At 33.3% G+C, this 72,089-nt stretch overlaps 5 protein-coding genes and 1 non-coding gene across 6 annotated transcripts; 4 read left to right on the forward strand and 2 right to left on the reverse strand.

The window, feature by feature from the left end:
* Positions 1 to 2,369: 2,369 nt before the first annotated feature.
* Positions 2,370 to 2,453, forward strand: TRNAL-CAA. Its single transcript has one exon. It is a non-coding gene; the product is annotated as a tRNA-Leu (tRNA).
* A 16,423-nt stretch (positions 2,454 to 18,876) lies between these two features.
* Positions 18,877 to 20,035, forward strand: LOC115986940 (acidic endochitinase-like). The gene has a single exon (XM_031110370.1). It carries the CDS (start codon positions 18,979 to 18,981, stop codon positions 19,861 to 19,863), a length of 885 nt encoding a protein of 294 aa, XP_030966230.1. The 5' UTR covers positions 18,877 to 18,978; the 3' UTR covers positions 19,864 to 20,035.
* Positions 20,036 to 29,543: 9,508 nt separating this feature from the next.
* LOC115987603 (receptor-like serine/threonine-protein kinase SD1-8) lies at positions 29,544 to 33,849 on the reverse strand. Its single transcript, XM_031111188.1, has 7 exons — positions 32,417 to 33,849; positions 32,188 to 32,295; positions 30,937 to 31,151; positions 30,624 to 30,834; positions 30,289 to 30,526; positions 30,022 to 30,169; positions 29,544 to 29,919 (listed from the first exon to the last, which is right to left on the reverse strand). Exons 1-7 carry the CDS (start codon positions 33,753 to 33,755, stop codon positions 29,611 to 29,613), a joined length of 2,568 nt encoding a protein of 855 aa, XP_030967048.1. The 5' UTR covers positions 33,756 to 33,849; the 3' UTR covers positions 29,544 to 29,610.
* A 24,110-nt stretch (positions 33,850 to 57,959) lies between these two features.
* On the reverse strand, positions 57,960 to 59,472 carry LOC115987131 (oleoyl-acyl carrier protein thioesterase, chloroplastic-like). The gene has a single exon (XM_031110604.1). The coding sequence runs from the start codon at positions 59,383 to 59,385 to the stop codon at positions 58,282 to 58,284; it is 1,104 nt and encodes a 367-aa protein (XP_030966464.1). The 5' UTR covers positions 59,386 to 59,472; the 3' UTR covers positions 57,960 to 58,281.
* A 653-nt stretch (positions 59,473 to 60,125) lies between these two features.
* LOC115985131 lies at positions 60,126 to 62,339 on the forward strand. Its single transcript, XM_031108101.1, has 4 exons — positions 60,126 to 61,594; positions 61,683 to 61,853; positions 61,926 to 62,262; positions 62,315 to 62,339. The coding sequence occupies exons 1-4, from the start codon at positions 60,802 to 60,804 to the stop codon at positions 62,337 to 62,339; spliced, it is 1,326 nt and encodes a 441-aa protein (XP_030963961.1). The 5' UTR covers positions 60,126 to 60,801.
* Position 62,340: 1 nt separating this feature from the next.
* LOC115985134 lies at positions 62,341 to 62,992 on the forward strand. The gene is made up of 2 exons (XM_031108102.1): positions 62,341 to 62,399; positions 62,480 to 62,992. Exons 1-2 carry the CDS (start codon positions 62,352 to 62,354, stop codon positions 62,990 to 62,992), a joined length of 561 nt encoding a protein of 186 aa, XP_030963962.1. The 5' UTR covers positions 62,341 to 62,351.
* The last annotated feature ends 9,097 nt before the right edge of the window (positions 62,993 to 72,089 follow it).

Consider the following 72,089-nt stretch of genomic DNA (forward strand, 5'->3'; position numbering starts at 1 on the left):
GGGTCTTGTACCTGAAATTTCAACTCCAGATAAGGTCTTATGCTCGTGCTGTATGTGGCCCAAGTAATTTGCCCTACATATTTTTCTGCCTAAAAAACATAGGTGACTCTAATTGGCTAGTCTCACCTATTGTAGCCACCTATTGCAGCCTTCAAGAACCTACCATGACTAGGAAAGGGCAGCCATTAAGATTGAGCCACTTTATTTCCTCAATAATTCTTAAAAGCAAGCCAATCTTTTATCCAAACAAAATGAAAATTGTACAAACATCAATTTAGCACCTTGGAGGTCCATAGCCTTATCTTTTAGTTTAAAACTAGTCATTAAGGACATCTCAAGCCAGGTACAAAACATTTTTTAGTTCAAAAATAAGCTAACCATGTTTTACCCTTACATTTGAAATTTTTGAGTAAAACCCCATTCAGGTAGCAAAGATTCTCACTGTTTTAAAGTTTGTGGGTGGAAATACCAGTACAGAGGAACCTACCCTCTTAGTTTTCTCTTCCTGCTGTCTGTGAGTCGAAGTTTCAAACTTGATGTTCTAAGTTTATTTTTTGCATTTTTGTTATAAGCATTTTTTATTTCTCTCTTGTTAAAAAATCATTGACCTTTGTTCATCATACATTTTAAATTTTGGGCTTAGTTTCACAAATAAACATTTCTAAAGAGCCCAAGGGGAATTTAGGATTGTTCCACCATTTTGGCCATTGTCGCAAAACATCCCCGACTAGCGGCATGCTCACTCTACCATCTCTTGACAGAGGTTGACCCAGCCAAAGACGATGACTTTGTTAGCTTCTCTTCTCTAGTGTACACAATATATTTTTTAAAATATTCGGAATATATATGATGTAATGAGAGTGTGATCTAGTGTTTTAAACTTTATTATTACCTTAGACAAAACTGATTTGACAATATATTATTGGAAGGTGTAAATATAGGCTTTTACACTACATACTTTTTGAACTTAAGCTCTTTATGTAAAAGAAACCCATGGCCAATCATTAAACTAATATTATTTAAAACAACATATTTTATCAAACATTCAATAACACCTCACTGTAAATAAATAAATAATAAAAAAAAAAGTCACTATCAAAGATTCAAAGTTCAAACATATATATATATATATATATATATATATAGAGAGAGAGAGAGAGAGAGAGAGAGAGAGAGAGAGAGAGAGAGAGAGAGCATGTTGAGGGTTGATTTTTAACTAGAGTTCGTCGCAGCTACAAGCTTGATCATTCACTGGAGTTCTTTATATTAAATATATCTTTAATAGGTTTTTATAAACCAGATGTAAGATTGGAGGAGGCCAAAAATATAACATTTTAATGGGTTTTAAGTCAGATTAATTAAATCTGTAGTCTCTCTCTCTCTCTCTCTCTCTCTCAAAATCCTGATGGGGTGGGGGGGGGAGGTAAGTAAATTTTAAGATAATTTTAAATTTTATTAGTATCATAATTGGAAATTTTGAAATGTCAAGGTGGGGGGGGGGGGGATCGAAATAAAATGAAATACAAATGAAAAAAGATTATATGAAGACTCACCACAAATAAAATAATGATTTTGTAAAAATATTGTGAGATTTTATTGTGTCACTAGACTTTCTCATAATAGTAAAAATACATGTAAATTAATAACTGATATAAATATATAAAATTATTATTATTATTATTATTATTATGAAGGGATAAAAATCATAAAAATCAATGCAAGACCAAATCGATGCATTAGATTGTAGTTTGTCCTCTTTTTTATCATCAAACTATATTTTTAAATCAATGTGCCAGATGATTCAAACCTACATATTTATACAGATATTACTATGTATTTCAAGTTATATCTAGTGTAATTTTAAATGTTACACTTACACCTTTCAATAATTTTAACTGTTACACTAATTACACCCTTCAATATTTTTTTTTATTTGATGCAAACTTTAACAAATTTATCATTAGATTAAATTATCTTTGAATATTCTTCATATTTTCCAAATTTAAAGAAAATAAAAAATTAATAACTATATAATCAATCAAATGTTTAAAGTTCAAGTTTTCGTAAATTAAGATTATACATCAAAGATAAGTTTATTAATAAAATAATAAACTACGTCCAATTGGTACGAAATTTCGTACGCATAGAACATAGAGAACATATTATAATCTAATAATGAGTTTTCAAATTATTAATCTAATAAATAGTTTTAGGTGGCGTAACATTTCTAAAAATTACATCAAATGTAACTTAAATCTCACCCATTTAACAGATATTGAATCACGGTATTTTCAACCTGGCTATATAGAATCAGTTATACTAAGATTATCCTTAGGGTTTACAAAACTAAAGAGAAAACTGCAGCAAATGTCAGGATGGCCGAGTGGTCTAAGGCGCCAGACTCAAGTTCTGGTCTTCGTGAGAGGGCGTGGGTTCAAATCCCACTTCTGACACTTTGTTTAATTTTGGTCTTCGTGAGTAGGCGTGAGTTCAAATCCCACTTCTGACACTTCGTTTAATTTTGGCATCTTTTACTCTCATATATGGATTCTTGCTACCATATGTAACTTTGCTGAATTGATGGTTTTCAGACTTGGGTCTGGCCAAGCTCTAACATTTGCACCAATTTTTGTCATTGTGCGGTAGCGATCAGCGATTAAGCTTTCAAAAAGTAAACATGTCCAATTTTGGATGACTTATAAACCCCTATATCTGCGCTGCATATTGTATGTATATATGAATGACAGTGCTGGCCATGTTTAGAGTCAGCAGCATATGGAAGAAACCAAAGACAGATTTCAAATGGATGGAACAAAGATAAATGAAGAGTACGTTGATACATAAAATGCCTAGCAGACTAGAGGAAAATTTATTTACAAATGATATTTAAACCTTCAACATGCGTAAAACTGCCACATACTCTGCCGACAGGGTTGCATTTAGACCGTAGAATATAGAGGTGATTCTGTAAGCTCTAAGAAAGCTAATCCACTCTGAAGCCTTTTGTCGTAGACTCATGATGCACTTTGTTTAATTTTGGCATATTTTATTCTCATATATGGATTCTTGCTACCATGTGTAACCTTGCTGAATTGATAGAATTCATATTTGAAAATTTCACCATTTGAATTACATAATCTATATGTTCTTAACATTCATACCAATTTTCATGTGAATTGGATGTTATTTATCATTCGGTCCATAAATTCATCTTTTATGCATTATTTTAAACTACAAAAACTTGATTTTAAACAACTGATTGATAACATCACTATTAATCTTTGATCACCTTGAAATTTTGCAAGCATGGAGAATATACAAAAATAATGTAATTTAATGGTGGATTTATCAAAATTCACATCCAATTAAAAAAATATTGAGTGGTATAATATTATTTAAAGTTACACTAGGTGTAACTTGAGCTCAACCCTAACTTATACAACTTGATTACATTTGAAAAAAAATTAAGCCAAAATCCCAATTCATTAATTAAAAACAATCCAAATTTCTAAACCTTTTTAAAAAGTGAAATAGGCTTGAGTAAAGATAGATTTACATAAGAATTTGGACCAAGTGTTATAATTTAGCCAAATATTATAATCTTGCCCACAGTAAAAACCTTTTTAGATCTTCTTTTTCTTGTGTATCCAATTTCATGTTGACAAATTTTGCTTTCAAAGAAAATAGACTACATAGAACAAAGCACCAAATGAAAACCACAACAAATTAAATCCACAAGAAAATATTGATATCAACCATAAACAATCATGTGATGACAAAAAAAATTATACAAATATTTCGCTTACTATTTAATCTACTCAAAGGGAGAACATTCCACACTATTACATCACAATTGAAACTTTATAAGCTATCATTAGAAAGGTGCTATGTCTACAACAACAACAAACAACCTAAAACTAAAAGATGAGGTGATGTCTTTGAGATTAAGAGATACAGAAGTTTAGAGAAAACAAATCAGGCCATGGATGATTGTTATAATCCCTTAGGGAGTGGATTTTTATTTTCAGTGGTTGTGAAAATTCACCTTTAATTCCTGATAAGCATAATCTATAAACACTAAAATGGAATTTCAACCTATCTATAAAAGTTGTTGGTAAAAATCATATACCATATTATAAAAATGCAACATATACACAAAACCTATTTAATTTGATGAAAAATCTTCCAAGATGCTAAGCTAGCGACTTTTTCTTTTTTATTTATTATGCTAAAATTTATTTCATCTTAGAATGTGCTTATGTTCTTAGTTTGTTCTTTACTTCAATGTATCTTTTAGAGTAGGATTAAAGATTTCTCTTAAGAAATTTAAGAAAAATTACATTGGTGCTATGAATGAAAATAGTACAAGAATTATCAATTATTGTTGAGCATAGGATAGCACCCTGTTCATAAGAAACATTGAATACTTAGGGACGTACTTTTTTAAATGCCTTGAATTAATATACAAGGATGTATTATAGAGAGCATATTGAGGGATGATACAAACCTTGATGCATTAGTATGGTTCACTTTAGTCACTCAATTTAATCTGTTGAGGATTTATATTCGACTTCGAATTTTGGGACTAAGGTTTTGTTGTTGTTTGAAATATATATACATATATAGTTGTAAAAAGTAGTTAATATCATATCAGAGTGGTGTTCTTTGTCTTTACTATGAATTTTGCAATATTTCTACTCTCTTATTTTTGGTTTTTTTTGTTTTTTTGTTTTTTTGTTTTTTGGCCCTTTGTTGAACATTGTCATCTTTGCAATTGTTGTCAAGTTGCAAGATGTCTTCTTATCATATGATTGACGAGATTCTTACAATTTTTGTCAAGTTTGAAAAATATATTTTATTTGGTTGTAAAAAATAGTTAATATCATATTAGAGTGGTGTTCTTTGTCTTTACTACGAATTTTGCAATATTTCTTTTTTTTTTTTTTTTTTTTTTTTTTTGTATTTTGCCCTTTTTTGAAACATTATCTTCTCTTCAATTGTTGTCAAGTTGCAAGATCTCTTCTTATCATATAATTGATGAGATTCTTACCATTTTTGTCAAGTTGCAGGATTTCTTCTTATTATATAATTGATTACATAAGAATTTGTTTCGAGCATTTAACCTAATACCGCAAGCCCATTGGAGCACATGTTCATGTGGTACGGGGTTAAAGTGTTTCTTAATTTGCATATTTTTAACCTCAACTATCGGTGTAGGTTTTTTCTATATAAGTACATTGATTAGTGCTATTTCATCTACTTATTTTGTTAAATTATCCCTTGTAGTTTTTTTTTTTTTTTTTTTGACAAACAAAGGTATCTAGATCTCTTTGACAATTTTGTTTCAGTTTGTTGCTGAAATTATTCTTAAGTTAGTATTTTTGTACGATTTGCAATTTTGTTTCTATTTGTTACTGAAACTATTAAGCACTTAATGTGTCTGCCATGCTTGCATTGGGATAAAGATGCTTGCCAATGTTGTGTGCATTGTCTTCATCTTACAACATTTGGTCACTAATGTTTTTATTAATATTGTATTAGCATGGAATGTGTGTGATAATGCTTCGATGCACGCATACAAGAGATTTTCCTCCACTGTCGCTCACTGATAAATATATTTCCTTAGGTAAGAGGGCCGTGCATCAAGGGTTTACTTCACAGGGATGGACCTCTAGGGCCTACCTTGATGAGGTCCCATGTCATTCAAAAATTATTCCCTTATTTGTAAGGAAAATTTTTGTAAGTTCATAGGTAGTTAGGATCTTTTTAGCTGTTTATTTGTCTATAATTAAAAGCATGATGACGGACAAATCAATCCTTGGCATAAGCATAGTCGTCAAAACATGAATCGTATCGTATCATGTATCGTGAAATATACAAACACTTAATAAAATTTATAAATAAATTATTGATATGCATATATAAAGAGTATATTCATTATGAATTTTGAATATATTCCACTAATGACTAAATAAATCAAACTAGCATGTGTTTATAACATACAAATTCAAATTAATTAAACTCAAAAGTAACAATACATTGAAAATGACCCAAAATAATAATTTATTTTTGTCATATTGCCCAATCAATGTCATCGAAGTCAATGTTATCATCATATTCATCATTTTGCAATAAACTTATTTCTTTATTGAAATTTTCTTCATCACCATCAACATTTACTATCTCTTCTTGTTCTTTTATTTAAATACACTTTAAAAAATTATTTCTTCATAGTATTCTAGTTTCTTAGACTTATATCAATAATGAAAAAAATGAAAAATGGTTATACCTTGTTCATAGTATAGAAAAGAAATTTGTTAACATGAAAGTGAAGTTTAAGTGTGTAGTCCAAATTTTGTAGGGGAAAAAAAAAAAACTTATGAACATGTTATTTTATTAGACTAAATTAAATAACCTAATAATTTTATATTAAAAAAAAGTCTAACAACTTGTTAGATTCAAATAAAAGTACAAATTTTAATCCCCAAAAAAAAAAAACCTCATTTTTTTGGAAAAAAAAAAAAAAAAAAAAAAAAAAAAAAACCTCATTTTAAAGCATATGTTTAGGTACCTTACAATACATATATAATTTTACGATATGATATGATTCATACAATACACAAAATATAGTTTTATTCCTAACGCTAATCTTGAATTTCTAAAATTTGCAAAACAATATTTTGTTAAAAAATCCATATGCAGATACATAAAAATATCTTCATGGTCTTGGCAATAGAAAATATTCCTCTTCAAATGAGTGTCAATTCTACAAACTCTTAGTCATGTACTTGTGCTCCTATATTTTTTTTCCACAACTTCTTAGCTTTCGTCTCCATTGTAAATAATATATATATATATATATATATGTGTGTGTGTGTCTCCATTGTAAATAATATATATATATATATATATATGTGTGTGTGTGTGTGTGTGTGTGTAATCTTTTAATCGCTGGGCGTCAAACACAAACAGATGGGTGCTAAAAGCTCGTCTAGTTTTCTTCTCCTAGTGTTTATCTATTATCTCTTTACATTTGTCTTCCAAAGCAATATTTAACTTTTACTGGACCAAGACATCCACAACTTGGTATTGCCACATGTCAATGTTGTTCATTCCATAAAATCTCCTTACCTTAGACACACGAACCAATCAGTAAAATCTTCAAAATACAAATTCCTAGGTAGAGAATTTTGGCTCTAATACCGGTTTATTGTGCCAAAGAGCTTCTTGAAGCACTACCACACAAGATTGATTGTAAAAATTGTTACAATCTTGAGAAAGATGTCACAAACAAATAATAGGAATGAAGAAAACTTGAAAGGAAAAAATTTACACAGCCACACAAAAAAGAGAATAATGATGATTTAAATGATTTGGCCTTTGGCCTACGTCCATAGATCGATAACAACAAAGAGAAAATTTCATTAACAAATATGGAGAATATAGAGTTGTGGAGTCACTCTCGGTAGCGGCTCTAGGAAATTTTTTAAGATAGTCATTAAGAAATTTAAATTATACAAAATATAATAAAAAAGAACTTGAATATATTGAAATCACAAAAAACAAATAATCAAATACATGAATTTGTACAATTTCATTTTACAAACAAAATTAAAAAAGAAAAAAGTGAATGATGAGAAATTAAGTGAGACTTGAGAATTCTTACCTTCTTCTTAAAAAAAAGTGAGACTTGAGAATGTTGACACGAGGATAATAAAGTGATAAGGAGTTTGAAATGATGATAGAAAAGAGAAAAAAGAGTTTTTTTTTTTTTTTTTAATGTTATTTGGGCACATTTTTTATGTTATTTGAACACTTATTTACTTTTTTGTTTAAGGGCTTAAGAATAATGTTTGGGACCCAAGATTATTTTTGTGAGTAATGCTAGAAATACAATAAAATGTCACAACAATTTCAACATTAGAATACAAAAAAATTTTAAATTAAAGATTAAAAAAAAGCTCCTATGTGAGTAAACATTGCTAATTTTGGATTGTTATGACATTTTATTATCTCTAACATTATTTTTATTTTATTGAACCCAATTTTTTTTATGAAGTTCCAACCTGTGGCATTTATTTTTGTGATTTTACTCTTTATCATTAGACCAAGACACCAATTAGTTTTTTATGTAGGCAAAGATTGAACTTCAGATCTCTTATTCAATCATTAAAAATTTTACCAATTAAGTTAACTAGAACTCACAAGTTAGACAAAACATGTTAATTTAAAAAGCAATTGTGTATATAATTTTATTTTCCAAGTATAATACATTTTTTTAATAAATCACGATCGTCCTCTAACCACTTGACAACTACATGCAACCACTGGTGGTTAGAGGACCATCCTGACTACTGTGTGCAGCAACCTGTGGTCACTCTCTTAAAAGCTGAGGTCTGTATGGTAAGGTAGTACAAATAACAATTTTCAGTATTTAAACACTGAAAACTATTGGATCTAAAAAAAAAAAAAAAAAAAAAACAATGCATTTGATAGGAGATTTTATTTAGAAGTGTTTGAGTTACATTTCTCATTTTTGAGTGTTTGAATCCTGAATTTAGAAAACTCCTCTTAGCATCCACATTGGTGAAGCCATATTTTTTACCTTTTAACAACTCAAAAAGTTACTTTATCTATTTTAACATCTTATTTTATAACACTACCAACATCAATAGTTCTATATTTTTTAGCATTTCCTTTAAATATTCTTTTTTTTTAAATCTTTTTTTAAATTCTTCTTCTGTTCTTCATCTCTTTCTCTCACAACAATCACAAGCCACACAAACCAGCAAAACCCATAAACACATCAACGATCACAAGCCACACAAACCATAGGCCAATCAAGATACAACCCACCACGGCCACCTCACCCACAACCCCAAGAGCCTATCACTGGGTTAGTAGAACTTACAAAGCCAGAGATAACATCTAACCAATTCTAGCAATTCCAGCAAACCGATTTCAACAACCCGCAATTCCAACAAACTGATTTCAACAACCCGCAATTCCAACAAACCGATTTTAGCAAACCAACAAACCGACCCATAATTCCAGCAAACACCAAACCGATTTCAACAACCCAAAATTCCAGCAACCCAAAACCACAATTCTAGCAAACCACAACCACCAATTCTAGCAAACCACAACCACCAAACCACCCACAAACCCACCCACACCACGAATCCAGCAACCCACCCACGAACCCAGCCCACACTGACCCACCACCATGAACCTACCCACAAGAGAGAGACAGGACTGGAGAGAGAGAACTTTTTTTTTTAATGAGAAAAGAGAATAAACAAATATTTCTTTTATGCCTTCTTGCTAGAGTATACAACTACTTTTGGTTGTTTACTCATACTGTAGCAAGATGGCAAAAAAAATTTACCTTTGACTCTACCAATGTTGGGCACCAGGGGCGGCTTAATGCAATCTGGGGTTTAAGGCGTAAATTAATTGTGATGCCCCAATTTAATTGATTGTGTAATGTGTGTGGGTGTGTAATGAGTCCCATATCGGGTATTTACTGGGTAGATCTGGGCTTTATTAACAACTACAAGGAGTCTCAATTGTGACTAGTCCTTTTGAGGTATAGCGCAGATGTGGCTAGCGCTTTTCCTTAGGTCGTTACATATGGTATCAGAGCCAAGTTGGTAATCCCATGTGGGCTCAGAGACACTACTCCACAAAGTGAGCCCTAACGAGGACGTTAGGGATTTAAGTGAGGGGAGATGTGTCTTTGAACCCACACAGAATTAATGGGCAAAGTGATGAGGAAAGTAAGTCAGGTATCATCTCCTTATTTTCTCTTATTAAGTGAAACAGTGGTTGCTGAGTTTATGTAAGTATTATATGGTTATGATAGTAGATAAGGAAGTAATGGCTGACTTAATTCTCTTAAAGATTTGAAATTTTGATATGATATAATGTGGATTGGTTAGTGGGATTTTTTTTTTTTTTGAATTCTAGATAAGGGTTGTATTCAATAGTGCATTTTCCTGTGGAAAGGATATTATGCATTGACAATAGGTTATGGAATAGGATGACTGTGAGGAATAAATATCGATTACCCAAGATTGTCCTTAAATCAGGTTGCCGTCAACTCAAAGTTAAGAAGGAAGATATTTTTTAAGATTGCCATTCATACATGTTATGGACAGTACTGAGTTTTAGTGATGCTAATTGGTTGACTAATATCTCTCTATGTTCAAGGACTAAGGTATGTCAAGTTTAATGGACTAAACTTATTTTAAGGGGGGAAGAGTGTAATACCACAATTTTTGTTTTTATGATTATCACTGTACCTTGTCAATTTTAATATAGAGTTGAGGTAATATATGTGTGTGCATAGTAAAATGAGAGTAGACAATTTTGTGGTGCTACAAATAGGTGAGAAAATTAAAGTTTTAGTGCATATAATTTAGTGAGGCAATTAAAATAAATAAATAAAAAGAAAAGAGGAAGATGTTTTATGGGCGTCTTAGAGACTAAAGAGATAAGTTTAAGTGGGTTTTAATCTACAACCCACTACCCCACTAAGCCCACATCTCAGATGCGTCAAATATAAGGTAAATGAAGAGATAAATTAGGGTTTTTCATAGAAAAGGGTTTCATCGCTTAGGAGGTTAGGAGGTGTACTTTTCCCTTGGAGTTTAGAGCACATACAATTGAAGAAGCAATTAGATTGTTCAAGGTATGATTTCTCACCATTAGAAACAAGAATTAGGGAGTTAGAATTTTTATAATGGAAAACTTTAGTGATGTGTAGACTATGAGATTGGTAATTTCTTAGATTACGATTTTTACACTGTTTCAATTATTCTTGAATCTTAGAATGCCACTATTCGGAGTCTGAAAGAACAGTCGAAATTAATTAAAGCATGAATAAGGCTGCATCATTTTGTAGGACTATAAGGGCTTTAAGGTCTATAGGAACTTTTGGGCTATTGATCTATGTCGTAGGGTTAATTATGAATTGCTGGAGAAATTGCAACCGACCCCACACATGTAATCTCATCTTGTCAAAGTCCAAGTCCTCTTATGGATGATTAATGGCCTTGGTAGTCTTTGCCTAGACTTTGACTAGTCCAAACAAAATGAACCATTCAGTTTCAACACGTCTACAATTCTTTAAAGGATAATGGCAGACTTGTTTCTTCTATCAAATTCTAATTTCATTTCAAAATAATGCTTAGATATTAAATACATTAGGGCCAATGATATTAAGTCCATGAACAAGTCATATTAGTTTTGGCCCACGGTCTTCATTGGGGTTATTGTTAAATCCTAGGTTTGCCCTTAATGTGTATTTTAGAACAAAGTTTCAGTTATAGAGCTTAAATTCATGTTTCAGGTTTTACTTTTGTTTAGGACATATATTAAATCCTAAAGTATTGGCTGCTGGCTCTGAGTTTTGATAATTCAAGGAAACATATTCTTGGGTAGAGATGTTTTGCAATAGTGTTATCATTTAGTTCAGCACATTTAATTTTAGTGAGTCAATTTATTTAGGTCAATAAAATTTATATTTTGTGGAGGATATTAAATAATTTTTATGATTGATGATAGGTCCTATTTAAGAGTGTTTTGAGGTTTTTTGGAGGTTGTTTCAACTGGACTGTCAGAGTGATTCAAGTGCTGTAAGTAATTATGCATAATATGTACAATTTTATTCTTTAGGTTCTTAGAAGTTAAAGATTTTCAAAAGATATGTTTTCAAAGCTTATATTTTCTAAAGTTATTGAAAGCATTATTTTTACATCGTTTTAAAGAGAAACTTTGAATTTTAAATAATGTTTTGAATGTCCAAATCTCATTTAAAAGATGATTTCTAAACTAAACTATTTTCCAAAAATAATTGAGTTTCAAAGTAAGTTCTCTAAAAAGGTTCTTGTTCTTTAAATTTGTTAAACCAAGTGATTTCAAAGTCATATTCCTATTCTCCAAATGGTATTTAAAATGTTTCTTTTAGTAAATTAAATTTTCAGATTTACTTAAGAATTGTAATATATTTATATAAACTCCTCAGTTTCTATTCGTTCCCCAAGAGAGTCAAGCATCCTTTGATTTATGTTCTATTCGATATTGTGATCTTTGATGTGACTCTATATTTGAAAAGAAATTGTTAGTATCAAGATAATTATCATATTCGTATAACTTTGCTTTGTGATATGTGACTCGATTGTGATGTCCCAATATGATTAATTGTGTGATATGTGTGGGTGTGTGATGAGTCCCACATCGGGTATTTATTGGGTTGAATTGGGCTTTATTAACAACTGCAAGGAGTTTCAATTGCGACTAATCTTTTTGAGGTATAGTGCAGATGTGACTAGCGTTTTTCCTTGGGTTGTTACTTATGGTATCAGAGCCGGCCTGGTAACCCTGTGTGGGCTCAGGGACACTACCCCACAAAGTGGGCCCTAATGAGGACGTTAGGGATTTAAGTGGGGAGATTGTGATGCCCCAATTTGATTGATTGTGTAATATGTGTGGGTGTGTAATAAGTCCCATATCGGGTATTTACTGGGTAGATCTAGGCTTTATTAACAATTACAAGGAGTCTCAATTGTGACTAGTCCTTTTAAGGTATAGTGCAGATGTGGCTAACACTTTTCCTTGAGTCATTACATTAATTATCTTGTTTTAGTTGCAAAATTATTACTAATTAACATGAACTAAATTGATTTTTTTTTTTAAAGAAATTTTATAGACAGAATAAATTTCACAAAATTTTTCATACTTGTTGATGTGGTAGATTGATAATGGTAAGTTGGTAAGTAAAAGAGTGACGTTAGTAGTAGACTTAGATGAAAACTAATAAAAGTTTGCTAACTAAACTTTTATTATTATTCATATTTTTTTATTATAAGTGCAACATTCATATTATTTTTTACATCAAATCCTAGGTTTTAAGTTGCTTTTTGTTTTCTATTTGAAAATATCACTATAATTATTTTTTTTACCATCAATAACAGGCTATAACAAGCTGTTACTTAACATAATTTATTATAAAAGTGTTGTGAAAAATATTGTGGACATTACATTTTTCTCTATTTTTTATTTGTTTTTCATCTGGTAAAAAAATATTATTTTATTTATTAATTATAAATAACCCTATTGTTTAAAATTTGGGGGCCTTTTTTTTACTTGGGGCCTTAGGTGACCACATCTCTTACTCCACCATTCAGTAGTTGGGCACTAATTGAAGTTTGTAGTGCTAAAAATAGCAATTTAGTTCTTTAGCACTACCAATACTAATGCTTACCATTTTTTAGTTTTCAAATAGCATTGTTTAATGGCACTTTTGTAAATATTTATAAAAATATGGGACGCACTTGATAAGAGCTAACATGTCTACAACTCTCTTTTGTCCTCCCTTCTCTTTCTCGTCCCTTCTCTTTCATTTTCAATTTTCTTCATCTCTATGTTCACCTCCATTAATTGCACGTGTTAGAAAGTTACCACTTTTTTAGGAAAATACATACACATACCATACACAATTATATTTTTTCACATTTTATAATATGCTGTTTAAAACATGGTATCAAACACATTTTTTGCATTATGATTACTTTAAACACATATTTTCAAAATACATTTTAAACCACAGTTTTTACATCATTTTAAATAACAATACTTAAAAGCTACTACCAAACAGGACCCCAATTACACCCAAAAAAAAAAAAAAAACCCTAATGATCTCTACAATACAAAATTTCGTACTACAGTTAAAACAAAGTGAAATATTTTCTGCTCTCTAAATTAGTAATCACTCCTCAGGACCACGGCATTGTCAAATAGCTCTCTTCGTATTCCAATTGCGGCACTAGGACGCAATATTAGACAAAGCAAAATTTCTATTTATCTTTGTCAGTCGCATATGTTAAAAAGTAAAGAAAGAAAAAAAAAAAAAGGTGGCAATTCAAGCCACCGACGAGGGTATTGGTTAAAATCCACCAAGAAATCTACTTATTGGTGAATGTCACAGTGCCAGTCCTTATCTTATAACTCATCAAGAAATTGTGCAAATCCAAGTCAAGTCGTAAAGGATTTGGTTTAGGTCTGGGATCAACACCGACTTGACTCTTTCATGCATTTTCATATGTCAACCATTTATGTGAAGTAATTCTGCAAAAGCAATCAATGTAGCCGTAATAATAGGATTACTTTTGTTATGCCCCAAACCCAAGTAAGAGTTAGGCACATGATAATAGCCACACACTTATAAAGTTTGCATTCTACAAATGTGAATGGCATTCTTAACAATTAAAGAATTATCCTCAAAAAAAAATTTCATCAATAAATTTTAAAAATATCTTCAATAATGCAATTCTCAAAAGATCTCCAAATGATAATCTTCCAAAATCAAAAAATAAATAAAAAATAAACTAAATCCTTTAAGGCTAAAAATCTACACAAATGGTGATTTTAAACATAAAAGTTCAAATCTTATTTCAAGGATTTCCTAAACTTCACTCATGCGCACATCCCAGCAGAAGCCCAAACATATGCTACTCTTCCTGATCAGAACCTGAAAAGGGAAAGAGGGGGTGAGTTGACAATTCAATAAGTAACCAAAATCCTAATAAGTTCTATCAAGCAAATCGATCTGTAAAATAATAAGTTGTATATAGATCAAATATTTTAAATCTTACATATATATCATAGATGAATTGGAAAGTAATCTGTTTTCCATATATATCAAAGCTATAATTTACAATAAGTTCCAAAAACACATAAACAGTTTCAAGGACTTAAAACAATTCAAAGATTTAACATAATTCATATTCTTAACAATATTTACGACTATGGTCACATTATATCCCTGTGACTGGGCATCAGATTCAGATAAAATTAGTTCTGTGCTAATGTATATCCCCCATTAGCTGGGTTCAAAAACACGATAGGCTCATGATGTCCCAAATAGAATTAGTTTCAGTACCAATGAATAACCTCAATTGGTTGGGTATTAGAGTATCAATGAATAACCCTCATTGACGGAGTATCAGAGTCAAAACATGTCAAATTGTCTAAAATCATATATTCCAAATTATAATTCAAACAAAGATATATTTCTTTCAAATACATATAAACAATCATATATATGGTAATCAAATATATTTGTGTCAATACCAGTCATAGTTGGAAAGTGTGGTGTATGGTCCTTACATCGACTATCACACCGTCCAACCAATGGAAGGCCAGTTTTGGCATTAATGGGCCACACAATCCCAAGTCAATTCTAGTCATAGTTGGAAAGTTTGGTGTAAGTTCTTTACATCGACCAATAATATGTTCGGTCTCGTTGCTAAAGGGTCAAGGTCATCGTGGTTTCTAGGGACTCTTGTAGCCCCAGTGGCTTCTTCAATAATGTGCCTTCTTGACTCACTTTCGTTTTCACACATAAAAATTGGATCAAACACTTTGACTGACGGGGTCCAATTTGTTCTAATAAATTGTCAAATTTTAATAATTTACGTTTTAATTTATTGCGTCTACGGTACCCTAATTGGGGCATGCCGATCACTGGTTCTTTTGTGCATTGTGCCATACAAGTATATAATACTGACAGTAAAACTGTTGATGAATAAAAATAAATACTTTGAGAGAAACAAAGAAATATTAAGGCAAGAAAAGAAGTGCAATTTTGGTTGTTCCAACTCTCGGGAGGGAATCACTTTGATGCAATAAGAGTTGTGGTAAAATTGTAAATTAGTGTCTAGTCATAGAACTACTCAGGAAGAAAAGAAAACAAGAGATGAAGTTTATATTTGACTGAGAAAAAACCTCCAATTTACAAGCCACTTATGATTGCCAAAAAATAAAACCCAAATATATACTTGCAATTTTTTATATTTATTATTTATTTTTAATAACACTTTTTTTTACTCTACAAAAAATTTATATATTGAACATTTTTTTAGAATCCCAATAATTTAGGTTTAACTAAGATAGAGTAATTTTATGACCGCAACAATTTCACAACAAATCTCTCATTTTTAATTTTATTCATTGGTAACAATTTGTCATTCAGGATTTGTTGTAAAATTATTGTGAAAAATTGTTGGAGTAGCATTTCTCACAAAAATAATATTGGCCCTCCAAACATAATCCATAACCTTTTAAACCAAAAAAAAAAATTTTCATACTTGTAATCTCCTCATAGTTATTATAATCCCTTTAGTTAGTTAGTTGAGATAATGATGAGTTAGTTAGGATTTGAGTATGTCATATGCACTCTACAAAATTGGTTTTGATCACCAATCCTTGATGCATTAATGGAGAATACCACCCAAGAATCTAAAATGCAAGAGCCTAAATTTCATGCTGGTGGACTAAGAACCAATTCTTGACACACCAATGGAGGCTCTCACTCAAGAGTCTGTGATTCAAGAATTGGCAGTCCAAGTGTGTCAGAGATCCAAGAATTAAAGATGCAAGCACCAACAATTCTAATGGTTCTAGAATCAAATAAGGTTTTGAGGATCCAAGAACATTGCAAGGTCCAAAGAACCAATGAGACCTTGAAGATTAAAGAACCATTAAAGGCTCAATAATTTGAGAGTTTGAAGATCTACGAAAAAGAAACCTTCATGTACATGAGACTGCTTGTAAAAGAGAAGTGCATAAATATGGTGATTAAAATGTCACTAAGGTATTGGTCCATTGGAAGATTTCCTTTGATGAAGATGCCAACCACAACAATACCATGTGGACAAGGTGCTTTAAAGGGGAGGGAAATGATAGAAACCCTAAAGTATGTCTTGTAATCTCCTCATACTTGTTGTAATATCTTTAGTTGGTTAGTTAATCGAGATTAGAATGAGTTAGTTAGGATTTGAGTACATGTAGCTCATTTAACACGTGACTTAATTTATAAATCACATGTTGAATTAACTATCTAATTATCTTGAGCCATGTGGGCCAAGAAAATTAGAGTTAGTCTTTTATAAATACATAATTGAAATTCAACATTAGATATCATTGAAGAATAAATTAATTGCTTAATGCATTTGTGTGTGTGTGTGGAGGTTTAGGTCCCCTTGAAGTGGCCTACAACAACTACTATTCCAATTCACCATTCTTACTTTTTCATCATTCATATTCATATTCTAGCAAGTTCTTAAAGCAACCGCATCAGTTCGTGCAAAATTCTTGTCTATTTTGCAAGAAAAAAAAACATAATTTTTCTATTTTACACACCCACTTTTACAAAACACCCACATCAGTTTATCTATTTGATCATCTATTTTATTTAAATAATAATATTTCTTTAATTTTTTATTATATCAAACAAACCACTACTCATATGGTCCCATCCACCTTTTTCTTTCTTTGTTGTGAGAAGAAGACAGATAAGAGAGCAACATGACGCAGAGAGAGAAAAAAAGAATAAAAAAATCATTTGCACATGAATAGTAACTGTGCATGTATGCATGGTTATTGTATTATTGTAGCATTTTTGTATATTTGCATATTTTTACAAGTATTGATGTAGGTGTTTTTTGGGTTAAAATGTGCAAAATTGAGTACTTTTTTGTATTTCGCAAATTTTTGCAACCACTGATGTGATTGCTCTTATAATGAAGATTGAAAATTTCCTAAGATTGATATTCTATTTTTTATTTTTTAAGAATTACTAATTAATCAAGTTATTTTTTCTATTTTTTGTTCCTAAAATTCAAAAGTTTCATATTATCTTACATGAATAGAGTAGATCAAAAAAACTTTTTCACTACTTGTTTTATATGAGATGAAATAAGTAACTCCTATTACTATTTGTTTTATTTTTTGTTCTAATTTTTTTTTTTTTCCTTCTGCCACAACTAAAACCCTAGAGATAAAGCCATAACTCCTATTACCATGTAGGCACGTGGGCCATCTTCAATTACGTGTGTTCCTTTGTTTCCTTTCTTTATTATTATTATTATTTTTTACACTATAATTTATGACTTGTCGACTTCATTGACTTCCTGTGTCTCCAAAAAAAAAAAAAAAAGACTTCATTGACTTCCTATTCACCCCTACCAAAACCAATAAACAAAAAATTATAATAAAAAGAAGATGAAGGCTGACTTGTTTCTTGTTCTAGCCTTCATCTATACCGACACACGCACATCATCAATGCAATGTTGCTACTGCATCGACTTTCCTATTCACCAAAAATACAACTTTTTAAGGCAAAAATAGTGTAGAACCGGACCTTTGAAATTAGGCAAATATCAAGTTTTTGTAAAATTTGTGACAAATTAGCATTAAAATTAGTCAAATATCACATTTTGGTAAAATTTGTAGCAAATTAGCACAATACTAATTTGCCAAAACGTAGTATTTGACAATTTTCGTTGGACCTAAAAACCATGCCTAACCTTCTACAAATTCATCTTTACTTACAAACCGGACCCACCATGACCATGCCTAAATTTTCTGCAGAACAATCTACACTTAAGGCAATAGTGGCGTAGGAAAAGAATCATTATTGTCGAAACAGTATAGACGCTAAAAATATAATTTAATCCCTTCGTAGGTCACATCATAAAATTCATTGAGTATTTAAATAGTTTCAAATCTGGGCAAAATATCCTCATAAAAAAAAAATACTCTAATTTCAAATATATCTTAGATTTAACAAGAAAAAAATTCTTAGACTCTTATCTCAACTGTGTAATCAAACTCTCTTTACTTGAGTATTTTGAGTAATTTCCTCTTTCAAAATATCTGTCATTATACGCTGACTTAAATTAAAAAATATATATTGTTAGGGTTTCAAGTTTCAACCTTATTTTCTAAAAACCTTTATAAAACTGACCCATAAACAAATTTATTTAAATAGCCCTCCTTTTAAATCTTTTTATTTTTCGGGTATTACAACTTTTGTCCTATAAAAGATTGAAAATGTGATGCACGGAACACCACAAACACAGAAAAAATCTAGTTCAATTGTGACTCTCTGAACACACACAAACCTACCATACTATGGCATCATATCCGTCAAGCTCAATACCTTTCCTCTTATTAATTCTGATTCTAGTGGTTGGTACTAATGCTGGTGGAATCGCAATCTACTGGGGTCAGAATGGAAATGAGGGTACCTTGGCACAGACTTGTGCCACAGGTAAGTATGCCTTTGTCAACATAGCTTTCCTTCCAACCTTTGGCAACGGTCAAAAACCCCAAATCAACCTTGCTGGCCATTGTGATCCAACAACTAATGGGTGCACCAGGGTTAGCTCTGAGATACAATCATGTCAGTCAAGAGGAATTAAGGTGATGTTATCCATTGGAGGAGGTGCAGGGAGCTATTCTCTTTCTTCAACTGACGATGCTAGACAAGTAGCGACCTATCTTTGGAATAACTTCTTAGGAGGACAATCCTCATCTCGCCCTCTTGGAGCAGCTGTTTTGGATGGAATTGACTTTGATATTGAAGGAGGAACAACCCAACATTGGGATGAGCTTGCAAGCTTTCTCTCTCAATACAGCAAACAAGGAAAGAAAGTGTACTTAACCGCAGCTCCTCAGTGCCCATTTCCTGATGCTTATATGGGAGCTGCCCTTAAGACAGGTCTATTTGATTATGTATGGGTACAGTTCTATAATAACCCTCCATGCCAATACAGCTCAGGTAATCTAGTAAAGTATTGGAACCAATGGACTACCTCTATTCCTGCCACCAAATTTTTTTTAGGACTTCCTGCTTCGCCTAATGCAGCTGGGAGTGGCTTCATTCCAGCTGCTGATTTAACTTCTAAAGTCCTTCCGGCCATTAAAGGTAGTGCCAAGTATGGAGGTGTGATGCTGTGGTCGAAATACTATGATGACAAAACAGGATACAGTTCTTCCATCAAGAGCAGCGTTTAGGAGATGAGAGTCTAAAAATGACTCTCTAATTGATGCATGTAATAATTTCAAAGTAGAGGAGCTCCTACATGGCTACATCCTCGATAACTATTATCTGTGCTTATATACATGTATGTATGTGACACGAATAAAATATGCATCAATTTAAAACATGTCCCTTTTTTTTTTCCCATGAATGAATGTAATCTGTGCCCTTTTTTTATTTATTTTTAAGATCATATCATATATTATCAAATATTGTCATGCCCCGAGTTCAAACGATATGAATTGGGCATGTGACAATAGCGACAACCCTATAGATACTGTACCGGTATAGTTTGTACTGAGGAAATATACCATACCAGCCATTAAACCGATACTCCTCCAAAACGTACCAAAAAAATATCAGGTTATATGGACCTGTTTCAGCTATACTGGCTAGTACTAACATTTCGGCCAGTACAATAAAAAAATTATTAAAAAATATTTATTTAATCTAATATATTGGTTAATGTACTTAAGCTAATATTTATGCTTATAAAATATGTGGACTTTAAAATTTATGTTGATAAATATAAAAATTAATAAATTCATACTTACATAAATAATACAAATAAATAATTTTTTTTTTTTTTCATGTATAGAAATATATAAATAGCGGTAATCCTGAAATGGTACACCGGTATCAATTGATACCGAAATTTCGTTCTCCTAGCCAAACTAAAACAACATCTAGTATGAAATTGACTCCTTTGTGATTGATACCAATTAGCTACTTATTATTGATATAGAAACTAGTATTTACAACTACTCCAAAAGTTACTAAATTACAAGAATTTCTATGATAAAAATAGATTTGAACAATTAATGATGGCTTGTGTTGTCTTTTAGTTGTTCCTTAAATTGTTGGAAAACATGGTTTTTCATCTCATATAAAACAAGCAGTGAAAAAGTTTTTTTTGATCTACTCTATTCATGACATACTTTGGGGTTTCTATCATTTCCCTCCCCTTTAAAACACCTTGTCCACATGGTATTGTTGTGGTTGGCATCTTCATCAAAGGAGATCTTTCAATAGACCAATACCTTAGTGATATTTTAATCACCATATTTATGCACTTCTCTTTGGGAAGCAGTCTCATGTACATGACGGTTTCTTTTTCGTAGATCTTCAAACTCTCAAATTATTGAGCCTTTAATGGTTCTTCAATCTTCAAGGTCTCATTGGTTCTTTGGACATTGGAATGTTCTTAGATCCTTAAAACCTCATTTGATTCTAGAACCATTAGAATTGTTGGTGCTTGCATCTTTGATTCTTGGATCACCAACACTTGGATTGCCGATTCCTAAATCATAGACTCTTGAGTGAGAGCCTCCATTGGTGCATCAAGAATTGGTTCTTGCTCCAATGGCATGAAATTCAAGTTCTTGCATCTTGGATACTTGGGTGGTATTCTCCATTAATGCATCAAGGATTGGTGATCGAAACCTATTTTGTAGAGCGCATATGACATACTCAAATCCTAACTAATTCATCATTGTCTCAACTAACTAATTAATTAAAGGGATTACAACAATTATGAGGAGATTACAAGTATGACATGATTTGGTTTTTTTTTTTTTTTTTTCAAAAAAAAAAAAGGTTATGGATTATGTTTGGAGGGCTAAGATTATTTTTGTGAGAAATGGTAATCCCAAAAATTTTTACAATAATTTCACAAAAAATCTTAAATGACAAATTGTTACCAATATAAAAAAATTTAAAAAAAAATTGTGAAATTGTTGCGGTCATAAAATTACTCTATTTTAGTTAAACCCAAATTATTGGGATTCTAAGAAAAGATGTTCAATATATATATATATATATATATATATATTATAAAGTAAAAATTTAAAAAAAAAAAGTGTTATTAAAGATAAATAATAAATATAAAAAATTGCAAGTATATATTTGCTTTTTGTTTTTTGGCAGTCATAAGTGGCTTGTATATTGGAGGTTTTTTCAGTCAAATACAAACTTCGTCGCTTGTTTTCTTTTGTTTTTGAGTAATTCTATGACCACGCGCTAATTTACAATTTTACCACAACTCTTATTGCATCAAAGTGATTCCCTCTCGAGAGTCGGAACAACCAAAATTACACTTCTTTTCCTGTCTTATTATTTCTTTGTCTCTCTCAAAGTTTTTTCTTTTTTTTTTTGGCCACTGTTTCTCTCAAAGTATTGTTTGTATCCATCAAACATAAATTATTAAAATTTGACAATTTATTAGACCAAATTGGACCCCGTCAGTCAAAGGGTTTGATCCAATTTTTATGTGTGAAAACGAAAGTGAAAACGAAAGTGAGTCAAGAAGGTACATTATTGAAGAAGCTACTGGGCCTACAAGTGTCCCTAGAAACCACGATGACCTTGACCCTTTAGCAACGAGTTCGAACATATTATTGGTCGATGTAAAGAACTTACACCAAACTTTCCAACTATGACTAGAATTGACCAGGGATTGTGTGGCCCAATGCCGAAACTGGCCTTCCATTGGTCGGACGGTGCGATAATCGATGTAAGGAAAAACATTTTACTACTATACTACCACCGGTGAAAGTTTCCAACTATGACTAGTAGTAAGTATTAACACTTTTTACTTTCTACCATTTCAGTCAAAAAAAAAGAAAAAGGAAAAAAACACTTTTTACTGCTTCACCTAACCCTTCATATTATACTACCACCGGTGAAAGTTTCCAACTCAGTCTATCACTTGTTTACTACGACACTCCTTACAAAAAAAATAAATAAATAAAAACTTGTTTACTACTACACCTAACCCTTCTTATTATATTACCACCAGATCCGTGTATCACACGATTTTAGTTATGAATTTTCTTTATATATAAATATATATATATATATATATATTGAAAAACAATAATTAAATATAAGTTATTGTTATATAATTTTAGAACTCAAATCTAATTAAATAAATTATTATTAGTATTATTATTATTATTATATCTTGTAATAAATTGCTTATAAAATGCATAATTTTGTATATTTGTCCTTATATATAATATTTCTAAATTAAATTATCAATAACAAATTTTCTCTTTTTTTTTAATAATTTCTTACTTATTAATGAAGAGTGTGATATGAACTGAAGTAATAAAATCATTTCTAATACTTGCATGAATAAGATTATCCAAAAAGAATTAATTCCAAAATTAAGATTAAAAAATCAATTATATTTACACACCTAAAAGAAATTTCATATTTAAGTCTTATTTGTAAAACCAACATATGTAGTATCCAGATGTAACATTCTAACTTACTAATAATATATATATATAACACCCTAACTTAAATAGCTTGAGTAATGTCTCTAATCGAATTGTGCTTTAGCCTTTAAGAATACATATATTAATATTATACATGAGAAAATAATGACTTTAATAATTAAAACATTTGAAAACAAATTATTAAGCCATAATCCCAATTCAGTAAAACAATCTAAATTTCAGAATTTAAATAAAAAAAGTTAAGTAAAGATAAACTTACACAAGAATGTAGAAAGATGGATATAATTTAACCAAATATTATATGCTAGCTCACATGTATTAACCCTTTTAGATCCTTCTTTTTCTCTTGTATCCTATTTCATGTTGGCAGCAAAATTTTCTTTTAAAGAAGATAAACTACCTACACCAAACGAAAACCACAACAAATTAAATCCACAAGAAAATATTGTTGTCAACAACAAAAAATCATGTAATGAGAAAATAAATGATATAGATATTTCACTTGCTATATAATCTACTCAAAAAGAAAACATTCCATACCATTACATCATAGCACTCATATTGAATTATAGTTAAATTTTATGATCTGAAAGGATATAGGAGAAATTCTAAATTGAATTTAGTTATACTTTCAAAGAAATATAGTCATAAAAAAGCTCACAAGAACCTTAAATTATACAATCTAAAAGGATATAGGAGAAATTCTGCATACTAAGAAATTAACACAGAGTACAAATAAAATTTTAAAACATGTAAATAGATAAAAATTGATAGTTTTAACAATCAATAAGTAAAAGTAACTTGGAATTAGATTGTACTACACCACATAAAAGACATGAAATTTGAATCAGATTTTTCTTAGTGATAGTCAATTGAAAAAAATAAAAAATAAAAAATAAATATATAGAATAACCAAAACCTAAATACACACACAAAATAGTCCAAAAATTTAAAATATAAATAAATAAAAATTTTCCTAAGAGGAACCAAGAAATTAAATGGGTATCCATTGTTTTGCTTATTTATTGTAGACTTCCATTGACATAATATTCATAAATGCAAATTTAGAAACAAATAACAATAAGTAAAATGAATTTATTTAATCAAAACTATCATATACAAGTACATATGCATAAGTTGCAAATTGAAAGAAAAAAAAAATGTAGGGTGCAAAAGGGGTTCTATGGAAATAGGGATAGAATCTGGATTTCAATTTAGGGGGGGCCAAAGCATGAACCAAAATATTTTTTGATGACATGGTGGTTTATTAAATTAAAAATCATGGTAGACAAAAAAAATTGCATTTTATTACATGAATTTTAAGTCACAAAGGAAATAACATGAAAAACAAAAATTGAAAGCTATGAAATAATATTCTAGCCTTCTATTAAAAGAGAAAAAGAAAGATGGCTTATAGTCCATTTATTGGGTACTTTGAAAGAATATGTTGATTTTTTCATGTTGACTAATATGATAATCTCATACTTTTGGACGCAACTAGGATCATGCTCTAATGAAAAAATATCAACTTTATTAATTTCAATTTTTCAAAACTTTGTTTGAGGATTTAAAAAACTAGGATATTAATATTAAGGGTTAGGAATGCTACATTATCAACATTGGCTCTAGAAGTATTTAAATGTTTTGTTTTTAATGACTTTCCTAGAATTTATAAATTAAAATTAATTAAAATTCATAGAAATTATCTCATGATAATTATTCATTCTCTAACTAAAAAAAAAAATAGAGTAATGATATATCTACAACAATTTTACAAAGAATTCTAACTGATAAATTGTTACTAAATTTAATCTGAGTTTATTAATGACATCATTTTTTTATTTATTATTAACAAATTGTCACCTATAATTTGTTGTAAAACTATTGTTAAAATTTGTAGTAAAAAAAAAAAAAAAAAAAGTAGTTAGTATTTAGTCTGATGACACCCAAAGTTCAAACGATTTGGTTACATACATTAAGTTAGTTCTTCTTTTTGTCTTTCTAAATGATAACTACCTCAATAAAATATTGGGCAGTGGACGTGAATGCTGTGAAGTGTAAACCCCGAAAAGGATTTTTTTTTTTGGTTATGATATTGGTGATTTGGGGATAGGTGTTTTTGTTGTATTGTGTTTGGACTTTGGAGGGACCACGGGCCCAATGAATGGGGTAGGTGATTAATTTCATTTGGGTCATTTGGACCAATTTCAGAAATTTGATTGGGTTCTTGGGACCAAACAAAATATTGGGGGGGGGGGGGGGACTATAAAATTTAGGCCCAAACTGTAAAATATGAAAATTCATATATACTATATAAATATTTTTTTAAAAATTGAAATATGTAAGTGTGGGGCTAGAGAATTCGTGGCTCAGGCCCACTCTACATTAGGGCCCAAGGCCTAAGCCGAGGAGAACTATTGCCGAGGACGCATAATGAAATCCCAAAAGAAGCATAAGGATATTGCCGAGGACGACCTCATGCTCAACACCTCACAAAACGCCTGAAGAAGAGGGCAAACTCAGTACAGGGGCAGGACAAGGGAGAAAACTACCAACATCGTAATACAAAACCCTGCATCTGACAAGCCCATGCTCCAAACTATGCCATTTAACTTTTCCAACAACCCCCAATCACTCTAGGTATAGATTGATAGGACAGGTTTGTACCCCAGAAAGTAAAACTTACAAATGGACACTAAAAGGAGAGATGAACACTAGTATAAAAGGGAAAGAAAGCGAAGGAGAATGGGATTCCCCCCCTCCCCCCCCCCGAAGGGGATAAAAAATCCTGCAAAAGGGAGAAAAAGAAGGATACAATGCTCCTCGGACGATGTCCGAGGACTTAAATCCTACAACCCGCACTAATGGAAGGCTTAACTAGTCAAGCCAAGTCCACCCATAGATGAGCTTCCATAGAAACCCCGATTAAACTGCTAACCTGTGACTAAGGTCCTGCCTTTCAAACCTACTCTCTACAAATCATATTGTTAGGGCCCTTTACTTACAAGCCCAATGTCATTTTTGGGTCGCTAAATAATCGTGTCCCTACAATAAGTTTTGAAATTTTGATAATAGATTTTTAGTTGGATTAAAATTTAAAATTTTGAAACTAAGATAATAAAGTTTAGCTAGATTAAATTATGAGTCATGCTAACATGTGCCTTTAAGACAATTGTTAATAAATCATATTAGGAAAGTTTTAATACTACTTTTATGGGAAATATAAAAAGCTAACAGAAAAATTAATTGGTTTTATCATTTTTTCATAAAATTTTTCTAAAAATAATTCTTAAAACAATGTCCTTAAAGCATTCATTAACATTTCCCTTAAATTATAGTTCAATTTTATCTCTTGATTCAAGGAAATATATCCGAACTATTAATAAAATGATTTTTTTAATTATTAATAAAATGTAAGATGCAACTTGAGGGAAATTTTTTTGATAAATTTATCAACTCCTATGTATCTATATAGCGTGTATATCCTTCCAATGAAAGTGGTTTTGTTTTTTTGTTTTTATTTTTTTTTTAATACTATTCTTCTACTTGACAACTACACATTTTTCTATGAATTTTCTTTTTTTATTGGCTCTGGTATTTTTCATTCTTTTTAAAAAATATATGTATAATGACAATTAAGTTTATATATATATATATATATATATGTATATGTATATATATATTTATATATTTTTAAGTTGATATGAACAAAATGTATGTTGCATATTTTGTTAGAACATTTATTGTAACTTAATCCAATGAAAGTGATAAAAACAAATAAGTTGTTATCTCTATCTAAAAAATTGTTTTTATCCAAAATATTGTTGTAATTCGATGAAGTTACTTGGTGCAATCATAGCTTAGAAAGAATTGTTGTAATTTGGTGAAACTACTTGGTGCAACCACAATTTTTAAGCCCAACTTTAAAAAATAAATAAATAATTGATGTAAACAAAATGTTTGCTGCATATTTTGTTAAAAAAATTATTATTATTTTATCCAAAGAAATTGATAACAACAAATAATCACTTCCAAATAGAGAATTAAGCACAAGGCCTACTCACCAAATAAGCACTTCCACATCCCATTTTCAACATTCTCGTTTCAAATCTTCATTTTTCTTCTCCTTTTCTTTTTTTTTCGCTTTTGTTTTAGTTTCCCTCCATGTTTACCTATTTATTTATTTTGGATTGAAGTAAGATCTACCATCTAAACATTTGCAACACTATAAGAGAGAAACACTAAAGGAAGTAACATTTTGAAAAAGTATGTTTGTTCATGAAATCTTCAAAAGGATTAAGGTGTTTTTAAAAAAATTAAAAAAAAAAAAAAAAAAAAAAAAAAAAAAAAAAAAAAGGAAACTAGCGGACTATTTTTATTGAAACAAAGCAAGGACCACATCAGACAGTCATACGTTATAGGACTCCTAAGCCCAAAGGCTTAAACAAGTTTCCAAAATCTTCTAACTGCCAATATAGTCTCCATGTCAAACAGAGACAATCACTAGAAACAGAAGAGGGGCCTCCAAAGCAAAAATGAAGTTGGGGCAATCTTGCTATATAAAACAGAGTAATCAGCAAACCCCTGTCTGTGCCCCTTTGATGGCGTTGCAAATGCCTAGGCTCTGATACTAGTTGTAGGGGAGATAAAAACTCTAAGGAGCTTCCTTGATTAATTAATATAACATATAGAGACACATTTTAACCCAAAAAGTCTAAGCCCTATGGATATGTACTCAATTATGTTATATTAACTACTCATTCTTCTCATCATTATTCAATGTAGAATTTCACTCGCATGCACACCCAACGTTATCAAGATGTTTAGTACGATGTCGTCCGAGAGATGGTTCTTACTTTTTCAGAGGATCGGTGGTTATCAACATGGTTCTCTCATTTGGGACATTTTCAGAAGAAGAGAGATAGAGAGTCAGTGAGGAATTGTACTTGGGTACTTAGATTAAAAAATGGAGTTGGGGTATTATCTGAATTATTTTTTTTTTTAATGAGTGGTATTATTTTACTAGTAAACTATTGGTTGGGGTGAGTTACCAAAATTTGAAGTAAATAATAGACATTGGTTGAGCTTATTGTTTTTTTAGAGAGAGTTTCAACTTATGATGTCTGCTCTTAATAATTGACAATATTGAACTTATTGTGAATGCTACTTAACATCTTAGAGATTTGAATAATTCCTTAGTATTGTTTAATTTAAAAATAATATGTACACTTGTTATCAAATGAGAAACTTAATATTTTTTTCTCAAATATTTACCAATTCACACATAAAATAATATTACAAAAATTTTAAGTGTTGCACTCAAAACATTAGTTGGTTTTCGAGTTTTACCAAAAGGACTTGGCATGGTTCTAGTACCTCCAATGTACTGGACCGGTTGAAATGACAAAACATGGCCAGACGTGTCATCATCTCAACAAATTCAATGTATTGAAGTGCTAAACCTAATCTCTTCACTTACTAGATAACCAAGAAGAAGAAACAATAAGGACTCTCATAGGTTGGGTAGCAGTAGGACTCTCATGAGACATTAACATAGTATCCCATTATCGTCAAGGCCACATCCAATGCTTGCAAATTCCATAGGTTGAGGACTGATTATGTGACATACTCCCCCTCCCCAATCTCTCAAGTCTCGATTCACAATGTAGGTTAAATCATGGCTCACGGTACACAAACCACCTCTCCCAAAAAGTATATTTAAAAAGTTATAAAGAAAGAATTATCTGCATAAGTTTACTCTTAAATCTGTCACCATTTATGTGAAATCACTGGACCAAGTCTTATAGATTGTAAATTGATTTTGAGACTAAAAAGAATGGAGGTATCCTAATAAGGGGTGAAGCACATGGTCCTTAAGAAAAATGGATGAATAAATCTTTTAGGATTAAAATTAGCTAATATTTGTGACAATATCTTCTGAGTCAAGGTTGTATTTCATGATCAATTTGTGAAGAAAATCGAAGAATTGGCACATGAAGATCTGGCTCAAGCAAGCTAGTCAGCTGCTGTTACTTCATCAACCTGAGATTTTACTCCTTTCTCGCAAATGGCCAGCTCAAGCAAAACCCTGCCTGAGCGAGATCAAGCAGAGGAAGCTTAGAAAGTTTTCTCTGATACTTGGGGCAGAGAATGGACGTTAAAGTGTGTCCAAAGCTAAGACGAAAATATCTCACAATTTTTTCACAAGGGCTTTGGGTTTTAGTTTTGTAGAGCACTTTTTCTTTAGAGAGCCAAGACTGATTTTTAGTCTCCCAGCCATATATATATTTTTTTAAACTTTGTGGCCAGTCGCTAATTTATTTATTCTATAAGTTTAATCACAAAGGAATGTCAAATAATATTTTGCATAAATATTCAGTAATTAAAAAAAAAAAAAGTGTGTAGTAGATCCATATGCATAAAAATTAGACAAAAAAACTAGATTTTACAAAATGAATTTGACTTTGATACACCAAATAGTTATCGAGCTTCCATTATAGAAACAGTAATATTGTTTATTGAGCAATTTGCTGCGCTGGTAGTTGATGTATTTGTGTCCATCATATTCCGGCCAGTGGTAAAAGCAGGTTGCTTGGGTGTAGGTAGAGGAACATGTTCATTGCTAAGCCATGAGACCACATTAGACATGGTAGGTCTATCACTCAGGCTTTCTTGGACACAGAGAAGCCCTATGTTAATAAATCGCAACATAATAGAAGTGGAAGAAGGATATCCTATTGTTGGATCCATCAATTCCAAACTTCGATCGTATCTCCACAGCTCCCAAGCCTGTTTCATTTCAAATAAATGTATATTTATTACTACGAACTTCTCAATTTAGAAAACTGTGCAAAAACATAAAGAACTTGAAAGGTTATAAAAGCTACACACATATGCAAGAAGATTGAGTGATGCGCTGTTGTAGAAACCAGTATTCTTCTTTCCACTCACAATCTCTAAAAGTAGTACCCCAAAGCTAAACACATCAGACTTTATAGAGAAGAGGCCCTCCATAGCATATTCAGGAGACATGTACCCACTAGATTGCAAAATTCAATATTTGATTATTTAAGTGGCTTGCTCAATAAATTTATTTGGCAATTGCATATATATATATATATATATATATATTAGATGAGAAGTTGATTTCATACTTACTAAGTTCCAACAATCCGGTTTGTGTTTGCTTGTGTTTCATTGGCTCCAAATATTCGAGCCAAGCCAAAATCTGATATTTTCGGATTCATTTCATTATCCAAGAGAATGTTACTGGGTTTTAGATCTCTATGTATGATTCGTACCCTTGAATAATGATGAAGATATAGAAGCCCTTGAGCGACCCCTTCAATAATGTGAAAGCGTGCCCTCCAATCTAACATCTGTTTCTTGGTTGGATCTTTTCAAATGGCATAACAGCTAAGAAAATCAGTACTCAAGAACCCAGAATATTCAAATATATATAGAAAAAAAATACCAAGATGGAAAATACACACCAAAAAGGAAGAAATCCAGACTTTTATTAGACATGTATTCATATATTAGTATATTTTCATCTAGCTCGATACAGCAACCCAAGAGTCTGACTAGATTTCTGTGCTGGAGTTTTGCTATTAGTGTTATCTCATTTCTGAATTCTTCAAGCCCCTGTCCAGATCTTTTTGAAAGCATCTTCACTGCAATTTCCTGCCCCTTGAGTAATTTTCCCTATGAAAGTGAATCACAATCTCTTTGAACTTTCATGAAAATTTAACATTGTTGGTTGTCTTATAATATGTAGATCACATTGATTAGGAGAATGGATCGTACCTTGTAAACAGGTCCAAAACCTCCTTCTCCAAGTTTATTTGCATCTGAGAAATTATTAGTTGCAGCTGATACACTCTCATAACTGAATAGTGGTAACCCCACATCCTTCTTCCCTCTCTTCTTCAGACAATCTTTAGTATTTGATCCATCATTAATTGCATGGATTTCAGCACTAAAATCAAATAACCGTAAATCATTGCTTGAATCCTTTTCTCCTGTTTGACGTAGAATGATAAGACTTCACCACTTAAATACAGTGCTCAGTCTAATAAAATCAATTAATAAGGTCACAGGAAAAGGTTCACCAAAGTTCAACTACTACGAGCCGTGTCAGTACGCAAAGGCAAAGAAACTTTTTTGCTCGTTTTAAAAAACAACAATTAACAATGTGATATTTCATTCCCATTTCACATAAATGACTAAATAACTGCAAAGGTCAACCCTTCCTAGGGGTGTATTTAGTAAAATCTGCATGAGGTTCACCGAAAACCTGGTTCATATCGTTCAAGAGCTTGAACACTACCTTTGCCAACTGATGAGACTAATGCTTATTTTGTTTGATGGAAAACGTTTTGTAGAAAATAACTCGTTTTCTAGAATACTAGATCATCTTCTGCATTTAATCATGACATTGAAAATGAGCCAAAAAACATTTTATGTTGTTTGGCTAACATGGAAAATCAATAATAAAAAAATTTCTGTAATTTTAAATAATTATATATATAACAGCTTTCATTCACAAAAACATAAACCGATTAGGAAAAGGTTTTCTATTTTATAGGTCATTTGGGAGTCTCAAATAGGAAAACAAACCCCAATTTTAGGATCTATGCAAAGTGAGAAAGCAACTGGTTGGAACAAAAAAGTTGATTTGATAAACAGTCAATGAACAATCTTGAGAAATTTTTTGTGATGTGGAGTTTATTTGAAATGGTTTGTTAAGTATGTAATGTTCCAGAAAACACCTTCTGTTGGACATGTTTTTCGTTGAACACAGAAAATGCTTTCAATTCATTTGTGTTTTCTGCCAGACCAGATACCAGAAAATCCAAAATGTTTTCTAGGAAACATTTTCCGTTGACAAAAATGGCAAAAGCTTTTCATTGCCCTGCCAGGAGTGTTGAGTACTAAGAATAAGGACCTATCACAGATTTCTTTTCATTGTTACTGATCCAATAAATTAAAAATAAGAATAATAATTTTATAACATTCAGAAACAGATTTCTATTTATGGCTAGAGCTTATGCTTACCTTTGGGTTTGACCTTTCCCTTGCTTAAAAAACAAATGCAGAGCCATGACAGAAGTGCTGTTGCAGGGAGTGACACGCCTACAATGACCCATACTTTCCATTTGTTGCCTGATTATGATGATAAGAACCAATGTTAGCTCAACCATAAACAAGAATGAAGTATCCTTGCAGAAAACAAGATAACATGAGTTTGTGTAGATGTCATTGCACTCATCCTGCCTTTCAGTACCTTGAAGGGAAGTAATTTGATGCTCAGAAGCAGAAAGTCTGAGATAGATATCTTGTCCAGCCTCACCACCATCTGAGAGTTGCTGCAAGTTCAAAAGAGCCCGTTCCCATATCATACACCCACTGCTGCTATTATAAGCATAAGCTGCACAAGAACAATTTTTCATGCAAGCCAATTCACATGTTGTAGCACTCCCTGTAAGATTTGCTTTTGAATTTACGGGCAATCTCACATTTGATTTTTTCAAGAACCAATCTCTTTCACCGTTTGTATTCATACTATCCTCACATTGCAAAGGGGATTTCCTCACACAACCACCTGACCAATCATTTAGTTTGGTGTCTTGAACCGAAAATGGTTCAAAACCTTGTAGACATTGACAAGGGTTTGATACATTTTCATGAAACATGCCAAATGCTCCACAAAAAGCATAGACATTGGACTTTTGTCTTGGTTGAAACCAAAATGTATTCCAAATGCAAGGTCTGTCCGACCACATCTGTTGCTGGATCATTCCTGAAAAATTAATGACAAACCTAGAAGGGATAAAAGTACTATTATTAAGAGAATAACTAAAATAGATTTGATTTTCATTTGACACAAAACTGTAGTTGAAGATACTATTTTGTGTCATCTCAGGAGCCAAGTTGAAAAATCTTCCATTCCAAATTCCACTGCTCCAATAACTTTGGGATCTATTCCACTCCGAGATATATTGACTGCCTTCATTTGGGTCTAAGCCAAATGAGAACATACCCGGTGCAGGATCTTCTGAATTCTTCCATGAAATAAGCTGCTTTGATTTTCCAGTAATCTTATCAATCCTAAGCTTTCCACCCGGCAACAATGTGTCTGTTGGATGATCAAAACTCTCCCAATATATAGTAGACACATTGTACTTGTCTCTTAAAACAAAATTTCCATCATCACCAATTATTGCTTCAGTTGAATTTGACATTGGAAATGCCAAATTTGTTGACCAAAATGGTTTCTTGGAGGATCTGTCAAGCAGGATAAGATTGCCATCTTCTGACAGTTTAAGTCTTGAAGAAGATGGTTCTGTCAAAGGGTTTTCTCTATTTGCTACCCAAACAACGCTTATGTCCTTGACCTTGACATCAAACTTCTTATACCATATTCCTAGGTAGATGTTTGAAGAAGTACCTGGTTTGAAGAAACCGAGTTCAAAAATGCTACCTTGGGATACTAGGCTCTCACTCGCTGAAAGAGACTCGGCTGCAGAAAGGGTATCACCTGCAGTAGAGAAGCATGCTATATAGTAAGACAGGATTAAAAACAAAACAGAGAAGAGCCAGGGGTTTCTAGTATTGGTAAGCATCAATCTCTAACTTGCAACCACACAAATGGTATATTACTGAAAAATTCCAGAAGAATTATAATGATTAATGGTATATGAAAGAGATGAAAAACTTGTCTTGCCATAAAGTTATAGTAGAAAAGCATTTCTAGAATTCCTGTCAAGGACTACTGACTTTTTTTTTTTTTTTTCCTGTACTTTTGGACTAGTCTATTTCTTACACATTGGTTTAAAACGTGTAGTTATTATCATGTTTCCATTTCAATATCACTTCAACACCAATCTAACCGTTAGATGGACATCTAGATGATAATAGTACAACTCAAAAAATCACGCACACCGGTCAAACTGTCAGACTAAGGTTCATTTGGGTAAAACTTATTTTGCTGAAATTAAAAATTAAAAATTAAAAATATTGTAACAAAATAATTTTTAAATGTATGAATAGTACCATGAAACCTATTTTTAATGAAAAAATTTCTAAAAAGTAAAATTTGTGAGTCTCATAAACAGTACAAGAGTATACTGTTTATTGGAGAATGGGTCAACAACTGCGGCTGAAATAAAAAAAAAAAAAAAAAACTGAAAACGCGCTAAGCTGAAAACGTGGACGTCTATCCAAACGGATACTACCACATTCCGTTCTTTACATTTCAAAAGAACAAGTTACACCAACTCACGACTGAGTCAATAGTATGGACGGAACCAAAATCTGATTTTTTTCCCCCCTTTTTGATAAACAAAATCTGAATTTGTTGGGGATTTTAGTCTGCACAGGAAAATTCTCTTCCAATATTTACTTCTGTCAACTTATGGCTTGTTCTTAATTTCCGGCCAATTTTACACTACTTCTTCTCCCTCCCCCTCAATCCAAACAAACACTTAAAAGTTCCTGAATTTATAGTTTCCCAGAGACTTCCACTTGGTATTCCTTTAAAAACTGATCATAAACGTTGGCCAAGAATGGGGTTCTTTAATCAAGGTTGGGTTTCTTGATTGACTTCCTCTCAATTTCATGTTCATTGACAAGGATTCCTTTTACCGTGTGCTTTGTATTTGAACTTCTTTGGATACTACTTTAGTTTCTTCAAATTTCTTTTGATTCCTTATCCAAAATTCTTTATATATTTTTTACCTTACTTTCATCCATCCAGAATTCTCTTTCATATCCACCTTCCTTTTTGTGGGTTCTGTTAATTCCTCCAAAATTCACTTTGAGATTACTATTTGTTAAAATGCCAAAGATGATGTTGATTCTGTTTCATGGCTCTTTCTTTTAGTTGTGTTAATTAAAAGCCTAAACGAAGTCATAGGGTGTAAGTCATGGCTAGAAGTATGAGTTTTGGTCCCCACGTCATTTTTTTTTCAACTCGCCCAATTTCATGCAATTCAAACCACTGGTGGTTTTGTTCTGTTACTTTTCATTGCTTGCAGCTCATTTGTTGGGAATCATGATGATATCTTTATTCAAGGAAATGCTTGGTCCACCTGTTCTACATTAATGGCCAGTTTGGATGAAGCGGGGGTAGAGGAGAGAGTAGAGTAAATTGGCCGGAAATTGCCAATTTACTAACTTGATAAGCAAAGTAATCGAGCTTGTAGTTGCAAAGATATTAACTTATTAAGTTCAATGAGCTAGAAAAAAGGACCAGGACAAAAGAAAACAAAAATCAATTTGAGCCTGTGCAGAATTTAAATACAAAAGAATATAAGAGAAATTATGACCAGAAAGGCATATAATAATATTACTAATGCTAATATCGCTGAATTCAAAGTTTTCTCTTTTTCTTAAACTTTCTTGATAATCAAACGGATCATCAAGAAGGAATCAACGAAACAAAACAGCAAGGAATTTTCCCTCAGCAATTCTATTGTTCGACATAAATCAATAACCAAATGTAAATTGCAAATGCAGGCATTTGATGAAAATCAACTAACTTTACACATGAAAATTATATACAGAGAATATTCACAAATTTCAACAAGTTATTACACTAGTCTAAGTGAAATATTCCGAGAAAAAAAAAATCCCAAAACTTGTACAATTATCTATATACAGATCAAAAACTCAACAAGCAAATACACCAGACATGCAAAAGTAAATAGGAGACCGTATTGATCATCAATGCAAGACCTTTTAGGGTTAATGTATAACACCAAATTAGCTTGGTTGACACCAAATCAACTCCACAGTCCATATTATATCACTCAAAATTAATCCTAAAGATATATAATGGAATATATATATAAATATATATATATATATATAAGATCTTCACACATTCTTCTTTATATATATATATATATATATATATAAAGAAGAATGTGTGAAGATCTCTTAGGTAAAAGAAACATTGAATCAATTCAAGTACAGCCAGAATCAAATTCAGACTCATTATAGTAGAAAAAGTTAAGATTAACAAGGAAGGGACACTGAGATTAATGAACAATAAGAATCAGGATGAGAGATGAATAGGAGACAATGATATTAATTTAGAGATAGAGTTATTTTTAATTGATTATTGAAAAACTCCATTGATTATCTTTTTCTTGGACATAAAAGGATGTCATGCATGCAAGTATAACAATTGCATACCATCATGTGGTCAGGCAGTTGTGGGCATGGGTCAAGCTTTGAGGACTTAAACTGTGCTAAAAAACAAAATTATTTTATTTTGCTTTGCAATAAGGAAGTATTAAACAAAGCAGATCCTTATCCAATGTCAAGACCAAACTATCTACAAATAAGCTTCTTCACTTGTCTGCATGTGCCAATTTAACATGCTGAGGGATTAAATAATTATCATTTAGAAGTCTGTAGGGGATGACATCATTCTATGCAAGGAGGTTGATGTTGTTGCTAAATTTTTTTTTTTCCCCTAAACTCACAAACCATCATTTAGAATAAGTAGACTTAACCCATCGCTCTATCAAGGGGATTACAAAATGATTAAAAGGTCAATCACAAATAATTTAGAATTAATTATCATATGAAAATACTTATTTGAACATGCCTAGATAGGAGATAGTTACCACACACCAGACACTATTTTGTGCTTTGGTTGGCCATAATCAGTTCAAAAACAACCTACCTCTATTGTTCTTAACATCATAGTTGTCCAATTGGCAGTTTGGCCCTTGACTTTTAAAATAAATGGTGACGATCAGATTAGTGAATTTTTGAGAGAATAAGTTCGTAAAAGTAGCATCCTGTGTTGTAAACTCCACCAACAAACACAATCTGCCACATTGTCCTGGGAATTACAAAAAGACTAAAAGGGTAAACAACAAGGAACATCCAATATTACTCTTGTAGGAAATAATATAACCAATAATATAAATAGGAGCTTACACAGAATTTCTTGCTCAAAATCTGTACCAAATACTCTTTTGTGCTTTGGTTGGCCATAAAGGAGAGAATGCAGACTCAGTTTTTGGTGCAATGCACATTTAAATAGATCCATGTATATTCCATCAAACAATTGAGAAAAGTTCAGCAGTTCATAGTTATATTTGATATAGGATCGAGATATCTGGCATAGTTGATTGCAGGATGCAGAATGCTACTACATTAACGAGATGGTGACCATGTAAATGAGAGGATGGAATTCTTAATAACAAGATAGGAATATTTGCAACTACCTTCTATAACCTGAGGTTATAGATAAGTAGTAAAAGATTCAGGAATGAATTTCTGTTAAAGAAATTGTTATTCTACAAATTCATAGGAGAAAATTTAGACAAAATCTTCTCATGTTAATGAAAGTTATATCTGACAGAGATGGAGAGTTTAAAAATTGGAGATCTTGTATTAGGTTCAAGAATCAAGAAGTGAACGAAAGACCATGTAGATAGAACCAGTTGTAAAGTGTGCAAGTAAAAGGCTGACTAGTTGATGTCCATTCAAGGGGTCAAATATAGTCCCATAAAGTATTCTATTTCATGGATGTTAACTTAAAAAAACAAAGATATTTGCCTGCATCATTAAAAATACTTATAAGTTGATTTAAACTCCCACTAAAGCTTGTCTCAAAGCTAAGGTATTTGACAAGCTAACTGAACTGTAAATGCCCCTAAATTCTTCTTGTCCAACCAAACAAAAGTTAGAGAAACACATTTCATGCACCTCAAGACCTAACAGCTATATATCTTTAAGTTCTTCCTCTCTTCAACCAAACAAGTTTAGTGAACAGATTCCATAGCAGTATAAACCATAGCATTTTTATAGGATAAAGAACACAACAGTACTAACAGAAACACAGCATTTAAGCAGCTAAACTTGTTGATCCGCATCCAAGGATAATAAACATGTGATTGAACCCATCTAAGCATGAAATAATAACATTCCTTATCTAGATAAATCTCTTAAGGCCAGAGATAAGATGATATAGCAAAGATCACATATCTTGGGACCAACTCTCTGTCATATAAATTAGCTTCTTATTGTCAATATCAAGGTTAAATGCACTACAGAAGCAAACAAAAGACCATGTAGCTTGAACCAGGGAAGGTTAAATGCATGACCTTGGAATGGTAAAGCTCACTAAACAAGCACTTGGCTACTCCTTTTCAACAGCTCTTATTTAAAACAGAACAAAATGGGTTACTTGGAAACTGCATATTTTCTGTGTTCTAAATCAGGAAAGCAAGAGCATCATGCTGCTAAAAAGTAAAAATTTAAAAAACGTCAACTAGAATTAACCTGCCAGTTTAATAGTTTATCAAGGGGTTTGCAGAAAGGATAAAAGGTAAAGCACAAATATATTTTAAATTTATTATCGTATGAAACAGCTTAACCAAACATAACTACATAGGAGCTGGTTTAGCTTCATCATACACTCTTTTTGTGCTTTGGATGGCCAAAAACCATTCAAAAAATCCCATCCCTACAGTTCTTACTTCTTAGCATATTATAATTGACAGATTTATACTTGAATTCAAGATAAACAGTTAGGACAAGGTTAGTGAATTGTTTGTAAGAAGTTCCTAAAAGAAGGCAGGACTGTGTTATAAAACCCCACCAAGTACAGTACCCTGCCACTTTCTCATGGGAATTGCAGAAAGACTGAAAGGTTAATTAAAGTAAAAGTGTCCAATTTTGCTATTGTAGGGATAGCTTAACCGAACACAATTCAATAGGAGCTGTACAATGTTTTGCTCAAAAGCTATACCAATTACTCTCTTGTGTATTGGTTGGCCATTAAGGAGAATTTGCTCTCAGATGTTGGTTAAAACCAGAATTGAATAGATCCAAGTATATATGCTATTACAACTACAAAATGTATAGTTGTAACTAATTGAGAATTCAGAAAATAGGTAAAGGCTGCTTGCAAGATGCAGAATGCTGCTATGTTAGGGATGATGTGGAGTTCAGAAATTAATGGGACAATGACAAGTGGAGAATGTTATTTCTCATAATAGTGCTTGTAAAGAAATAGGAAAAGATTTAGGAATGAAGCTCTATTAAGAAATTGTAATTCTACAAAATTATAGGAGACAATTGGTGCCAGCGAAAGATGTATCTGCTAGAAATATAGAATTTAAAAGGTGAAAAAAATATGTCAGTTTCAAGTTGATGAAAGAAATTTATTATAAGTATAAGCCTAACTTGGAAAAGCAAGGTAATCAAGCTTATAGTTTTAATCCATCAAATCACTACACTACCCTTGAAGATACTAAGTCAGTCTGGAGGCGCAAATCAAATAAACTCAATGAGCTAGAACAAAGGACCAAGACAAAAGAAAACAAAAATCAATATGATACTGCACAGAATTTAATTACAAAAGAAAAGAGGAGAAGATTTTACCAGAAAGACATATAAAGTATTACAAATTCTATTCTCACTGAATTAAAATTTTTACTTCTCTTTTTGTTAAACTTTCTTGGTAACCAAAGGGATTATCAAGAAAAGAACCAACAAAACAGAACAGCAAGAGAGTTTCCCTCACCAATTCTATTGTTCAACATAAACCAATAACCAAATGTAAATTGCAAATGCAGGCATCTAATAAAAATCAGCTAACTTTACACAGGAAAATTATATATAGAGAATTTTCACAAATTTAAAGGAGTTATTACAATGATCTAAGTGAAAGAATTCCCAGAAAAAATCTCCAAAAGTTTTACAATTATCTATATACAAATAAAAAACTGACCAAGCATATAGACCCAAAAAAAAAAAAAAAAAAAAAAAGGAAACCATATTGATCATCAATGCTAAGAGCTTTTAGAGTTAATGTAGACACCAAATTAGCTAAATTGACTCCCAAGTAAACTCCACAGTCCACATTATCACACTCAAAATCATTCCTAAAGATATATCAGAAAAAAAAAAATTTAAATAAGAAAAATATGAGTAGAGCTGTTAGGTAAAAGAAACCTTGAATAAATTCAAGTAGAGCCAGAATAAAATTCAGTTTCTACAATTTTATAGGAGAAAAAGGTAAGATTAACAAGCAAGGGAGACAGATTAATTAAGAATAAGAATCAGGATGAGAGATGAATAGGAGACAATGATACCGATTTGGAGACAGTTAGTGTTACTTGATTATTGGAAAACTGTACTGATGTATGAGCACAAGTATAAAGGATGCCATGCAAGTATAAAACTGCATACCTTCCATGTGGTCACTGGTCATGCAGTTGTGGGAAGGATCAAGCTTTGGGGACTCAAATATGCCAAAAAAAAAAAAAGTCTAAAAGGTCATTAATATCAGAACATATAAAAAAATTAAAAATTAAAGAGTTTTTTACAAGTATGAAACAAAACAGAACATTATTTATTTTCAAGACCAAACTACCTGCATATATCACTTATCTGCATTTGCCAATTTTCACATGCTGAGGAATTAATAAAAAATATAAAAAAACATAGGCACTGTTATTAGTTTGGCTTGCTACAATGGCCTTTGTTTTGTGTTTTCAAATGCATATATATAACTTCAAAGTGAAGTTTCTGTTGCACAAATTAGCTTCTTGTGGTCAAAACCATGTATTTAGATGTACAGTCACCAGCAAGGACAAGACAATTTAAATAAACACACATGACCTTGAAATCAGCCTATGCTTGAAGAATAAGCTCTTCCATGATTTACCTATCAAAATAAAAAAGCTCTTCCATGATCCTTTCTTAACATCATCAGATTTAGAGCTTCTTTCTTACTGCTTATCAAAAAGAGCCCTTTTTCTTACTAATTCGTTGTGTAATAGGGACACAAAAAGGAAAATGTAGTTTTTCTGTGATATTATCAAATCTTGAAATGTGTATGGCAATAACAAGATGCAAAATAAAACACTAACACAAGCATGGGCTTAAGCATTAGAGGATAATATTAAAAAAGAACAAATTCACCCTTCTACATTCAGACCAGTTCTTTCATGCCTACAACAAGTAAAAGGAAATAGCAGTATCATGGCCTCATTTCAATCACAGTTTGTATGACAATATTCTATGATACCGTTAGTAATGTCTCTTCTCATTTAGATAGTATGTTTGCTTTATCGAGCAACACTAGGCTTTCCATTAAAGTAGCAGCTATAACTGGCCCACATCGATTACCAAGATCATTCACCTGTGAAGTTTCTGGGTCAAATGAAATAATTGCAATGCTTGTTCGAAAAAGAGGTACACCATTCCTAGTGAAACCTAAGAAATCTTTACCATTTTCCAATGACACTGCAAAAAGTTGATCCCACACACCATACTCCCTCATCACCTGAACAAGGAGGTATAGGTGATTACCAAATGGAAATTCAATCAGAGCCAGATTTGCCTTGAACAAAGCAAGATGCCGGAAATGCAAGCCAACTGACATGCTAGGAAGTTCTACACTTCCAAATGTCTAGTTATTGACATCAAATGTCAAAATTTTGGCAGCTTGAGGTTCCTCTTCACCTTCACTCATACATACCATCCAATGCAAAACCCCATTAACAAATGGTACAGGCAAATCATAACCAATGTTGGAGATAGAAACATTAGGTTCCAACATAACCCTTTGCCACGAATCCGAGCTTAATGTGTAAACTTCAGCCTCAGCCTTAGTTGGAGTCCCCATTTTCCTCAAACGACACGAAATTCTAACAACCTTGTAGTCATTGGAATCAGACGGATAAGCAAACCCAGGTACAACATTTTCTAACTTGCTTAGACAAGTATCAGGCGGCTTCTTCAATTTTCTAACACAGGGGTTCCACAATTATATAAGATTACCAGAAACATTATGAAAGACCCTGTTAAAGAGACACAAGAGGCCACTGAATGAACGACCATTTGGACAGAGAAAGACTGAAGAGTTAAGGGAATTTCAAACTGGGAAATCCTAGTAAAAGTGCTGTCGCAAGTGACCGTAGCGAGTTGTACGATGTTGTCCTGAAGATGGGGTTCATGGGACGTGTAGCCCACGGCATGTGTATGAGATAACCATTGTTGTTGTTGATGATATTAAGGTGGATGGAAATGAAATTAGGACTAGTGATTGAGGAGTTCCTGGGTTTGCAAACGCACCTGAATCTTAGGACCGATTTGATCGGTAGCCTTGCCAAGATGTTGAGTACAATGTCGTCCGGGAGATGATTATTCCTTTGTCAGAGGATCGGTGGTTCCCTTGCTTGGGACATTCTCTTGAAACGAAGAGACCGGTAGATCAAGTGCCGATGACAAAAAGCCAACTGTTTGGTTTCCCAAAAATTAAATTAGACTCTCGGTGTTGCCGTGTTGGTATCAAATAATATTGAAATTCACATAATGTTTGAGTTGGTATCAAATAACATTCTTCCTAAGCTTTTGAGTGGTCAGTGGATACCCATACCCGAATGTCACCAACAATCAATTCTAGAATCTTCGTTGGCAACGGTTAAAGGGACCTGGAAGTGGCTGTAGTGCCTCTGGTGATGATATAAACCTCTCCGATGGTATCTCTCAGTCCAGCGAGGTTTGTGGGGGGGAAATGGAGGAGCTGAGGACAGAGATGAGCTGCTCTTTTTCACATCAGGTCTAAAAACGTGAAATGGGAATTTTTTAAAGGCTCCAGATCGTGTCTAGTGGCCAGTCCAGCTTTGGACCTGTGTCTCCATCGCAATGCGTCCAGTGACCAACACAAACTTCACCCTTATTTAAAAATGAAGTTAAGCGTATTAAAATGTATTGATTTTACGATGAGTCTTTAAAAAAAGGTTGACGTGGAATGTCTTTATTAACTAGTATAAGCCAACACCCTAAAAAAAATAAAAAATAAAAGGGTATAAATTAAGAGGTTTATACACCGTACTTATAGAATTTATTCCCTTTTTAATAACATACAAACCTTACATATACTAAAAGCACCCCACCATAGCCAAAACTCTCATTTCCGCAAAGAAGCTATTGAACGGTACACTAAAAATTTCTAGTTGGACTATCTACTTCACATTCCCATTCATCATCAATACAAAAGCCAGTCGTGGTGCAAATGGTGTTTTAGACAATTTCATGATTGGGTAAATTACCCAATTACTATATTTGTACTATCAGCAAGTTTAGCAAAGACTTCATGTCATACTATGGGAAAAATGCATTTCATGATTGGATAAATTATCCAATTAATAATGTTTTTTCAACCGTTAAATCTCTTACAAATTTATGGTTTAAAAAATGTATGACTTTACAAGAGTTACACCAGGTGTAATTTGAATCCATCTCATATATATATATATATATATATATATGGCTAGCAAAAGAGCTATTGAGAAAATTTGGTAACCTTTTTAAAAAAAAAAAAAATCAGGTGGGTCAGGTTGGACTCGAGACCCAAGCAACTATTCAATCCACTCGAAACCCTTCTAGTTGGGTCGGGTAAGGCTGATAGGTTAGGCGGGCTAGATCCATGCTTAGCCTTACCCTTTGGTGCTTTGGTCAGTCCTAAACAATTAAAAATCCTCATCTCCACAATTCGGATTAGGGGTGTCAATGTTTGACCCAATCCGCAAACACAACATGGGTTTTTGCGAGCTTGGGTCATAAATGAGTCAACCCGAAAGTAACACGATAAGAAACGTATCATAAGCGGGTCAATGGGAAACGAAGTCTTCTCCACGAATCTGATTTTAATGTGTAAATCTCTGCATGAGGCAGTGTTAATAACCAAGGATAATAAGTAATCCTAACAATTTTGTAGTCACTGGTTTCAAAATCATAACCAAATCCACCTACAATAAAAGGTAAGACAATTAATCTTAAGATTAAGATTAAGGTTGTGAGAAAGACAAAGTAGACCATTGCAGGATCCCACAATGTTGCGAGAAGGTAACTCATGAATATCGAATTCACAAAGAGAAAGAGAGAGAGAGAGCTAATTCATGGTCCATGTGTTATTCGGATCCAGACTCAGCCGTTGGACTTGGAGGAGTATGGTCTTTCACTCTTTCTCTTGGTCAGTAGATTCGTTCTTGTCATTTTTCTAAAAATAAGGAACAATAGCATACAATGTTTTTGTTGTTTATTATCCAAATTTAAACTCTTAATAAACGGTATGTTAAAATGTGTACATTGTTGTCATGATGGTCGCGTGGCTTCACAAAATTACAACAATATTTTGGATAAAATTAACTTTTTAAATTAAAATTACAATAATTTTTTTACCAAAACATGCAACATGTATCTAAGTTTCAATTGATGGAAACAACAATTCATTTGTTCTTATCAATTTCTTTAGTAACAATAAATGTTTTAACAATATATGCAACATGCCTCTAAGTTTTAGAAATTTAAATCCTACTCCAACCAAATCTAATATCAAATTTTCAAAACTTATATATATTCACCAATGATGTTACCATAGAATCTCTATTGCGCCTCATTTTTTTTTCTTTTTTTGAAGTTGCAACATACGTATATGTATTTGCAATGGAACAATATACATGTTGTATAGATTCATAGAATTTATTAATTTTTAGGATACATTTCCTCAAATTAAGGGATAAAATTAATAATAGTTTAATTTAAGTAAAACTTTATCATTTAAATTTGGATAAAATGCAAATTACACCCCTAAAATTTGGGATGTTTGAATTTTATACCCTGAAATTTCAAAATTTGGATTTTATCTCCTAAAGTTTGGAGGTGTTTGGATTTTACATCCTAATGTTTCAAAATTTAGATTTTACCCTCTAAATTTTAGGGGTGTTTGGATTTTAGTCCTAAAGTTTTGAAGTGTTTAGATTTTACACCCTAAAGTTTCAGAATTTGGGGATGTAAAATCCAAACACTCCCAAGCTTTAGGGGGTAAAATCCAAATTCTGAAATGTCAAGATGTTAAATTCGAACAACCCCCAAACTTCAAGCAATAAATTTCAAATTTTGAAACTTCAAAATGTAAAATCAAAACAAACCCAAGATTTAGGGGTGTAATTTGCAATTTACCCTTTAAATTTGTTAAAATTTAAATACTATTCAAACTAAAAGTCCATTATAATTTTTTTAACTTCTTTCATAATAGGCCAAGAATGAATTGACCCCTTTGGTAACTTAATTAATTAATTTAGCCAAGTGAAATTAATTAGATTTAATTGCATGCAATAAGCATGATAACATAAACAAATCACCAAATAACTAAATGCAGCGAAAAATAATTTTGACATGGGTTACGAATGGGGAAAACCACCCAGGCAAAACCCCATCGAGTGAATTTAAAGGTCACCACTCTCGAGAATCCACTATTATCAAAACAAACGGTTACAAGTAAAAAGAATTTCAGTACCTAATATTAGCCTACAGTTGAACCCTTACTCCAATACACAATTAGACTTGTAATGTAGTAACAATCTCTACTTTCAATGCACGGCTCCAAGTACGTGACTAACTAATCGATGCATGGATCCCAGTATGTGACCAACACACCAACTTGAGAAAGATGCTGACTGTAAAGTTCTTCAGTTCATCTAGAAAATGAAGATCAAGAAGCTCATTGGTTACAAAACCCTTGGCACAATGATGCAGCAGCTTCTACAAGAGAAAGATGAACTAGGGCATATCATCTCCGGTCACAATTTGAGTGAATAATCACTTTGCATCAAGTTGCATCACCTTAGACGGCTCTTAAAATAATTCTTACATATATCTAGGGTTGTGAGAAAAGAAACCCTACACAAATAGTTTGGATATGCGTGAAAAACAGATCTGGAAATTTGAATTTTGTAATTCTCGATAGATACAGCTTTTGTCAAGAGCTATCAAGAATTAAACATTAAACCTCGATATATTTATCTGTCGAGTTTTAAGGAATAACACTTCTTCACTTGTTTCTTAGACAAATTTGCATGGCTTCAAAATTAGACTTGAACTCTTGTTCCTTGAAATATTAAACACATCCTAAATTTACCCAATTACAAGTAAAGTACATTTTGTTAAATAATTAGTCAATTCTACATGACATATGTTTTAACAAGTTCCACATATGTCCCACTTTCCTAGAAAAAAAAAATTAAAAAGTAAACTAAAATCTGAAATCCCACACAACACCCCATGCTTTTTTCCCCTCAAGTTGCATCTTATGTTTTATTAATTATTTTTAAAATTTTATTTATCAATGGTTAGGTTATATTTCTTCGAATCAAGGGATAAGATTTAATTATAATTTAATATAGCTAAAAATTTATCAACTCATTTTTAGAAATATGAATTCTACTCCAACTAAAGATCTACCATCAAAATTTCTAAACTTATATATATTCACCAATGGTCTTTCCATAGAATCGTTCTTGCACCCAAATTTTTTTTTTTTTTTTTCAAGTTGCAATTTATGCATGTGTTTTTGTATATGATAGTTTTGACCTAATAAATTCATCTTATTTACTGTTATTTGTTTCTAAATTTTCGTGTATGCATATAATGTCAAATGAAGTCTACTATAAAGAAGCAAAGCAAAAGAAACCCATTTTAGTTTTTGGTTTCTCTTAAGTAAGTTATATATTTATTTATTTTTACATTCTCAACTTTTGAACTATTTTGTATGTTTTATGTTTTGGTTATTCTATGTATTTAGTTTGTAAGTGTTTTGATTTTTTCAATTAACTATCACTACAAAAAATTTGGTTCAAAACTTGTCTTTCATGTGCTGTAAAGCAATCTGATTCCAAGTTACTTTTACTTTTTAATTGTTAAAACTTTATAAATGTTTATCTATTTTTATATTTTAAAATTTTGTTTGTGCTTTGTGTTAATTTCTTAGTATGCGAAATTCCTCCCATGTTTCTTTAAAAGTCTGACTTAATATAATTTAATTTAAAATTCCTCCTATATCATTTTAGATCATAAATAATATTTGGCTAAATTAGATTTATCAATCCAAATTCCTCTGTTAGTCTATCTTTACTTAACTTCTTTTTCATTTTTTTTAAAGTTCAAAAATTTGAATTTTTTTCCATGTTTAATATTAACATATGTGTTCTTAAAGGCTAAAGCACAATATAATTAGAAACATTATTCAAGTTATATAAGTTAGGGTGTTAACCATTTGAATAAAATCAACACTAAAAAAGATGATTTAAATATCAAAATAAGACTTAAAAATGAATTTCTTTTATGTGCACAAAAAAATTGATTTTTTAATCTTAAGTTTGGAATTAATTATTTTAGGATAACTTTATTTATGCAAGTATTAAAAAAGATTTAACTGTTTGAGTTCAAATCACAATCTTCATTAATAAATAAGGAATTATAAAAAAAAAAAAATTAGAAAAGTTTTTATTGATAATTATAATTAGAGATATTATATATAAGGACAAATATACAAAATTATGCATTTTATATAATAATAATCATTCATTTAGTTAGAAACAAGTTCTAAAATTATGTAACAATAACTCATTTAGTTATTATTTCTCAAAAATATATATATATGCAAATATTAACAATATTATTCATATTTTGTGTCTACCTTGGGTTGTTTGCAGTGTGGTTCAGTGCGGTTTTAGTCCATTTTTACCGCTGCATTGCACAGTGTAGTTTGGTGTGGTTTTAGTCCATTTTTATTACCGCACTACACTGTGCAATTTGATCTAATATATCATGGTGCAATTTGGTCGGTTTTGGATTGGGAAATTTTTCAAAATTTTGGGCTAGATTAGCCTAGCCCAAAGCTAGTTTTCTTTTGTTTTGGGCCAATTTTTAAAATGTTGGACTGATTTTTCTTTATTTTGGGTTGATTAAGAGTAGACTAAAAAGTTTTTAAATATGAAATTACTCATCTTCATATAATATTAATAATTTAGTATAATATAAATAAATTTATTTATTAAGTGAAGTGTGATTACACTAGTGGTTTTTGTCAATTTAGGTGCAGTGATGCGATTTGAGCAGTTTGGTGAACACCCCTGTCTATACTACAATGAAGATTTCTCTCTCTCTCTCTCTCTCTCTCTCTCTCTCTCTCTCTCTATATATATATATATATAAAAAAAAAAAAAACAAAACAAAACAAAACTATGCTTCAATCAAAAATTTTAAAAAATATATATATATATATATATATATAGAAATGATGCGTTTGGCAGCTTCATACTCTCTCTCTCTCTCTCTCAGTAGTCACTCATATAACACATTACAGACTCTACACAGTGCGGAGATGGGTTGGCAGCAGCAATTAGGAGTAGGAGTAGGACCTTTACAACCACACTTTCTCTCTCCAAATCCAACTACTGATAAACCCGCAAATACCCCTGCTTCTCTGCCACTATCCCATACCAAAACCTGAAATTATACTCCCAGGGCGATTTCTCTACAGCAACTTCCCCCTAATTTTGTGTGTCTACATTGGGGTGTTCATAGTGTGGTTTGGTGCGGTTTTAGTTCATTTTTATCGCCGCATTGCACGGTGCAGTTTGGTGTTGTTTTAGTCCATTTTCAATTCGATATGATATATCATGGTGCGGTTTGGTGGGTTTTGGATTGGGAAAATTTTCAAAATTTTGGGCTAGATTAGCCTAGCCCAAAGCTAGTTTTTCTTTTGTTTTGGACCAATTTTTAAAATGTTGGACTGAATTTTCTTTATTTTGGGTTGATTAAGAGTAGCGTAAAAAGTTTTTAAGTATGAAATTACTCATCTTCATATAATATTAATAATTCAGTATAAAATAAATAAATTTATTTATTAAGTGCGGTGTGATTACAATAGTGGTTTTTGTCGATTTAGGTGTGGTGATGCGACATGAGTAGTTTTGGTGAACACCCCTGTCTATACTACAATGCAAGATTTACACAATGTTAAACAAGATTTTCCTTTGTTTTGTATCATATCCAAACTATGTTAGGCCTTTTTGGAGAAGATGCAGGTAGTGAGGGATTTTAGGAATTTTTTTAACAGAGCAAGGAGAAGGAATTTTGGAGAAAATACAGGTAGTGGGGGATTTTGAGATTTCTGTTAACAGAGCAAGCAGAAAGAAATTTTGGAGAAGACGCAGGTAGCGGGGGATTTTGGGAATTTTGATAAGCAGAGCGTATTACGTTTAGCAAGGGAATAGGGATTCATTACTTTTAATAAAGAAGGTCTACTCCTCATTTTAAGGAACGGGGATTTATATGGAATGATTATTACATGTAACTAGTTGCTAACCCATGCGATGCACGGGATAATTCAATAATAATGATATATATTTAATTTGCTTGAAGGTACATTAATAATCAGTTTGCAAAAAAAAAAGAAAAAAGAAATGAACAATGAAACCCCTAATTGACAACACACCCTAACATCAAATATAGTAAAAGACATAATTAAATTCAATTGGAATTTAGTTGATAGGTGGGGAAACTAAAGCATACCTTGCTTAGAAAAATTTTCATTTTGATAAGTCATGAAGGGATCAGGCCAACGTTCTTATCTTCAATGCAAGGTCTCAATAGAAATTCCCAATAAGTTTAGTCACTCCAAGCCTCCAATTAAGAAGAGCTTAATTCGAATTATTAAAACAAACATAATTCATAAACTATGAAATATATAACCAAAGAAATAAAAATTATTTGAATACGTTGGCTAGGACACTCGCAATGCAAGCACTTGTCCATTCACTTACAACAAAAGTATCAAAACATGAAAATCACAATAACAAAATACAAAATTTTAACTAAATAAAAAAGTGCATTAACCTATATTTTACACAAGGACGGCCCAAAAAAATTTGGGGCCTAAGACAAAAATTTTATATGGGGACTTTTTATATGTAAATATTAATTAAACAAAATTATATAATACTAACTAAATTAAGACTAATTTGATGTAAATACAAAAATTGATGAATAATATTAGCTAAACTAAGGTTAATTTCAAATAGAAGATTGAATATTATAGTTGAATCAAAAGGAACTTACTTTAACTTGGATATATGACTATGCATAGTTAAGTATAGTTGTAATCTAAATTTTAATTTTATATATTCTTTTTAAGAGAAAGAGAGAGATAGATATTATTTTATGTTTGGCTTAGTAGGAGATTAGTCATCATTAGTGATTTATCACATTTGCAGCATTTTATTTGAAACATCTTAAGGTTTCAATTGGGTTAAATTTTTATTGGTCTCCCATTTTAAAAGCCTTGTTAGAAATGAAAAAGAAAAATACTAAAAATACTACAAAATGTTCACAATAAATGTGATTATGACTGAAATTTATGAATTTCAACAACTTAATTTATTTCTGTTTGAATTATTTTTTTATGTGATTGGTGATATATCAATTAAATCTATAATAAAATTTATGGTATTTTTAGCATCACTCTTAAAAGAAAGTACTAGTTATTTAAAAAATGTTATATTTTTATAAAATTTTGGGACTTTTACTAACGGAGATGGGGCCTTTTTTTAGTAGGGAAATTTTTTATTTGTTGTGGGGCCTTAGGCCTAGGCCTTGAGCCGGCACTGATTTTACAATAAATACCCATAGAGCAAAATATAACAAAGGAATAAATATGTTTGAAGAATAAATGTAGAGTAGAAAATAACAAAGGAAAAATAATTCAAATAAAAAGTCGCTAACGTCAGATTAGTCACAAACACAAAGAAAGAGAATGTTTATTTGTACACTACTGAAGGTTGAACTACAACAAACCAATGAATGCTTCAATAATTAACTGTAGTCTAATTTTGGCTACTACTACTAAATTCAATCTAAATTATTGCCAAGACTCCTCTTACCATGCTATATGTTTTCATAATCCATATTATGCATCTATACAATTAATACTACCTTAGTCTTTGGCAACTCTAAATAAATGTATACTGTCTTGTGGTAACTTTAAATTAGTGATCTACTTTTACAAACATCGATTTAGTGTTGTGATGCTGTGATGTAGAATTTCATGTTCAAAAAGTCATATAATTAAAGGTCTATGCAATAGTAAAGATATAATTTTGCTACACACGTACCTTTCTTTCGGTTGATCTTCTAGCCTTCAATTCTCTCTCAGATTCTTCTTTCTTCCTAGTTGTTTATTCTTTTTCAATCTCTCTTGTCTCTACAATAGGATCCTTAGCAGCTTGTCTGTAAGCTTTGTAGCTACATGACTTGAATACTCTGCTCCAAAGGAAGATTAGATGTACAATTTAAAACCCAATATGGATAAACGTTGAGCAACTTTGCTTTCTTTGTGGTCGATGTTGTGTAATCCGCAGTTGTCTTAGTTGTGCTTAAAATAGTGTCCTTTACTTGTGTTCCCTTCTCTATTGTAGTGTCTTTCATAGCCTCACTTTTCTCTACAACTGTATCCTTTGCTTGTGCTGGTACCTTAATCTCTATTACAAACTTTAAAAATATATGTATATAGTGGATTATATACTTGGAGAGATTGTAGCCAGAGAGAGAATAAAGCCTCTAGAAGGCATGGCAGCTTTCTCGCAGGCAGAGGGAGACGCTTGCTACAATGTTTAGGGTTGTTGAAGGTTTAGGGTTCATGGGGGTAGCTTTTATTTGAGTCAATGATGAAGTGTGGGTTTTGGCAAAGAAGGGTTATGAAAAGAGAGAAATAAAGACGTGTTCTAATTGGAATTGGAGCAAAAAAATAAAAATGATGTGGCAAATAAAAAAAAAAAAAGAAAATAATGGTGACGTGAAAAATTGTAGGAGTTCCAGAAGCTTTCGTTTTTTATATACATACTATTTAACAACCCGTGCAATGCACGGGAAAGCTTTTAAATATGAGTAATTGCATGTTTTATTAGGGTAGTTTAAGAGATTATTTTAAATCTCCATTTCATTATATTTTAGCTAGAAAGTACAATATTGTCCCATCAGTATTGCAACTTAAAAATAATAGTTTTAATAGATTGGAACACAAAAATTTTCTTTCAACTCAAATGTTTATGAAGTTGGATTGCAGTAATAAACTCCCCTAAAAAATAATAAAAATCAACCAAAAAACAAACTTCTAGTAGGAAAACATGGTGGTAATTTTTAATGAATTGGGGTAATGGCACAAGCTTTCAATAAAGAAATCTGATTTAAAAAGCCGCAAACCCATGATCATACAAGAAAGGAATTGAAAATGATGTCTAAAACAAATTTTGACTTCTTATTCCCTTGAATATGTCAAATTATTCTTTGTATTATTTTGCACTGAATTTAATTCTTTAAATGACAGCTATGACACTACATGATAATGTTTCACCTAAGACAATTAGTCAAACTTTGAGAAGAAGATATCTCACCTTTATATCATAAAGAACTTGCATTTTTATTTTTATTTTTATTTTTTTGTTATGTGATAAAGAAAGTACTAGTCTTCAATCGGCAACCCTTCTATGGTATCATGATGCAGCAACCAATATATATACAGTGTAATAACATCTAAGGGGAGCAAAAGAAAAAAAAATATATATATATATATATATATGTATATATATATATATATATATATATATAGACAGATAGACACACACACACTTACACAGTGTTTTGAACTATCCATCCATCTAAATCAGAATTTGACCGACTAAATTTAATACAATGGTTTTCATATGAATAAAGCTTTTTATATATACACATTTCCTACCAGCAGGTTTTGGCATCTAGCTCCAATTTCAAATGCCTTATCGCTTCATGTAAACTATCAACTTCTAATCTTCTTCAATATAATGTCTCACCTCATCCGAAAGGCACCATTTCATCATGCTGGAGCCTTCACCATCTCTGTTAAAAACGTTGCCTTTGTAGGCGGGATGGTACCTCCCCACATATTGGGTGCACAGAATCAATTTTTCTTCTTGGTTGCAAGAAGATTTTTGCGTGTATGCTTTCATCTATAAAACAAAAGGTAATATGTAGTCAAATACAAAAGTCTATGAGGGTCCCAAATACAGAAGTCTATGAGCGATGAGTTTTTACTTTTTACGCCTCTACAAAATTTAGATAAATTTTCAATCTTTTAGAGCAAAGGAATTAGATCTAAAAATATATGATACATGTAACATGTGATGTGATCATAAATATATAAATTGTAAATGATTTAACACAACAAAACACAATCAAACCAAAAAGAAATAAGAATGACATAGAAGAAAGTAAAGGAGGAGAGCCACTCCTACTGGTAGCCTCCTCCATGTTGATGTCATGAACCCCAAAAAGATAGGATTTTGGAATTTGGGTTGCTATCAATCAGTCCACAAAAGAATACCAAGAATCTCTATGATGTTCAGCCACCTTTTTCCTCTTGCCACAAGGGGAACTTGAGAACTATAAAACAAAACCCAGAAACTAAAAACCTAATAAACACTCAGGTGGTAGCATATGAACTCTATCTCAATATGGAAAATTATGGAAAAGAAAATCATTAAAGAATTATCACATTAGCTTTCTTCACCAAAGAATCAACAAACTTCTCCTAGCTCTTCTCAATTAAGCCACAACACGTTAAAAGAATTATGAGACCTAAGATATTTCCAAAATAACCAAGGTAAACTAAAAGAGTATTTTTGGTTGTTAAGTTACACAATTATTGAGTAGCATAAACAGCTCCTTTTATTTTTGAAAAGACTTTCAAGCAATCTCACAAACTCATCAAGGGCATGCCAAGGATGTTAGTCTAATAAAAGCACATGAAATATCATTACTATCCTAAAAGATAAGCATCAAGTACAGTAGAAACCTTAGCTTATACTATTCATTCCAACCATCACCTTTTTTTTTTTTTTTTTTTTTTTTTTTTTTTTGTGCAAAACTCCTTACGTGACACATAACTAAGTTATTAACATGTGATGTGATCATATTTAAAAGATTATAAATTTACCGGTAATGTTTATCTCCTGGAATATGCTTTTACAATCAATGAGAATGATCTTTTACTCTACTTTAAAATAGTAGTACAATAGTCATGAATCATTGCAAAACTTCCAAAAGACTCTATAAAAGAGAGAATTTTAAAAAGAAAAGAGAGTACCATGTTGCAACAACACCAACCTCAATATAACCAAGGATTCTTTTTTCTCTCTCAAGGCCTGCGCAAGCTCCTTTGTGCCTAAAAATTGAAAACGTGAACAAAAAATGCATTTATTACAACCATTACTACCAACACTAACAGAGAACAAACACCTAAGCATTCTATCAAACACATGTTCAGCAATCTCAAGCAACTATACTAACCAACCCCAACCTACAAATAAATAAATATATGCAAACGGAATCCAAAATAATGGAAGCCTCAACGTAACATTCCGTAGGCTATCATATAAGAAAACCCAGAGACTATAATAATTTATAAAAAGGGAAAGCCAATATAAATGAAGACAACAATGACACTATATATCAAACCAAAACATACCCAAAACTAAAATCAAATAGAAGAATCCCAGGAAACCAAAAAATCCAATAAAAATTGCATAACCAAAAAAAGGGAAAAAGAAAATTCAAACCAATGTGAAATGAAGATGAGAAAAACACCATATATCAAACTAAAACAAACCCATAATTGAAACCAAATAGAAGAATCCCAAAAATCCAATAAAAATTGCATACCAAAAAAAAAAGGGAAAACGAAAATCTAATAGCTTTGACGAAAAAGGAAGAAAAAGAAGACATGGAAATCTGCAAAGAAAAAAAAATAAAAACAAAAAAACTTAAATCCAAAGCAACCAACAGCCACAAACCAACAAAATTCCATGAACAAATGTCGCAAATAGAGGGAGAGCAATATATAGAAATTAAGGAGCAACAGAAACATGTTTTAATTACCTTAAAATAATTTTTGACATAGAATATGATGGGCTGGGTTGGGCAATGATGGAGAGGCAAAGAGAAATCAATGTAGTGGAGGTGATCCATGGTGGTAGCAGTGGCGGTCGAAGGATCAGAGAAATGGTAGGTAGAATATTGTGTGGGACATTACAGTGGGGGAAGAGAGAAGAGCGTTTAGAGAGGTTAAGTAGGAAATAAAAAGTGCAAAATTTGTAACTACCAAAGCGCCAGAACGTTGTGTCTATAATTGTAGTTTCTAAGAGGTGTTTTTCTTTTAAAGAAAAATTAATAAACAAAATGAAAAGACAACTATTCGGTTTTTAAATGTATGTGTGGCATAAATTTATGTAACCATGTGGCGCAATAAGGAATGGTCAACAAAAAGTCAAACATTTCGGTTATTAGTTATTATATAGATATATATATATATATATCTATATATATATAAACATAACCAAACAACTGTATAGCTAAATCATAAGTGTACACAGTTTGCCAAACATAATCTTACTATTCTTACAAAAAAAAAAAAATCCAAACTATGCTTCAATCAAAAATTTAAAATTAAAAAAAAAAAAAAAATCCAAACGATGCGTTTGGCATCTTCGTAATCTCTCTCTCTCTCTCTCTCATATCAGTCACTTAGATAACATATTACAGAATCTACACAGCACGGATCCCAGTACGTGACTTCAAACACCAACTAGAGAAGATTATTGGTTACAAAGTTTTTCAGTTCATCCAGACGATGAAGATCAAGAAGATGTTTGGTCACAAAACCCTACGATGCACAAATACAGCAATTTTTTCACAAGAACGATGAACTAGGGTAAAACTGTGTCTCCGGTCACAATTTGCTTGAACAAACTTTTTCAACACTTATGCAACTTGTGTCCACTTTGACGGCCCTTAAAATAATCCTTTTATATGTTTAGGGTTGTGAGAAAAGAAAACCCAAGCACATAATCACAGATTGGAAGAAAATCAATTCAAAAAATCTAAGTTTCTTAAACCTCAACGAATAGCATCTGTCAAGCAGCTGTCGAGCCACGGGACTGGAACAGCTTCTTGAGCTCGATAGATGCTAGCTGTCGAGTTTTAATAACAGACACTTCTTCAGATTGTTTCTTGGACAGACCCACATGGTTTTAACACTTGATCTTGAAACAAAGTTTCTTGAAGTATTAAAAACATTTTAGATCTACCCAAATACAAGTAAAGTGCATTTTGTCAAAAGATTAGCCAATTATATAAAGTAGTGACATAGTTCCTAACAAATGAATCACATATGTCCTAATACAACTCATTGGTATTACTCATTCATGCATAAATATTACACTAAGTGTCTACTTAACTAATCAAGTACTTGAATAATCACTAACTTTACTATTTTTTTTTTCTTGAATTACTTACATAAATAATACACTAAGTATCTAATCGTTGTTTGGTTTTAGGCTGATCTGTGATTAGAGTGTGCAAAAATATTTTAAGAGTAAAATAAACTAATAGAAAAATATTATATATATATATATATATATTAGAAATTTTGTTTTTAAGTAAACAACAGGAGCCACCGCCCTACATTTTACCACATAATCAAGATATTACATTAAAAAAAATTCAAGTACTGTCCACATAATCAAGATTTTACATTAAAACGTTGCTATAGGATTGATTATTTGCAGCATTTTAGGAATATTGCTAAATGTATTTTCCTACATAAAATACAAAAATGTAATATTATTTAGTTCACTAAAGATTTTTGAACACCATTAAAGACTTATATATGGCAATGTTTTCAAAGACATATAAATCATTTGTGTCTACAATGACATTTTTTTGGTTTTTTGTGACATTTTACAAACACCGCCTAAACCCAGTTTTTTTTTTTTTTTTGGTAGTGTATTCATACAAGCATAGATTTATGTCTAGTGAAATTTTAAAAAAGTCCCAAAAGTTATTAAGAATGTGTAATAGATAAACATTGTTAGGAGCAGCAAATAAGTAACAACAAATAATCTTCTTTAATTTGAATCACAAGAATTTGGGTTCAAAAAAAATATGAATACTATGTTCACAAAATTTTCATATTAAATCTTATGTAATTAGCAGCTACTATATCTAATCTGAGCCCAATATATATTGACATCATTTTTTTAACTCACTAATAACAAATTATTGCATAAAATTTGTTTTAAAAATGTAGACATAGTATTATTCTAAAAATAATTTTGGCCCCTCAAATAAAACAAAAAAGCTTTTAAATACCAACAATAAAAATTTTCCCAAATAACAACAAAAATAATTATAAAAAAAAAGGACCAAAAAACAATAAGTGAATAAATTATTTAACAAAAAGTCTATTTATAAAGGAAAAAAAAAATCATTCAAATTTTTAACTAATTCATTCAAATCATTCAAAAAATCATTCCTTGAAAATTGGAATTAAGAAAAATATTATGGTCATGAGTTCTTGGTAGTATCGACAGCTTTAATCTTTTTGGCTTTGCAGAGGCAATAATTTTGCTTTTTTTAGCAACTCAACTCGTAGTTGTAGCAAGTATCACTCATTTTTCTTTCTCTTATCCTCGCACTTTATTACTCTTATCTCAACAATTCTCAATTCTCACTTTATCACTTATCAATCCATTATCTTTTTCTCTTTATTAGTAGAAATAAATTGTAGTACTTCATGTATTTGTGTGTGTGTATTTTTATTTTTGTGATATTGATAAATTCAATTTATCTCTTTGTTAAATTTTATATAATTAAATTTTTTTAGTTACTAGCCTAAAAACAATTTCTAGAGTTGCCACTACATTTTACAATGAAGAGTTGACCTCTTAGACATTGTGTTCTCTATTGTAGCATCATGTGAAAGATTCTAAATAACTGAACTCGATCTCTAATGCACTCGGTACCAAAAACAGGTATTGTAATAATTTTCTAAAGATAATAGAATCTGCAGGAGAGAAATTTAAAAAAAAAAAAAAAAAAAAAAAAAAAAAAAAAAAAAAAAAAGAAAGAAAGAAAGATGGGAAAAGTGAATTTATAAATATCAAAGAAAAACTAAAAATAAAATACATCAAATGATTCATGGAGTCTCTCAAAGCAATATGCATGCATGATACAAAGGAGGTAGTATCTTGTGTATCCATTGCAGGCAACTAATGTCTTACAGTAGATGAGATTCCACAATTTTCCACTGTTGTGTGCAATGGATGCATAAGATACTCTATCTCTCTCCCTAAAGATAATTTTGGAGCAAATCCATTGAGCTGAAAAGTAAAAATTAATACATTAGAAGAGAGATTGAAATTAAAAGCAATAGAAAAGTAAAGTCAACTAAACTATGTATCATCTTGCATGTTTCTTTCTCCACTCAGTGCGTCCTCGATTGATTTCAAGCCCATCACCTGATACTCTCAATAAATGTAGAAACTGACGTAAATCTTCTTTGTTTTCTGTTGCAGCTGTAGACCCATAATTAGTTCCTTCAATCTTAGAAACTGCTTTGGCATCCACACTAGTAAGTGAATCAACTACGTCATTGTGATGGCACTCCCGTCTGTAATCTAAAGTAATAGCTTGCAGCTCATGGCTATCAATGACTTCTTGAGGCAAGCTCTCCATAACCCATCCAATGTTAGTGACATTATTAACATGTTGGTTCATGTCCAGATCAGCTCTTCTGGGCACAAGTCCCCGCTTGAAATTCTCGGCAGTATCTTCCAGTTTTGGTATTCTTCTCAAACTATTGCTGTTCTCCTCAGGAATTGCTAATCTGGGTTCTCGGGGACAATAAACTAAATAATCATCCCGTACATCATCGCTAACTTTCTGAAGTCGTCTGGTGTCTTGGTTCATCATCACCCACTTGCTTGTTGCTCTTCCAATAACTTGATCAGTAGCATAGTCCTTGAGTATCCAATCTCGTCTGGTTCCAATTCTTCCCTCCCCTTGGAACCAAGTTTCAATTTCAACCACTTCATTCCAAGCTGGGTATTTGTAGATTTCAATGTGCATGCGAGCAATAACCCATATGAGATGTAATTTCCTCATGGTGGGGGTGGTTGCAAAGCCATCTGTTGAAAATCCTAAACTCTGCGCATGGTTGCATCCAACCTCCTGCAAGAGATTAGCAATGGTTTCAATAGTGGCAGTTTTGTTAATCCCAACTTCATAGCATCTCACTATGAATATCTCCTTATACGACAACCCATCTTCTGTCAACCGATCCGCTAGAGTCCCTGATCCTGACCCTGTCCCGGATCCAACAATCCAGTTCGACACCACGGCCATAATTGGACCTTTGTTCAAAGAACCAAAACCAGAACCAGAGTCTAAGACGACGGCATTTCTCTGGTGCCCACATGTCAAAATGGACCCGCGGCCCATAAACCCACATTGGGTTATCGCTTGGATTTGGTCATTCAACATATTGCACGGGACCTTTAACATATTTCTCTCTCACCACCGCACACTCTTGGTGCGATAGTCACTCCATAAGTATAAGTGCTTGTGGGGTGGGGAGAGCAAGGACCGGAATTCAAGTCTCTAGGATGGAGCTTCACACATATATACACTTAGATTAGATTAGAGTATAATTTCTATCTTATAAAAAAATATATATATTTCTCTCTCTCTTTTCGTGTACACACAAAATGTTTGTGTTTTTCTTTAGCAAAAAATGGAAGAAAAAAAATGTATGTGTTTTTGTGAGACAGGGAGAAAGAAAAGTAAATTAATAGTAGATATCATCTATATCTATATTTATATCTATATCATATCATATACTATATAATAAAAGTTGGGCATAGAAGCCGTAGTTGTGCTAAGTGGCTGCAAATTTTTTTAGAATTTTTAAAATTTTAATATAATTTTTTTTGTACTTATCTTCTTCTCCTATAATTTCTAAATTGATAATGATGATTCTCCCTTTATCAGTGGGTTGATAGGACTCGAACGTTGATCTTTAGGCTATTTCCTGTAATACAAAGGACACAGAATCAGAGGGGACCGGTGGGGGACCGGCCAAAAATCCTCCGATGATCAAGTTAGTTACTTTGAACTCTCTGTAACGAAGAAATGTTCTCTCAAAAGTAAAAGTGTCTGACCCCCCTTACCTTTCATCGAAGAAGCCTTATATAGTGTGTGTGTGGAACGGTTTATCTGTTTAGGAACCGTTCCCAATGTCGAGGAGTCCGGCGAATTAGGAGTAACTTCCATAACCGCTGTGGAAGTTACCTAGGTCGGACGCTGATGAACTCGTCCATCCATAGTCAGGATGGACGACACCTCAAGGATGATCTCGTCCATCTTCAGTGGAAGATAACGAGATCATCTTGGAAGGCTTGACGTTCATAACTGATAAATAGATCTCACGAGGTATTGCTCGTCCATGTATGGACGAGGTTCGCCAGTACGCTTGTAATTTTCATCGCCTATTGTAGCTTCTTTTGTTGGACGAGACATATGGACGAGTTATGGACTTGGGGATTTATTTATGACACCATCAGTTGCCCCCTCGTCCATGTGAGTCGTCCAAATGGTTGAACGTCTTTGGACTGGTAATTGGTTATTAATTATTCGCACCACGTGTCATTTTTTTATTGGTGGCTAATTTCGTCGATTTATATTTCCGAGGTAGATGCCACGTGTCGCTTTCGTATTGGCTGGGTCGTTTCGATTACCTAGGTCAGCATCCTATAAATAGTGGAATGCCTCCCTTAACCCTTTTCATTCCAGAGATTTTCTTCCTTGACATCCGTCGTCTAGAGCCTCGTCTAGGAGTTTCTCTGCGTCTAGAGTCTTCTTCCGTCTAGAGCCAGGTACTCTTCTTCTCCTCGTCTTTAGGTTTTAAGTTTCTTGTTAGAGATGTCCGCTGCCTCCTCGTCTACTGATAGCCTTAATAAGGCCATAGACGAGTACTGTGAGGATACTAGTGAGAGGTCTAACTCTAGCAGTGCTAGTGATGAGAGTGGAGGAAGCACGGACGAGAACTACTCTTCTGGGGCCCCTGGGCTCCCTATTGAGGTCGTCCAAGAACAGCTTAGGAGAGCTTCTGGCTCTCAAGCTGGTTCTCCGTCCAATCCTACGGACGAGGTAGAAACCGTCTTCAGCTGCGCTGTAGGCGTCCATTCTAAGACGGACGAACAGAGGTTAAATAGCCTTAAATCCTGGTATCAAATCCCAGACGAGTTTAACCCTAGGCTGCCCGTCCGTGGAGAGTGGTGTTGTGAGCCCCGTTTTGGTATAGGCGTCTATGAATCTTACTTTTTAGGTGGCCTTAGGTTTCCTTTAAATGCCTTCGATAGAGAGTTATTAGTTAAGTTAGGTTTAGGTGTTTGTCAATTCAATCCTAACGCATGGAGACTAATTATCTCCATGCAAATTTTGTGGAGGGAAGTTTTTGGTGGGGACCGTCCTCTTACAGTGGACGAGTTCCTTTATTGTTATAAACCTTCTGCCATAAGTCAATCTGAAGGTTTTTATCAGTTTACTGCTAGAGGGAATGATTGTAGGTTGATCAAGTCCCTAGCTTCGTCTGATAGGAAATGGAAGACGGAGTTCATTTTCGTTTCAGGCTTCTGGGCAGGGAACCCTGTGGACGTTGGCAGGGATCCCTTTCCCCCTTACACTGGGGAACTAGGGAACCTTCGTCCAGAAGGTACGTCCCTTCCCCTTGTTTATTTTTATTCTTACTTCTATTTGATATATTTACAATTTCTAACCTTTGTTTGTTCATTGTGTTGTAGCTGCCAAACGTCCGTCCCTGAGTAAATTCCATCGTGACCGCGTCCATAGAGCTCGTCTACATACAGACAGGAGCTTTCGTTCTCTTGTCACGCTAAGACGCTTAGCCAAGTGGGGTTTAGGTCCTGAGCCTTCAGACGAAGCTATCGCCCACGAAGTTACTGTGCGAAAAAGTAAGTTCTTAGCTAAACCTCCTTTTCTTTTTCTTTTTTGTGTACCTTCCTAACTCGTTCATCTCGTCTTAGGAATGTCAACAATGAAAGAGAATAGAGGGAAGGAGATTGCAGGAGAGGGGAAACGTCCTGAGGGTCAAGCCCAAGATCGTCCTGAGGGTCAGACTCGTCCAACGGCTGGGGACAAAAGGAAGTTCTTGCCAAAAAATATTGACTTGGAAGGGCTCCCCAGTCGTAGGGACAAAAGGGTCAAGTCAGGCTCGTCCAAGGTGGTCAAGTCCAAACCTCCCCAGTCCCAGCCTGCCGTCCAGATAGTTGATGTGGACTCGTCCACTCCAGTGGAGTCCACGCCGTCCAAGACTCCACCCAGAACTCCTTTGGCCAAGTCTACCACGCCTGGCTCGTCCCAGCATTCCACGAACATTATTGAGAACGAAGACCTGGCTTGGAAACGTTTCCAGATGGCTGTCAAGGACGAAGATATAAACGTGCTACAACATGGGTTTAAAGGAATTTGAACATTCAGGCGTCCATGACCTCTTCAAGGTATGTCAGTATCTCTCATCCTTATTTGGGTAGCCACTTTTCCTCATTTAATCACTCTATGTTGCTTTGTCTATTCATAGGCCATGTCCAAGTTTATAGCAGCGTCTAGACAGGCAACAGAGCTGGACAAGACGAGAGTCTTGTTGGAGACGAGGATTCAGCAGGTGAATGCTGAGTGTAAAAAATGGGCTGGGGTTGCTGAAAAAGCTAAGGACGAGGTCAAGGAACGTAACAAGCTGATTGAGGAGCTAAGGACGGATGCAGTGGAGAAGGATACGCGCATTGATCATTTGCAGAAGATGAATGATGAATTGAATGCTCGTCTCTCCAAGGCAAAAGAGGACGCTGTGGCTGAGTTCAAGTCGTCCAAAGAATATACAGACACTTTGGATCGCAATTATGCAGCTGGTTTTGAAGATTTCAGAATGGACGCTATTGAGAACTTCCCTGAAGTTGATTTTAATGCAATCAAGCTTAACCTTGCTGCTGCCACAAGCTCTCTTCTCCAGACTGGCTCTGATGACGTCAACGTGGAAGACGATGCTAGTACCCAGCCTCAGGACGCACCAGTTGTGAATGCTCCCCCTTCTTAGGACGAGACTTTTAACCTTAGTGGTTTTTCTCTTTTTTTTTATTTGGTCCTTTGTTTTTGGACCTTCCTTTATGTAACAAGAATACATTATACTCGTCCATGGTTTTAGGACGGGTTTTTAAGTAGTTTCTGCTTTCCAAACTAATCAGGGTTTTTTGGACGTAGGAAGTCTACCCTTTGAATGAATTTTTATTATCTTTGCATGGACGAGTGATTTCATTTTCATGGACGAATGTTGCCAAGCTATTTTAACTCCAACTTTAGCTCGTCCATATCGAGATTACATATTTTTCATGTAGTCTAACTCGTCTTAGTAGGTAGTATTTTTAATTAGCTTGATTCGTCTTAGGACTTGCAAACTAATTTTACTTACCATCTTACTTATTTTGCCAACTTTTTCTCTCGTCCAGATTTTGGATTGTTTCAGTTGGCTCCGTCTCGTCCATGAGTTGGACGAGTGTGGATGTGGTTTTTTCCTTAGAAAATTTAGACGTTACATCTCTGCGTCCAGAGATTTTGTTCGTCTTGGATCTTTCAACCCTCTTGAGGATTGACTTGGACGATAATATCATGGAGAAATTTCACACAACATTTAGCACATAACATAAATATTGTTTACAGACAAGGCATATGCACACTGATGCCTTTTTATTTAATAAATACATACTTCATGACTTCGTCCATAACCATAACACAACTATAATAAGTAATAAGATCATAGTTTCAAACTCCACACATAAGCAACACCAAATATAATAGTATCAAACACAAACAGCATCATACGTAGTAGTAGGGTAATTAGACTTATAAGACCCAGTCTCGTCCATAGGTTCACTCTTACTGGTAGTACCTCCTCAGGTGCTCCACATTCCAAGGATGTTCCAGCTTTCTCCCGTCCAGGGCCTCCAGGTAGTAGGATCCTTGCCTTTTACAGTTGATAACTTTATAGGGTCCTTCCCAGTTTGGGCCCAATTTCCCATGTGCCGGGTTCTTGGTCGACAAAGAGACCTTTCTCAGGACGAGATCTCCAATGTTGAAACGCCTAGGCTTCACCACCGCGTCGTACTGCATAGCCATGAGATTCTTATACTTTGCTGCCCGGTGTTCTGCATTTGTCCTTACCTCGTCTATTAAATCGAGGTTCAGACGAAGCTGATCTTCATTATCCTTGTCTTGATACATCATCACCCTATGATTAGCCATATGTACTTCTGCAGGTATGACTGCATCACTTCCATAGGCTAGTTTGAAAGGAGTCTCTCCTGTAGGTGTCCTCACTGTGGTCCTATACGCCCATAAAACTCCTGGTAATTCATCTGGCCACACTCCCTTTGTCCCCTCAAGCCGAGTCTTGATGATTTTCAACAAGGATCGGTTTGCAACTTCAGCCTGGCCGTTGGCTTGGGGGTGTGCAGGCGAGGAGTAATGGTTCTGAATTCCAAAATGTGAGCAGAAGTCCTTGAAGAGTGCATTGTCGAATTGTCGTCCGTTATCAGACACCAATACCTTCGGCACTCCAAATCTGCATACGATGTTCTTCCACACGAAGTTTTTCACATTCTGTTGCGTGATATTTGCCAACGGTTCTGCCTCCACCCATTTGGTGAAGTAATCGATGCCCACCACTAGAAACTTCATCTGCCTTACTCCCAAAGGGAAGGGACCCAAAATGTCCAGTCCCCATTGTGCGAAGGGCCACGGTGCCACCATTGGGGTGAGGTATTCCGATGGTTGCCTGGGGACGTTGCTGAATCGCTGGCACTGGTCGCAGACCTTAACGTATGCTTTAGCATCAGCTTGCATGTTCGGCCAGTAGTACCCTGCACGGACGACCTTGTGGACAAGTGATCTTGCTCCCGAATGATTGCCACATGCCCCTTCATGAACTTCTCTCAGCACGTAGTTTGCTTCGTCCGGAGCTAAACATCTAAGGTAAGGTTGAGAGAAACCTCTCTTGTATAGAACTCCATTCATAAGGACGTATCTAGCTGACCTCACCCTCACCTTTCTGGCCTCGTCCTTTTCTTCTGGTAGTTGTCCGTCTTTCAAATAGGATATAATGGGAGTCATCCAATTTTCTTTGTTATCAACCTGCTGTACTTCCTGGGCATCTATACTTGGCACATATTGAACTTCGTCTGACTTCTCTAATGATTCGTCTGCTGAGGCCTCCTTAGCTATAGTATCAGCTTCCACGTTCTCCTCCCTTGGGATTTGAACGAAGTCAGCTTTTTCAAACCTTTTCACAAGGCGCATCACCCTACCAAGATACTTCTTCATTCGTTCTTCCTTCGCCTCATACGTCCCATTCACTTGCCCCATGATCAGTTGGGAATCCCCCATGACACATATGGACTTTGCTTCCACGGACTTTGCCAATTCTAGCCCTTTGAGGAGGGCTTCATATTCGACTTCATTGTTTGTCGCTTGGTACTGTAGACGGACTTTATGTTTCAGTTTATCTCCCTCTGGGGACTGCAGGACCACACCAATTCCTCCTGCATGCCGTGTGGACGAACCATCCACATGAACGATCCATCTCTTACTGTCCTCTGTTTCGTTATGACTTGGGGTAAACTCCGCAATAAAATCTGCTAGGGCTTGAGCTTTAATGGCATGCCTTGGTAGATACCTGATATCGAACTCACTTAGCTCCACAGCCCACTGGATTAATCGTCCTGCAGCTTCCGGCCTATTCATTGCCTTTTTAAGAGGATGATCTGTCATAACATTAATGACATGTGCTTGGAAATAATGCCTCAGCTTCCGTGATGCTGTGATTAGTGCGAAGGCCAACTTCTCCATTTGCGGATACCGTCCTTCCGCTCCTTTCAATGCCTTGCTTGTATAGTACACAGGTCTTTGCACTTTATCCTCCTCTCTTATCAATGCCGAGCTCACGGCGTGCGGGGTTACTGCTAGGTACAAATATAGTTCCTCTCCTTCCACTGATGGACTCAGCAGCGGTGCCATGGTAAGGTATACTTTCAAATCTTCAAAAGCTCTCTGACACTCGTCGGTCCATTCGAATGCTTTTTTGAGAACCTTAAAAAATGGCAAACATTTATCAGTAGCTTTAGAGACAAACCTGTTAAGCGCAGCGACTCGTCCAGTGAGGGATTGGATTTCCTTGGTATTTTGCGGTGGCTTCATGTCCAATATTGCTTGAATTTTATCTGGATTCGCTTCAATTCCCCTGTGGGATACCATAAAGCCAAGGAATTTCCCTGATGATACTCCAAAGACACATTTGCTAGGATTTAGCTTCATGTGATACTGCCTTAATGTCTCGAATGTCTCCTGCAGGTCGTCTAGATGTCTTCCTTCGTCTTGACTTTTCACCAGCATGTCATCTACGTAGACTTCTACATTCCGCCCAATCTGTGGACGAAACATGTGGTTGACCAACCTCTGATATGTTGCCCCTGCATTCTTCAAGCCAAACGGCATCACCTTATAGCAGAATAAGCCTTGACTGGTTACAAAAGATGTCTTCTCTTGGTCAGCCTCGTCCATTCTTATCTGATTGTATCCTGAAAAGGCATCCATGAAGTTAAGCAATTTGTGTCCTGCAGTTGAGTCTACTAACTGGTCAATGCGCGGTAGCGGGTAGCTATCCTTGGGGCAAGCCTTGTTCAGATCAGTGAAGTCCACGCACATTCTCCACTTGCCATTCGCTTTTTTGACCATTACTACATTGGCCAACCAATCCGGGTAATACACTTCCCGAATGAACTTTGCTACCATCAGCTTCTGGACCTCGTCCTTGATTGCACTATCTCTCTCAGGGGCAAACACCCTCTTCTTTTGCCGCACAGGCTTAGAGGAAGGACATACATTCAAACGGTGGGTAATGACACTAGGGTCTATACCCGGCATATCCTCGTGACTCCACGCGAACACATCAATGTTTTTCTTCAAAAATTGGACGAGGTCCTTTTTAATCTTCTCTTCTAAATCTGCTCCAACCCTGGTACACCTCTCAGGGTTAACTTCATCCAAGGAAATATCTTCCAATGCTTCAGTAGGCTCTGCTACAACCTTCTTTTCTTCAATATTCATTGCTTGAACTTGTTCATCCATGGCCAGCATGGCCAAGTAACATTCTCTTGCTGCCAGTTGGTCACCTTGTACCTGTCCTACCCCATATTCCATTGGAAACTTGACTGATAAATGGTAAGTGGAGGTAACAGCTTTCCAGCTATTCAAAGTTGGTCTTCCAATGATGGCATTGTAGGAGGATGGACAATCTACCACAAGGAAGTTGACGTCCTTGGTAAGTTGTTGTGGATATGCCCCCACTACCACGGATAAGGAAATGGTACCCACTGGTTGCACCTTCATCCCACCAAAACCTACTAGGGGGGAGTTCACTGGACGGAGCTGGTCTCGTCCTAATCTCATTTGCTGAAAAGCTGGATAGTATAAAATGTCTGCTGAGCTTCCATTGTCCACAAGCACTCTTCTGGTTGTGTAGTTTGCAATTAGTAGGGAGATGACGAGGGCATCATCATGAGGGTGATGAATTCTGTCAGCATCCTCGTCCGTGAAAGTGATTGCCTGCTCGTCCATAGACATTGCTCTCGGTGATCGTCCGGTAAGCTGGACGTTCTGTACTACCTTCAAGTATGCTTTCTTGGACTTGGACGACCGGCCAGTTGAACTTCCCCCAATGATGACTCTTATCTCCCCGAGTGGTGGTCGCGATGAATCTTCCATCTTTCCCTTCTGTTTCTCGTCCATCTGGTCTCGTCCAAGGAAACCCCTCAACTTCCCTTGCCTTATGAGATTTTCAATTTGTTGCTTCAAGTCAAAACACTCGTCCGTGTTATGACCATGATCCCTATGAAAGCGACAGTACTTGTTCCTGTTGCGCTTGTTGGGATCACCCTTCAATTTCTCCGGCCACTTCAGTGAGGGATCATCCTTGATTTGCATAAGGACTTGCTCAAGTGGGGCGTTTAAAGGGGTATACTGCTGGTTCCGTACTGGAGGGCCTGGCTTCTTACTTTCTCGATCTCTCCTTTCCTCCGTCCGTCCCTTCTTTGGACGAGTTCCTTGCTCGTGATGACGACTGGGATTTGCATCCATTCTCTCGGACCTCTTCCTCTTCTTAGCGATGATTGCATCTTCTGCATTCATAAAATTCTGAGCCGAATGGACGAGTTCGGCCATGGACTGGGGCTCTTTTTCATAGAGCTTGTGTATAAACAGATCCGAATTCACCCCGTTGTGGAAGGCTGCCAGTAGAAGCTTATCATCTGCTTCGTCCACACTGAGAGCTTCTCTGTTAAAACGGGTGATAAACGACCGAAGGCTCTCGTTCTCTCCCTGCTCTATCGTCAACAAACTGGACGAGGAACGCTTGTGCCTTTGTCCTCCAATGAAATTGTTAACAAATAACTTACTCAACTCTTCAAAAGAACTCACCGAATTTGGAGGTATTTTGCTAAACCAAACTCGTGCTGAACCCTTAAGGGTGGTAGGGAAGGCTCTACACATTATCTCATCAGGCACCCCTTGAAGATGCATGGTGGTCTTGAAAGTGGCTATGTGATCAAACGGGTCACGTGTTCCATCATATGAATCCAGAGAAGGCAACTTGAACTTTGATGGGAGGGGGTGACCGTTGATGGAAGCCGTGAAGGGAGAGTCAGTCCTGTGAACCAAATCTTCTATCGGATTCGCCCTTTTCATATTTTCCTTCATTTCCTCCATAACTCTCTTCATTTGATCCATTTCTTCCTTCAGGTGTGGTACCGTTCGCGAAGTGGTGCCTCTAAACTGACTTCCAACTTCGGTATTCTCTCTTCCGCCATGACTTTGTGTTTGTCCACCTTCACGCTCTTCATGCGTTTGCCTCCTCATATTGATCTCCATTCGTAATTCTTGGTTTTGGCGAGTCAACTCCGCCATAGCGTCTGCCATAGATTGTGCATGTTGGGCAGATGACTGCATGACCTGGGCAGACTGGCGATCACGATGCGGGTTGCTGCTTCCCTGATGGCCTGGGCTAGTAGCCCTTGATCTAGTCCGAACCATCGACCCTTTGTCACGGAGAAGTAAACTGTGAAACAATTTCTTCCCACAGACGGCGCCAACTGATGATTCTCCCTTTATCAGTGGGTTGATAGGACTCGAACGTTGATCTTTAGGCTATTTCCTGTAATACAAAGGACACAGAATCAGAGGGGACCGGTGGGGGACCGGCCAAAAATCCTCCGATGATCAAGTTAGTTACTTTGAACTCTCTGTAACGAAGAAATGTTCTCTCAAAAGTAAAAGTGTCTGCCCCCCTTACCTTTCATCGAAGAAGCCTTATATAGTGTGTGTGTGGAACGGTTTATCTGTTTAGGAACCGTTCCCAATGTCGAGGAGTCCGGCGAATTAGGAGTAACTTCCATAACCGCTGTGGAAGTTACCTAGGTCGGACGCTGATGAACTCGTCCATCCATAGTCAGGATGGACGACACCTCAAGGATGATCTCGTCCATCTTCAGTGGAAGATAACGAGATCATCTTGGAAGGCTTGACGTTCATAACTGATAAATAGATCTCACGAGGTATTGCTCGTCCATGTATGGACGAGGTTCGCCAGTACGCTTGTAATTTTCATCGCCTATTGTAGCTTCTTTTGTTGGACGAGACATATGGACGAGTTATGGACTTGGGGATTTATTTATGACACCATCAGTTAAAAATATTAATTTGATTACAATCCAAACTCTTCATTTAATCCTTTTATTATTATAATTTATAAGTTGATAAAAAATTTTAATTTGATTACAATTCAAACTCTTCATCTTATCCTTTTTTTTTATTTAAATTATATTACTACGTGTAATAAAAATAAAATAAAATAAAATAATAAAAAACACGATCTCAAAGTGATAGAAAAAACAAACAGGTTTATTCTTTATTGTTTTACTAAACTTATATCTTAATTTATAATTTGTGTTAATTTCTTAATTTTAAATTATGAATAATTTTGATTATATTCTTTATATTGAATGTATATTAATGTTTATAGGTTTTTGGTTGTGTTATATTCTTCGGGAAAAAAATAAAATAAAATAAAAGAGTTTATATAAATTTGGCAACAGAGCTAAATAGATAAGGCTAAGAAATGTTTACTAATAATAATTTTATTAGTAACTTTTTTTAACATGATTTAAAAAAAAAAATTGAATAGAGAGATAATTTATTAATGTGATTTAAACTCTTATAAACCTTTTTAAGGGATTGGTTTAAAAAAATTACAAAGTAATTTTCTAATTATATATAAGTCAGCATTAATATATAATAGCTAAAATATTAATCTTTGGAAGTGGTATCTCATACGGATTAGTATTTCAATTTTGGGTTTTAATAGTTAGAAGTTAGTGCATAGTAGTTAAACAAATGGACTATCACAAGAATTAGCTAAACAGGGATAAGATTACATCGCCTCTTTTCTACAATATATGTTAAATTCAGATCATTTTTCATACATATTCACACACTACACGAAGGAATTATAATAAGAATTAACTAGGTAGAGGTAAGACTACACCATCTCTTTTCTACAATATATGTTAAATTCAGATCATTTTTCATGCATATTCACACGCTACACAAATGAATTATAATAAAAATTAGCTAGACAGGGGTAAGACTACACCACCTCTTTTCTACAATAAATATTAAATTTAGATCATTTTTCATGCATATACACACACATGTAGCATGCAACGCACAAGACTTAAACTTTAAGTTTAGACTTAAACTTTAAATGTTTAAATGTTTAATAATTTAGATTGTTCTTAATTATTGAATTGAGGTTTCACTTAAACATAATTTCAATTATTGTTTTGGATAGTTTTTATTTATTAAATTCAAGAGTTTTCCATTTAAATATGTGTGATTAATTGAGCCTTAAATTTCAATGTATTATTGAAAATAATTATATATATATATATATATATATATATTTTAGGTACCTTTACCATCTTCCATTCAATTATATATATATATAAATATATATATATGCATTTTATGATACCTTAGTTTCACACAACATGCATTAATTATGTAACTTAAAAGTAAAATATTCGTTTATTTTTATTATTTATTTTAAGTAAATTAATAAAAAAATTATTTAAATATGAATTTTGATTAAGTCGTGCATCACACGGGCATAATACTAGTACTATATAATAAAAGTTGGGCTTAGAAACCGTGGTTGCACCAAGTAGGGGTGTGCATGGGTCGGGTTGGGTCGGGTTGAGGGGATTTTTTGACCCAACCCACCATGGTGGGTCAAAAAAAATTCGACCCAACCCAACCCATCACATAAGTCCAACCCAACCCACGTGGGTCGGGTTGAACCCATGGGTTTGACAATTTTTTATTATTATTAAATTGAGTAGAAAAAAAATATAAATATTAATATATTAAAAAAACCTAAAGATTAGTATCAATGTAACTCCTCAAAGGCTCAACACTAATGACTAAACAACAATAGTAATTTATTAGAATTTGTGTGAACTAATTGGCTTTTATATAGGATAGGAAGAATTGGTTATTTAAAAAAAATTATTAATTATATAATATATTATATATATATATATATATATATATATATAATTAGTATTAGTAGAATGAATTGAGGAAATCCAAATTATTAAATATAATATAATATAATATATATATATATAAATAAGTGCCCTACAATTGATTTTTTTTAAAAAAAATTATTAAATATAAAATATATTTTTAATATATATTAAATATGGGTGGGTCGGGTCGGGTTTGGCGGATTTGTAATTTTATGACCCAAACCCAACCTGACCCGCTATAATAATTTTTTTGGTAACCCAACCCAACCCACCAAGCCTTAAAAACCGACCCAACCCGATGGGTCGGGTCGGGTTTGGCGGGTCGGTGGGTTTTCTACACACCCCTAGCGCCAAGTGGCTATACTAAATTGCAGAAATTTTTTAAAATTTTTTAAAAATTAATATATGCTTTAAATTTTAAAAACAATTTTCTTATAAAGCATTTTAAAGAAACGTCACAAAAAGACATTGGTGAAAGGATTTTAAAAATGAATTTGAAAG

The sequence above is a fragment of the Quercus lobata genome, chromosome 4, assembly GCF_001633185.2.
Source record: "Quercus lobata isolate SW786 chromosome 4, ValleyOak3.0 Primary Assembly, whole genome shotgun sequence".
Taxonomy (NCBI): Eukaryota; Viridiplantae; Streptophyta; class Magnoliopsida; order Fagales; family Fagaceae; genus Quercus; species Quercus lobata.

Bases quoted from the DNA above. Each gene is read 5' to 3' on its own strand.
- LOC115986940 (XM_031110370.1), top strand. From the start codon at position 18,979: ATGGCATCATATCCGTCAAGCTCAATACCTTTCCTCTTATTAATTCTG.
- LOC115985134 (XM_031108102.1), top strand. From the start codon at position 62,352: ATGGGTTTAAAGGAATTTGAACATTCAGGCGTCCATGACCTCTTCAAG. The intron at 62,400-62,479 runs GTATGTCAGTAT...GTCTATTCATAG, and splicing joins GCGTCCATGACCTCTTCAAG to GCCATGTCCAAGTTTATAGC.
- LOC115985131 (XM_031108101.1), top strand. From the start codon at position 60,802: ATGTCCGCTGCCTCCTCGTCTACTGATAGCCTTAATAAGGCCATAGAC. The intron at 61,595-61,682 runs GTACGTCCCTTC...ATTGTGTTGTAG, and splicing joins AGGGAACCTTCGTCCAGAAG to CTGCCAAACGTCCGTCCCTG. The intron at 61,854-61,925 runs GTAAGTTCTTAG...ATCTCGTCTTAG, and splicing joins CGAAGTTACTGTGCGAAAAA to GAATGTCAACAATGAAAGAG.
- LOC115987603 (XM_031111188.1), bottom strand. From the start codon at position 33,755: ATGCTTACCAATACTAGAAACCCCTGGCTCTTCTCTGTTTTGTTTTTA. The intron at 31,152-32,187 runs GTAAGCATAAGC...TACGTCAAACAG, and splicing joins GGGAAAGGTCAAACCCAAAG to GAGAAAAGGATTCAAGCAAT. The intron at 30,835-30,936 runs GTACGATCCATT...TCACTTTCATAG, and splicing joins GTTTTGGACCTGTTTACAAG to GGAAAATTACTCAAGGGGCA.
- LOC115987131 (XM_031110604.1), bottom strand. From the start codon at position 59,385: ATGTTAAAGGTCCCGTGCAATATGTTGAATGACCAAATCCAAGCGATA.